General features: G+C 32.9%; 7 protein-coding genes, 1 long non-coding RNA gene, 1 other non-coding gene and 1 pseudogene across 9 annotated transcripts; 1 reads left to right on the top strand and 9 right to left on the bottom strand.

The window, feature by feature from the left end:
- Nucleotides 1-8495: 8495 nt before the first annotated feature.
- LOC125592228 lies at nucleotides 8496-8652 on the top strand (annotated as a pseudogene).
- A 322-nt stretch (nucleotides 8653-8974) lies between these two features.
- BNAC03G48170D lies at nucleotides 8975-10220 on the bottom strand. Its single transcript, XM_013825451.3, has 3 exons — nucleotides 9806-10220; nucleotides 9580-9680; nucleotides 8975-9407 (listed from the first exon to the last, which is right to left on the bottom strand). The coding sequence occupies exons 1-3, from the start codon at nucleotides 10095-10097 to the stop codon at nucleotides 9300-9302; spliced, it is 501 nt and encodes a 166-aa protein (XP_013680905.1). The 5' UTR covers nucleotides 10098-10220; the 3' UTR covers nucleotides 8975-9299.
- Nucleotides 10221-24144: 13924 nt separating this feature from the next.
- On the bottom strand, nucleotides 24145-26881 carry LOC106385465 (4-substituted benzoates-glutamate ligase GH3.12-like). The gene is made up of 4 exons (XM_013825376.3): nucleotides 26426-26881; nucleotides 26242-26340; nucleotides 25350-26128; nucleotides 24145-25259 (listed from the first exon to the last, which is right to left on the bottom strand). The coding sequence occupies exons 1-4, from the start codon at nucleotides 26692-26694 to the stop codon at nucleotides 24691-24693; spliced, it is 1716 nt and encodes a 571-aa protein (XP_013680830.2). The 5' UTR covers nucleotides 26695-26881; the 3' UTR covers nucleotides 24145-24690.
- Nucleotides 26882-33398: 6517 nt separating this feature from the next.
- Nucleotides 33399-35889, bottom strand: LOC125591336 (putative nuclease HARBI1). Its single transcript, XM_048765392.1, has one exon. It carries the CDS (start codon nucleotides 35887-35889, stop codon nucleotides 34540-34542), a length of 1350 nt encoding a protein of 449 aa, XP_048621349.1. The 3' UTR covers nucleotides 33399-34539.
- A 177-nt stretch (nucleotides 35890-36066) lies between these two features.
- Nucleotides 36067-38595, bottom strand: LOC125591337 (4-substituted benzoates-glutamate ligase GH3.12-like). The gene is made up of 2 exons (XM_048765393.1): nucleotides 38102-38595; nucleotides 36067-38015 (listed from the first exon to the last, which is right to left on the bottom strand). Exons 1-2 carry the CDS (start codon nucleotides 38368-38370, stop codon nucleotides 37910-37912), a joined length of 375 nt encoding a protein of 124 aa, XP_048621350.1. The 5' UTR covers nucleotides 38371-38595; the 3' UTR covers nucleotides 36067-37909.
- A 714-nt stretch (nucleotides 38596-39309) lies between these two features.
- On the bottom strand, nucleotides 39310-41714 carry LOC106383380 (4-substituted benzoates-glutamate ligase GH3.12-like). The gene is made up of 4 exons (XM_048765391.1): nucleotides 41404-41714; nucleotides 41167-41268; nucleotides 40292-41070; nucleotides 39310-40130 (listed from the first exon to the last, which is right to left on the bottom strand). The coding sequence occupies exons 1-4, from the start codon at nucleotides 41670-41672 to the stop codon at nucleotides 39562-39564; spliced, it is 1719 nt and encodes a 572-aa protein (XP_048621348.1). The 5' UTR covers nucleotides 41673-41714; the 3' UTR covers nucleotides 39310-39561.
- Nucleotides 41715-49314: 7600 nt separating this feature from the next.
- LOC106373244 (4-substituted benzoates-glutamate ligase GH3.12-like) lies at nucleotides 49315-53662 on the bottom strand. Its single transcript, XM_048765389.1, has 4 exons — nucleotides 51394-53662; nucleotides 51111-51212; nucleotides 50238-51013; nucleotides 49315-50144 (listed from the first exon to the last, which is right to left on the bottom strand). Exons 1-4 carry the CDS (start codon nucleotides 51702-51704, stop codon nucleotides 49576-49578), a joined length of 1758 nt encoding a protein of 585 aa, XP_048621346.1. The 5' UTR covers nucleotides 51705-53662; the 3' UTR covers nucleotides 49315-49575.
- Nucleotides 53663-53882: 220 nt separating this feature from the next.
- On the bottom strand, nucleotides 53883-55854 carry BNACNNG49830D (transcription factor bHLH167). Its single transcript, XM_013826908.3, has 3 exons — nucleotides 54984-55854; nucleotides 54258-54578; nucleotides 53883-54115 (listed from the first exon to the last, which is right to left on the bottom strand). The coding sequence occupies exons 1-3, from the start codon at nucleotides 55083-55085 to the stop codon at nucleotides 54047-54049; spliced, it is 492 nt and encodes a 163-aa protein (XP_013682362.1). The 5' UTR covers nucleotides 55086-55854; the 3' UTR covers nucleotides 53883-54046.
- Nucleotides 55855-58054: 2200 nt separating this feature from the next.
- Nucleotides 58055-62842, bottom strand: LOC106385257. The gene is made up of 2 exons (XR_007327292.1): nucleotides 58568-62842; nucleotides 58055-58473 (listed from the first exon to the last, which is right to left on the bottom strand). It is a non-coding gene; the product is annotated as an uncharacterized LOC106385257 (long non-coding RNA).
- A 7377-nt stretch (nucleotides 62843-70219) lies between these two features.
- On the bottom strand, nucleotides 70220-70326 carry LOC125592144. Its single transcript, XR_007327993.1, has one exon. It is a non-coding gene; the product is annotated as a small nucleolar RNA R71 (small nucleolar RNA).
- Between the last annotated feature and the right edge of the window lie 1342 nt (nucleotides 70327-71668).

The raw sequence follows: 71668 nt of genomic DNA, 5'->3' as shown, positions 1-71668 counted from the left end.
AAAGATAGATCAAGCCATGTAAGGTTAGCTTGCTGGTCTAAATTTGATTATACATTTTCCAACAAGACTTCGCCATCTGTACCACCAATCCTCTTTCAGTTATGGTTATGGATTATAATTTAGTAAATGGTATTTCCACCCATTATAAAATTTACAATTATTGATATTATGGCTCTCTTAAAAGCAAGTCTATTTTTGTAAAAAACAGTACTAAGACCATCTCCAATAGTACACAAAACTTTACTTTATATTTAACTATAAAATAGAGCAACTCTAGAGTTTTGCTCCAATGATTCACTCTATAATAGAGTTACTATATAATAGAGTGAAATATAGAGTAATGTTGCTTTTTCACTCTATATTTAGAGTAAAAAATCAACATTACTCTATATTTCACTCTATTATAGAGTAGTTTTATTATAGAGTGAAATATTGGAGCAAATCCTATAAAGTTACTCTATTATTATTATTATTATTTTTTTTTAATCAGGAGGGTTCGGGCCTTCGGCCTTACTCCCCTCTAGGCCCAGAGCCAGCCTGCGTCTGTACCGGTTAAGGTTCCGGTTAAGTTACTCTATTTTAGAGCGAAAGATAGAATAAAGTTTTGGGTAGGAAATGCTCTAATCGGTTAATCGTTACATTTCACCATAAAGAAAACTAGTATATATTGCAATATTTATATTTGAATTCATTATATTATAATTATTATTCAGGTGTAACTGTTTGAAAGACTCGTTACGTGTTTACTTACGAAGTTATCATATTTTGAAAGGAAGATATTTGTTCGGCTCGTCAGTCGTCAAAGAAGGACAAAAACTATCGGTTACTTTATTGGTTTGAATTATTATTATTATTTTTTTTTTGTAACTTAAAATTTTTATGTCAAATGGAAACCAAAACTTTCATTTTTTTTATAACCGTGGGGATCCGACGACCGAGGTCAACCGACTGGTTTGAATTATTCTCGATCCAATAATTAAAGTACTGACGTTAAGATGTAATTATAAAAATTGATTTAAAATGAATCATTTGATGTAAAATAATGTGGTAGAGCACCCATAGTTCAGATATTTTTTTCCGAAGAAGCTCTCATTGCTGAAGACGTGTACTAAGTGTCAAGTAAAATTAATTATCTTAATTAATACATAGTTGGCCATTTCCGTGCATCATTAGTTGCTAAGTAGTAAATATCCGATTTTCACTTCGTGTGCAGACATCAAATACACCCCAATGTATATTGTTTTCTATGCAAAGAACATTATCACTATAATTAAGTGCTCGATCAATGAAAGACAATTTGATCAGTGAACGATTACAAAATGTTAGTATTAAGTTTTTGGTAGATCCGAAAGAGCTTTCTTGAGCCTTTTTTTTTTTCATTTTAAGAGCTTTTTTGAGCCATAAGTCATATATTCCCCATTCCTGTCTTCCTTTGTTAAGGGGGAATCCGTATACCTAAAATTTTCAAATCTGTTTATCATTAGCAAAATCATATAGAAGTTTAATAAGTTTATACTTATTTTTTATGCAAACCAGCTTCCATTGAAACTTTAAAGTGCAAACCTTCCGTTGAAACTTTCATCTTTTCTTTTCATGATCCGTCAAGAGCTGTATTATACAACCAATAATCTAGAAATGAGGAACCAAACTCGTCACACAATCTCTTGATCTATAAGTTTTTTTTTTATGTTATCGTCTTCCAACACAACGTTAAGTATACACTGATGGTCGGTTAGAAGAAGAGATGTATACATCACTGGCCATTCATAGTATTCAGTACTTGATCCATTGTATCTGCTTTAATTTGAAGCAACAATATAGGCTCGTTTTGCCATTTACTGATAAAACATCTGAATTAGATCTTTCAATCGGTTTGGTTTAAAGGCTCTGTAGCTGAGACATTGGCTTCATGCGACCGGATGTGGTATTCTCAAACTCGCTGTTGCCAAGAGACAAGAAATGAAGACTATCCGGAGCAGGTACTTTTACGATCACATTATCCCCTGTATATTAATTGAGTAACATTTGAAAAGATGTAACTTCAATTTTGTATTAATTAAAAGAGGTCTCAATGCATATGTGACACTCAATTAGGTAGTCAATTACATTCAATTGAAAAATAAGTAGGTTCACATTCGATTTTTATATGTTGTTAGATACATAAGTTGGTCAAATTATATGATATAATGATATAATATGCTATTTTCTTTCCTTAAATAAAACATACGGAATTACCATAAATGACTAATATATATATGACAATTAATAATTTTAATAATAAAGATTTGATAACAATTTATATCTCCTCCATCATTTTTGTTTAATTTTATATTATTAAAATAAATTAAACAATCAAATTAGCTATAAAAGTAAAATTTAGATTTTTTCGTATATGTTATATTTTGAATTTTTAAAAACGACAATAAATGACTAAAACTTTTAAAATTATTATGTTAAAAATTAATGATCAATGGTTTAACATTTTTATTATAAGAAGATACACATGATTTTAAAACCATATGAGTAAAAAATATCATTTAATAATAATAAAAAAAATAAAATATATATATATAGATTAAACACTATATACCATAAGATTACATAAATATTTTAATATTAAAACTTTCAATGAATTTTCAAGAAAATTTATAAATTATAAACTTATTAAAGATTTCAGATTGAAAATTTTGTTATCGATGATTTAAATATTTTGTTATAAAACGATATGAATGATCATAGAACCGTATGATTATAAAATCTTAGTTAATAAATAACTATACAAAATATACTATTCTTAGAAAAATAAGTTGGTCCATCTTAACTTATATTACACTTTTTATTAAACTAACTATCGAATTGATAAATAACGTACCAAAAAATGTTTTGCACTTTCCTTAAATAAAAGCTACGAAATTACCTAATATGATTAACGTATGTGAAAATTAATTATTATGAATAATAAATATTTGATAACAATTTTTGTATCTTAGTTCTTTTTTTAATTTTATATTATTAAAAGATATTAAAAATCACAGTAAATATATAATAAAAACATTTATTATTTTTCTTATATGTTATATTTTGAATTTTTCAAAACGTCTATAAATTATTAGAAATTTGAAGATCCACACTCTGAAAATTTTGTGATCAACAGATTATTTTTTTGTCAAAATAAGTTACAAATGATCATAAAATTGTATTAATATTAACTTTTATTTAATATTATAAGAAGATACACATGATTTTAAAACCATATGAGTAAAAGATATCATTTAATAATAAAATATATATATATATATATATAGATTAAACTATATACCATAAGATTACATAAATATTTTAATATTAAAACTTTCAATGAATTTTCAAAAACATTTATAAATTATAAACTTATTAAAGATTTCACATTGAAAATTTTGTTATCGATGATTTAAATATTCAGTTATAAAACGATATGAATGATCATAGAACTGTATGATTATAAATTCTCATTTAATAAATGACTATATAAAATATACTATTATTAGAAAAATAGGTTGGTTCATCTTAACTTACATTATATTTTTTATTAAACTAACTATCGAATTGATAAATAATCTACCAAATTTGTTTTTGCACTTTACTTCATTAGAAGCTACGAAATTACCTAATATGATTAACGTATATATGAAAATTAATTATTATGAATAATAAATATTTGATAACAATTTTGGTATCTTAGTTCTTTTTTTTTAATTTTATATTATTGAAAGATATTAAAAAATCACATTAAATATATAATAAAAAAATTTCTTATATGTTATATTTTGAATTTTTCGAAACATCTATATATTATTAGAAATTTGAAGATTTCCACTCTGAAAATTTTATGATCAATAGATTATTTTTTTGTTATAATAAGTTACAAATGATCATAAAATATAACGCATATGAATTTTTATTTAATAAATATTCCAACTAAATAATATATATACTAATGATTTAAAGCAACAAGATTAGCTGATCAATTTAGTCGTCCAGTTGAAATCTTTCAAAAGTATGTGAAAGACTAAAGTCAAAGTAAATATGGATTTAGAATAGTAGTTATATTTTACTAACCGAAATACCAAAAAAAAACGAACCGAACCGAAACCAACCCGATATCCGGATTGAACACCCCTAATCCAAATGAAGCCAAACTATTGTTTCATTCTCCAAAATATAATCAAAATAATAACTTAATCCCGCGCAAAGCGCGGATCTTATCCTAGTTTGATATTATAAATCGATCACAATTTAAATATCAACGAAAAATGATTTGTGGCTCTAGGTACAAGTGACCGAAAAATAATTACAATCAACTAGAATAGTGGCTAATTTATGTTATTTAAGATATTATTAAATTTTAATATGCTTGCGTGATTTGGTATGTCACCTAAAAGTAACCTCTGGCCATATGTATACTTCAGAAGAAAGCGTTAGAACATCACTAGTGACTTAGTGAGGAGGTCTCAAAGACTACTCACCATTAAAATAAAGAAAAAGAGAAAATAGATAGAGTGCTTTCACCAATCTCTCTCTCAAAATCCTCCGACCTCTCTCTATAGTTTTTAAAAAGTGAATCGTCCGTTCACCGACTCCGGCGGCTTCCGTAGAGCAGGAGTCGGGTATGATCTTTGTACTTTGTCTATTCGGCGCATGCACAATCTTACCAGTTTAGTTTGAGGTCTGGTTTTGTTTGAATCTAGTTATGTATAATTGATTTTGCATGTTGTGTTTGAGGTATCTTTGGTCTTCTCTGGATCGATCTTTGACCCTTCCCGATTTCTCGAGAGCGGTTGAATCCGGAGTAGTTTAGATTCACTCCTTGTCTTTTACTTTCAGATCCGATCGAGATCTTCTTTCGTCTTTCTCCACTTTGGCGTTTATTGTCGTCTCTCCGCCATTGCCTAATCCGGTCAAAGCTCAAGAACTTGAAGAGTTATGTTGCGCCGGTGATTGGAGCTGTTCTTAATCTACTGGGCTATTCAATATAGGAGGTTTCACTCTTTGATGGTTTTGTCTTTATGGCTCCATCATCTTCTCTCCCAAAGATTATCTGGTTCAAACCGACATGCAAGATTGTTTGAAGGATTCTGAGTTCTTAATTAGATCTCTACTTGTATTATGTTAGTTTGTGTATGTTTTAGACTCTTGTTCAGTGTTTTCAAATCGTCTCCCATGTGTGGACAAATGACTCTGGAGACTAATGTTAGTCTGCCGGCTCTGTTTACCGGGATTTCCTCCATCAATCGCCGGTCTTTGTGTAAAAGTTATGATAATATAAATATCTTTTAGTGTTAAAAAAAAAAGATAGAGTGCTTTCATGGAGAGACTTCTTTTAAATTTTGCGAGATTCATTCTACATGTAGCAATCAATTAGTAGCACTTGTAAAAAAATAAGAAAACAATTATTTAATTGAAATAATAATATTTTGCCTTTATAGAGGGAAATTCAGTGCTCTTATAATCTCTTTGGACTCATTGTCAAAAAGTAAAAAAAAAAAAGACTGTAATTGGGCTTTCCAGAATACCGTTGTCTTATATAGCAAAATTTGATAATCATATGATTAACTCAGAATAGACACTCCAAATGGTAAATAAATAGTTCAACAAAAACCAAATGTTTCAACACCTAGACAAGTAACATGCATATGATCCTGATAACGTTAGATGGATATTTTTTTTTCTAAATATTATTTGAAAAATGATTTAAAAAAAATTAGTTATATGTTACTATATTTTTTTTTACAAGAAAAAATAACATAGTTTTTTGACTATAATGTGTTTGAATGAGCATGCCGAGCACATCCAAATTAAATACAATTCATGAGTAATGCATATTGCACCACAATTTATCCCTATTCAACTACTTAATTGCAGAAAAAACTAAATGTTTAGAATAACAAATATATGTATGCAGAATAAATTTGTTCTTGTATATAATGATTTGCAAGAGAAAAAAATGCATCCAAAAGCATGTGGATGCCCAACAAGATTAATTTGTTTTATCTGTGTATTTGGAACAACCCTTGGAAACTATAGCTTTCATTTTATATAACCAATTAATAGATTTAACAGCCAACACTATAGTTAAACCAGAATCAACATGGTTGATAGAATATTTACACATTAAACTGTGATCAATGTTGAAAATGTACCTATGTAAACACTAAGCCGTGATTAATGCTTGATATACAATAATGACTTTATTGGTCATCTATGCAGATATTTCGAGGGTCAGCTAGCTTCAATATCAGAGGTCGATGATCAACTTGATGTGGAGACGTTACAGAAGTGCTAAGAAGGTTCTTGGTTTTTCTATCTATCCTTATGTTTGGTTTATGCATTCAACTTCTTACTTGATTGTTTTTCCACAGGTTTGAACAAATAAAACCTCGCGCCACTCTTCCACCTCTTCGTGATCGACGAGCTGAGAGACTCCACTACCTCGGGTTCTCTTTTGGTCTTACTTTGGATCTTTTCCGATTCTGGAGGAAACATAAATTTGCTCCATTCTACATCAGTCAGCTACCAGTTGAGAATTATCTCTATTCCTTTCTACTGAATGTCTTAACCGTGGCTTGTATGGTAGCTAGTATTAACACAATTTCTATATTTGGTAGGATCAGAGTGCTGTGACTGATGAGCACACATGTATGCTTCTGAAACCATAAAACAACGATGAGTTTGAAGCTAGTGAGTCAAATGAATTGGGCTTCTTTGCTCCCTTCTATAAAGGTAATAACCAAACTTTTCTGTATCTTCCAAGTATGCCATGTGCTTGGTTTTAATGGTTACGCCACTTCTGCTTTCTAGTTCAGATTTCAGGGTAAGGTTCTCTAAGCTGTTGAGTGATAAATTCAAGAAGATGGATTATAAACTTGCAATGAGGTTAACACTAACCCTTTTCTTGTTCCATGCCAATCTTCTGCTTGCTGAGAACATTGGGCTTGCAAAGATAGATGCTGCTAGGATGGTTTCTGCTGCTGTTGCTGCACGCACACGTTCATGGTTCCTACAAGCTTGGGTAGCTTCGTATTCCTTCTTCTATTTAACTTAGATGGATGATCAGAATCAAACACTAAAGTATACTTTGTGTCCTGTGCAAACTCTATGTTACGGCAGGCTCTGGAAATACAGGACAAACATTCTGAATCGGTGGCAGAACTATCGAAAATATGTCTCATTCATCACAATATTTCGTCCTGAGGAGTACTCTGTATGTGTTATCTCTCGTTCTTTTCAAGTTTTCACCATCCAGTCTCTGCTTCACTTTCCCATTGTTTTCACTAAACTTCCTCTGCTTGTTTTACTTAGCCATCAGGCTTGTCTATGAGGTGCAGTAGCTGTTCCTGAAGACCTCAACAGAGGTTGAATCCACCTTCCCTCGGTTGGAAGAAGTAAGTTCTGTTGGCAAAACTACCACATTACTTCTACGTTCTTCTGAAGGTTAACAAACACATACACAAATATCTGACTAATATAATTGGTTGCAGAGAGTGCTTGAACCTCACAATGTATCAGTAGACGAAGATCTCAGGGAATCAGCAAAGCAAGTCGAGGTATTAGCTTCTGTTCAAACTTATGTTCTTGTTTTTGTCACCATGTACGGTCGAATAAATCATTCACACTCGATGTTTGGGTTTAAAAGGAACACATGAGGTCGCAGATAGAGTTTCATCCTGGGCTGCTTGAACAATTTGCTATTGGTGGCAAAGAAGCTGATGCTTTGGAAAAGTCTAAGATTTCTTCAAGTGGAGGATCATCACTTCATCAGTATAGAGACTACCAAATCTTCTGATTACAAGGTAAAGCAAAGTGGTTTTGATAAATCTTCTAAAAAGAGAGGCAATGATAAGCAATATTCCATATCCCACAAGAAGACAAGAGCCTGATGTAGAGCAAATGTGTAACAGAGACCATAAAATTTTCATCATTTGTTTTTTTTTGTTTTTTTTTTGAATTTGTAACCAGATGTTACAAACAAAAAAGAATTTGTAACCAGAACTTGAATATTTATTGTAATTTTATTTAGCCATAATACAAAATGTTTCATTAACTATGCTTCTTTTCGTGGTCTGGTGGTATGGTGGTAAAGGAACCTCGGCTGAGGTGTCCGCCATCACGACTTCGAGCCCCGACCACAGCGGATTTAACATCCCTTCCCTTGGGGCGCTGGACTCCAGATACCAGAAAAAAAAAAAAAAAAAAAACTATGCTTCTTTTTGGTGGTAGTGGTTAACGTTTCGAAATTGATTGATCTAGTTATTAGCGTAAAAGGCTAAAAGCATTGATTAAAATCGGTTCAATCGTAAACCATATAATTGGTTTTGGTACAAGATGTTTTTTTTGCGTTACCATTTTAATTTAATTACACGTGTCACAGGAGGTAGTAAGTTGGGCACTAATGTCCCACATCGAAGACACGGAGACTATATCGTTACTTTATATATGTCTAGAAAGCATGAGTGGTCACGACCTTACTTGAACAGGATCTGTTCTATAGGAAGTACCTCTGTGTCTTTGATTTTTAAAGAGACATGCCCTATTATCCTGGTTGATGAATAATGGCCGTGCGATCTGAGTGTGATTGACGGTTACGATTGTCTTCGGACGGTTGTCTGATAGGTTCATTTTTTTTTCTTTTTCCCCCGAAGACTTTCAATTTCTTATACTTTCAACCCCAAGATTTTACTTTTACTACATTTAGCCCAGACGTTTTTAAACTGTGCTTAAACCCTCACAGCATTTCGGTAATAGCTCAAAACACTTGCAGAGGAAAATATAGTTATCTTCTTATCATTTTTTTATCGTATCAATGTGTATGGTTTGAATAGATTCTTCCAATACACCAGATAAAGAACCGTTAAGTACTAAAGATCTGTTAACTTTTTTGTTGTTGTTGTGGTTTCAAGATTACTATGTTGTGAAGCCAGTTGATATTTGTCAGAAAGATAGTAAAAGATATGTTATTTATTTGTTCATAGGCTTACAAGCTTTGTTTCTTCTGAAGTCGAGTTTACATCAACAAAACCACACGTTTGGTCTGGTCTAGTCTTACAAACTTCGATTGATCTCTCCATCTGCGAAAATATGTACATCGTAGATAGAGAAAAAAAGAAGAAAGAAGCTTTGTTGAGCCCTTCTTTGTATAGGAAGCTAGCTATCCGCTACTTATTTCTTCATATCTTGATCCGTAGACTTCATCCTCTGTTATAACCAGAAAACAAAAAAAAAGGAAACAGATCCAAAATTTATTCAGAACAGTTTCGGATTATTCAGCTGGTAGCTTCGGAGATGCTCTGCAGAGAGGGCTTCCATGCTTTGGACTTTAAGAAAGAAGCTGAACTCGTTAGCACACGATGCTGCTTCCCTTGTTTCTTCTCCTGACCCAAAAAAAAAAACACAAAATCCATTAACTTTGTTTTGTCTGAAAACAAAATGTAAGATCAAATCTGTTTGTTATTATATTTAAGAAAAAACAATCTTTAAAACATTTTAGCCAAACTCAGTAGTTTTTTTTTTTTTGGAACGTAAACCCATTTGTTATGAATCTACCGGAACATTCTTCTCCAACAACTTCTTCACCGTAGTCATCGCCTCAGCGTGGTGCTTCTTCGTCTTCGCGCACTTCTTCTCCCTTAAGACCTTCATCACTTCTGTTAAATAATATCACAATAATTCATCATAAGCTTCAGTCACACGGTTTGAAAAATAAAAACAGAGGAAAACAGAACAAAAAGTCTACGGGAAAAAACAGAGGAAACAGAGCAAAAGGGCGAACCTTGGGAAGTAATTAGCCGGTAAGCGTGACCAAGCACGAGACTGTCCGTCGGCCTGAGAAGCTGGACACGTGTAAACCTCACACCCTTCTTGTGTTTCTTCTCGTCTCTCTTCACAGTCGCCGGAATATTCTTCTCTTCCTCCTCCGTCAAAGGAATGATGAGACACACGTAGTGGCCAGGGTACATACTCATGATCTCGCTCACGGAGATGGAGCTATAGTATCTGTCGATTTTGCCTCCGGGATGCTGTAGAACCAGCGCCGCCGCGTTTATCGTCTGACAATTCCCCATTTCCAAGAAGAAAGGAAAAAAAAAAAACAGAGTTGAAAGGAAGACTCTGTGAAAAGAAAGGAAAGAGGAACAGAGGAAAAGAAGTGTTCTTTGGGCGAGTGTTGGTCCACACTCTCACTTTAGCTTTACTTATACACATGGGAAATGTTAGTTTTATAATATGATAATATTGTTGGAGATTTAAGAGTACAGTTATTTAATTTTATATTTGAGCTTCTGTCATTTATCAGATTGTACTTTTTTTTTATCATGGTTTATGTAGATTTGATTGTAAATCTATGAGTGTGAGACTGAGTGCCATCCACACCAAAAGTTTTTTATTTTCATTTTTGGGAATAGCATAGGAATAGGATGGTCGGTTAGCATGGACAGGTGCAGGCACCTGAGTTAAGAGACATAACTTAGATATCAACACTTTTGGTTTGTGAAAATTTAACTTTTTTTCTCATACCTTACGTCTCTAGATTTTTTTTTTGATCTTTTTCTACTAAAAATAAGTGTATTTTTTACATCAAACTAATCGAATTTTATGAAATAAATGGTTTCATATAATAAGTAATTCTTTTCAGAAAGTTTTCGATAAAGTTGCATGTATATTCTGAAAAGAAAGAAAAAGTTGGAAACTGAACACTGTATACGGTGTTACAATGTTAAACCTTTGATCAAATGACGTGGTTTGTGAATGTTTATAGGAATAAGAGATAATCATACCACGGCACATGAGATAATCATTATCTAGAGTTGTTACCTGGTCTTTCTATCTGCCAACTTAAATGGGACACCAAAACACTAAATTTAGTATAAATTTATCTCTAACATAATACTAAATATTATACAATTCCACCAAATTTAGTGTAACATTATTCATTACACCAAATATTTAATATACATATTTTATTGTGTTTCATTTAATAATATAATGCGGTTATTATTATTAATTAGTTAAAATTTATAACTAAACATAAATATTGTATTATTTATATTTTAATTATTTTTACATAATCAAATATCTTATTTTATTTTCAAGTAAAAAATTACTTTATATTATTAAATATAAAATATAAAGTTATATTATATATTATTTATGTTATTTTATTTTTAATAATATAAAATTTTAGTTAGCATTTTATAAAATATAAAAATTAATAACATAGGCTGGATAAAATTAAAATGCATATTAAATTTGAAATAAACACTCAAAACATAAAATAAATATATTACTTTTATGTGCATTTCATAATGAATAGTTTGTAATTTTAATATTTATATACAATATATACATAAAATGTATAATTAAATTATATAAATAAATATAAATTAGATATATAAACGTAAAATTACAAAAATCTATAAATATAATATCTAAGTGTGATAAAATAATTATTTATCAATTATAAAAATAAAAATAAAAAATATAAAAACTGTAAAATATAAAATATTATTTTTGGTGTAATATTTGGTGTCATGGTTGCAGATGACAAAAATAATATAACACCAAAATACCAAATTTAGTGTAATTTTAACACCAAATTTAATGTTATGGTTGGAGATGCTCTAAAAATAAATGTACTAAATTCGAGTTTCAATATGTGCAAAGATAAAATCTAACAGCAAGCTTTTGTTTCTGGTCTAAAAAAATTACTGGCGTAAGTTCATAACTCTTTTTTTTTCTGGGAATTTTATTAATGGAACTGAGTCCAAAAGGGCTAAGCCCAACACATTGCAAGACAAAAGGGTAACGCAAGCCCAATTAACAGAAAGACGAAGGTCCAACACACAGGCCCAAAACATAAAAGGTAAACTGTCGAAAAAGTAAGCTACGGCACGTCATCTTCCACGTGCACGATCACCCAGCGATCAATGAACACAGGTCAAGACGAGGAACCACTTCCTTCCACTGGAACCAGAGGAAGCGGCGGAACTCCGCCGATGGCAGAGACGAACCACGGAAGAACCAATCTTTACAAGGGCTCGAACCGAAGAGCCAAAACTGGTGGATCTACGAATCGGAAAAAGAACATCGAAGAACTGAATTGGAGAAAAGAACAGAGCGAGAGGCAGTCGGTCAACGAAGAACTGAATCGTAGATGGATCGGTGCCGGCGAGAATGATTCTAAGAAAGACATCGTCTCCCGGAGACAAAAACCGGCGAAGTCGGCGCTATGAAAGCCGTCGCATCCCGGAGGCAAAGCTGCACGGTCATAGGAGGTACTGATCAACCGTAGGAGACAAGAACCGGTCGGAAGTACCGAAACCGGTAAACAATAAAACGTCAACCTCTCACTCCTAAATTAACTCTAAACCTTCCTAAAGATAAATGTGTGATAAGAAGGTTAGAGGAATGGAGAGAAATTCTCTCACTAGGGGAGGAGAGATGTTATCGGTGTGTTTAAAGTTCATAACTCTTGTAATAAAAGAGAATCACAAAAATAATTGGAATTGGTATCATCTAATAGGAAAATGAAAAACACTATTCTTTACAAACGTGTTAATAATATGGAACAAAAAAGCTAAAAAGTAGTTAAATGTTTTCTCTGCCAGATTTTTCCTGTAAGGTTTAATAATTGTTTTAACTTAGACGTCTTTTGTCTAAACGTAGTACGTATACGTTATAAATTAGATGTTTTGTAATGTATTTTTTTCTTTAACAGGTACTGGCAAGACGAGAGGTTATAAAATAATAAGTAATAAAAATAAACGTAATGAAGACTTTTGTTTTCTCTTTTGCAAGATCCGATGTATTTCCACTGAGGATCAATTGTTTTATATATCATCTCCCTTGATTGATGTATAATCCACTTCATTCGTACCCAAACATAAAAAAATCCTTATTTATTTGCTTATTTTGTCGAATAGTTTTTTTTTTTTTTTTGAAAAAGGGCATAGTTATCTTGTTTTCTTCTCTTTTTCTACACTGACATCAAATATTTTTCTTTCATCGACGGAAATTACCGTGGCAGCACTTTAATCACCGAACCTGCGCCTGGATTTAGATAGTGAAGTTTGTAGGCGTGACAGAACTGAAGTTCAAGGAATTATTATGTAATAGTTATAGCTATAGTAATTATAGTTGGATATCTGACCCCAAATGGAAAATATACTAATGATCATATTTTTGATTTATTTACCAAAGTGCAAACATAGATGTATGTTTGCTTTTAGTCAAATGCTGTCCAGAAAGTCGATATACACAAGTCAAATGAAAACGTTATATACACAATTTTGGTAAAATGCTATTCATGATATAATTTGTTCATGTTGTTATTCTTTGTGGATATTATAACACTGTGTTATTACTGTAGAAACCAAATCACGTTATGCGGCAACCAACACGTAACAATGCAAGATTTAAGATTGTGAATTATACATGTCCTTTCGTTTTCTATTAGGGTCATTACTTTTCTTTTGATAATGGTCAACAACATCGTACATTTAAATACTCCAGCTTTTCGTTAAACACAAACAAAACCAGCTAGTAACTAACCCTTAAGAGTTATTTATAGAATATATTATATATCTAACGAGTCAAATTCCAATTATTAAATTTGTAGTAATAAGTACTATTGACAATGAACTTTGTTCACATGCATGCATGCACATGAATCCAATAAAAAGGCGAGATATATAGTGTATGCTTTGGACGAAGTTAATATTGTTAGTGTTAATGTACACCATTATCAGAATCTAAACAATAGATTGTTATTGTAAATTGTGATAATTCGAGAAATGTGCATGTGTTGGTTGCAATAATTTAATCGTATCGTACTATAAAGTAATTTTATGTAATTAATCAAACATATGATATGTTAAAGAGAATTACAGAGTTAAAAAAATTCTTTAAAACTAGAGATAGTTACTAAAATATATGATCCAACACTTAGAGCAACATTATTGGTAGTCCCAACATCGGTCCTTAGAGCATGAATATCGCGGTCTCTAAGCCGCGTATTTAGGTGTTTTAGGATTTTTTAAAAAAAAGAAAAATGTGTAAATTAATTAGAGACGTCGCTTAATTAAGCGAAAGAAGAAACGGTTTTATGGGACACGCGTCACAAATGCACCATCCTCTCTCTCTCTTGACGGATCATCTTCTTTCTTTCTCTCCCGAATCCTCTACGACATCAAATCTCTCTGGTGATCTCTCCTCGGCGCTGATCTCTCCTCGACGGTATCTCTCGTCGACGGAATAAGCCGGCGTCTCTCTTGGTCGAATCGTCGACTCTGTCGGTCTCCTCGGCGACTCCGCTTCTCTGTCGATCTCGTCGACGTGTCGGCGTCTCTCTTGCGATCCTCGACGGCTCTGCTTCGGTGTCGGTCTCGTCGACGCTTCACACTCCTTTCTCGTGATCCTCGACGACTCCGCCTCCCTATCTTAGTCTCCTCGACGCATCCACGTCTCTCTAGCGATCCTCGAATACTCCGCTTCTCTCTCTTGGTCTCCTCGATGACTCTGCATGTTTTTCGCAGTCGTCGATGCTCTCCGGCCTGTGGCTATCATCGAGGAAATCAAATCGAAAGGTAAAGCTATGTATTTGTCCTTTTATGTCTCAGCTCGTGATTGTACAGATGATGATGTCTCTTGTGTTTGTTTAAGTCCGTGTCTTTGTTTATTATGTTGATTCTGTCTCTTATGTTGGTTGTGTCACTTGAGAAATTTATGTCTGGTGATTTAAAGATCGATCATCACTGATTTTTTTTGATCTGTCTCTTTGTCTTTGTTTCTTTAGATGGACAGATGAAGCTACATGAAGACACCTGAAGGTTCGGCAAAGCAGAGGTCTACAATTAGTGTACAAGTAAAACAATAATCTTTGCTCTCGTAAATTGATTGCTAGTTTGAAAAGAGCTTTGGTTAGGTGTGATTAATGGCTAGATAGAAACTGATTACTGTCTGCAATATATTGAATGTGAACCTCGTTTCTCTGCAATATATTGATTGTGAATTTGGCTGTTTGTCTGAGGTGTGATTAATGGGTAGATAGAAAGATGTTTAAGTCTGAATAATGAATTAGGTGAATGTCAACTCGAATTGGTTGTAAGTTAAACTTTCTCTCTTGTATTAGCCACCCCTTCTTATATGTTCTCTTCAACTACGGCTTCTTCTCCTCTTCTGTTCTTCTCTTCAACCTCGGCTTCTTTTCTTCTTCTCTTCCTTTAGACATATTCAGATATTCAAAAAATTTAAGTTTAATAAAAATAATAATATTTTTTTTTAAAAAAAATCCTTAATTAAGAACCTTGCAATGGACCAATTAAATTTATGGATCTCTTAGCTTTGTCTCTTAATACACTTTTTCTACTAAAATGCATTAAAAAAATTAATAAGAACTCCTAATAGGGTATTTGCAATAATCATGCTCTTAGTGTTTTTGGTGTGGGGCCCACCACCTTTTTGCTAGAAACTTTGCTCAAATGTCTCTAATTAAGTAACGTCCCAAGGGTTGTTCCTAACTGTTTGCGGGCCCCACTAACACGTGGCGGCCCGCAATTGGTTCATATTTATTTTTTTTTTTAAATCAGAAAAAAAAATTTAAGGACGAAAAAATGTCCCAGCCGATAATCATGCTCTTATATATGGGGTTACTTTGCTAATGTCTAATTTATATTGAGTTAAAAGCTACTGATTGTTTTTGTTAGAATATGTATATTCTCTAGAAAAAAATTTAGAACTTATACGTTAATATATAAACAACAGTGGAATAAAGTAAGAAAAAATCTAGAAGAGATTAAAAATAGAATTTGAGCTTTACTAATTATTACTTTGTTTTGAGTTAGAAACCCATTATTTTTTAACCAATTTGTTTTTCATATAACATAGAATCCCTGATTTATGCAAAGATACTCATTTATAAATGCTCAGTGGCGGACCCACTTGAAGACTAATGGTGTCAGTTGACACCACAAAATAATAAGAATTTAATTTGTGGGCTTGTTTCATTAATGATATGTGGCGTAGTTGGTTAGGTAGTGCAGTGCTGAACCCACAAAACACAAGTTCAATTCTCTTAAACTACACTGTTGAACATTTTTGACCCCACATAAAAATTTTCTTGGGTCCGCCACTGTAAATGCTCTAATTAGGGCTTCGCAGATCATTTTCTTGAAAGTCTTTTCTGCAAAGGTTTTTTTTTTTTGTAACTGTTCTGCAAAGGATTGAAGAAATAACTAGGAGTGCATGTCATAATCAGAATATACAAGAAGCCAATAATAACGAACCCGAAAGAAATAACTCAGGTTTTGCAAATCTCCAAGTCTTGAAACAATTCATAAACCAATGTTCTACTCTACAAGGGGTTTTCAGATAATTATTGTTGGTATTTTCTTAAAAAGGCTTGAAAGAAGCCAATGAAAGAATCTATACTATTATTTGAAAAATGAATTTGCTTATTTGTTATATTCTCCACAATTTTAGGACTAGGTCATTAGTTTTTAGAAATAATGTTAATTAAACTATAATTCATTATTTATCTAATTACAAATTAATATTATAAAATTATCTCAAAACAATAAATGGAAAACATTTTTGAAAAATAAAAGATAATTTCATGTATTTATTTTATGTTTATCTACATCTTTCTTTCTTATTCACTAATTTTTATATTTCGTAGTATATATATACGTATAATAATTATATTTATCACTATACTAAAATATTAAAAATAGGTTTATAAAAATATCAAAAATTTATTTATATTTGTTTGTAAGCGTAATATGTCATGGAATATTTTTTCTAAATTATTAAATATATTTTAGTATTAAAATACTAAAAAGAGGTATATAAGTAACAAAAATAATTTTATTTATATTTGTTTGCTTTCGTGATTTTTCTAAATATTTTTTTATTGGGAATGGAATTATATATTAAAATATTTTAAATATATCTGTCTTCAAAAGAAATATTTTCAAAATATTAATTTAAATTAACTCTACTTACTTTTATGTTTTTCAAGAATTTCAGAGAATTATAATTTTGTTTAAATTATAATTTATTTAAAAGACTATTATGTAAAGAAAAATGTGATTCTATTTTTTTTATAAAAAACTATATTTTCCAAATTATTTGTTTTAGTTATAATTATTAAAGTTTGAAAGTTAAAAGACCATTTTGAAAATAAAAATTATGTTTTTATACTAAAAATACTATTTTAATATTTAAATTTAGAAGAAAATACCATGTTTCTATTTTAAATGAAAAATAGAGATTGATTATAGCTTATTTTTTCTCTATTATAGCATTTAGAATTGAATATAAGAATAGATAACGAAGGTTCTTATCTTATACATTATATATTAATATTTTATTTATTAAAATGTTTGAGTGTGTATTCAGTTATTGTGGGAGGTATTTCTATGATATAATTATACAATTCAATCATTTTATTTACTTTGATTAATATAATATGTAAAGTTGGGTTATAGGTTGAACATTTTTTTGCTTTTGATTTATTTTGAGATTTTGTAGGCTTTGCTAATTTCAATAATTTGGTTTAATAACATCACTTTGTATTAGCAGTTATATATATTTTCTTTAATTATACAATTGATTATAAATTAATATAATGAAAATTGTTTAAAGATAATAATCTATTTTAAAATAATAAGATATTGACATTGTTATCGAAAATAAGGTTTTAAAATTAATAAAAGATAAAAATTAAGAAATTAAAAGATTCTTGAAATATTATAAATTTAATATTTGACTTAAAAAATTATCTTGAAATTTAATAGTACATTTATTAATAAATATCTATAAAAACAATTATGCCAGCATGTGCGGGCAAAACACCTAGTTGAAATTAAGTTAAATAGTTAATTGGAGCCCGGAAGATTTTATTTATTAATCACATAAGGATGTCTACGAATTCTAGTAAGTTAAGTGATCCGGGTTTAAAGCAACTCCGTGGTACTAAACATGTGTGACCACGCGGATATAAGACCGTGCTTTATATCTCATTTGAATATTCGGAGCGAGAGTTAATCTGTGAACCGCACCACCTCTTTACGGATTAGCGTGGGTTTCTGCGTGGGCACGTGATACCCCCTAAATTAAACAAAGAAAAAAATTTTATTTATTCTTTTATAAGATAACACACCAAACTGTATAAGAAAAGAGAGAATAATACACCATCATACCTCATACACTTAGTTGCTCAAAAAAAAAAACCTCATACACTTAAATATGTATCATTGTTATGAAAACAACTTGTATTTTATTGTATCGCAGAAATTTAAATAAGGACAAAATTTTATACCCGTAGAATTTATAACACTGATAGAGAGTGTTTATTAGAGGGAGAAGAGAAGGTCGAGGTGTGTTTTACAACGAACGAAAACGTTCATATATATAGAAGAGAAATTCACTGTGCAAATAGTGTAGCGGGCCCCACATCCTTTTATATTTTCAACATATACGGCTGCCTTATTTCTTTGACTTTCGTAACACTCCCCCTTGGGGGCCGGTGTCACTATCCGCTCTCGCTTAACGTCTTTGTTGCCTCGTTAAAAACCTTTCCAGGAAAACCCAATGGGAAAAACCATAGGAGGGTAAAAAGAGTACAACTACGTAAGCTCCCCCTCGAATAAGCAGTCATAGATCCTTCTGATGACGCATTCCAATGTTATGGATGTGTTTTCTGAATACCGAGGTAGGGAGTGATTTTGTGAAGAGGTCGGCTGCATTGTCGCATGATCGAACATATCTTACTTCAATCTCTTTATTCTTCTCGAGCTCTTGAGTGTATGAGAAGAACTTCGGAGGTATATGTTTGGTTCTATAGCTTTTGATATATCCTTCCTTCGTTTGAGCAACACATGCCGCATTATCTTCATATAGAATTGTCGGCTCCGTATTTTCGTCAATCCCACTGCTTGAACAGATGTGTCGGCTTATTGATCTTAGCCATACACATTCTCTACTTGCTTCATGGAGTGCAATGATCTCAGCGTGATTTGAAGAAGTAGCAACAAGTGTTTGCTTCTGAGAACGCCAAGATATGGCGGTGCCTCCAATTGTAAAAACATATCCTGTCTGGGATCGAGCTTTGTGTGGATCTGACAAATAACCTGCATCTGCAAAACCAATCATTTGACCTTTTGAACTTTTAGGATAAAACAAGCCTAAATCAGTTGTTCCTTGAAGGTAACGAAAGACATGTTTAATTCCATTCCAATGTCTTCGTGTAGGAGACGAACTGAATCTCGCTAAAAGATTAATGGCAAAAGATATGTCAGGTCGAGTACAATTCGCAAGATACATAAGAGCTCCAATTGCACTTAAATATGGAGTTTCAGGACCAAGTATTTCTTCATTTTCCTCAGATGGTCGAAACGGATCATTTTCAACATTAAGTGATCTAACGACCATCGGGGTGCTAAGAGGAGTTGCTTTATCCATGTTAAAGCGTTTCAATACTCGTTTGGTATATGTAGACTGGTGTACAAATATACCCTTTCGAGAATGCTCAATTTGTAATCCTAGACAATATTTTGTCTGCCCGAGATCTTTCATCTCAAATTCTCCTTTCAGATAGTTTGATGCCTTTTGGATTTCGTTTTGAGTTCCAATAATATTAAGATCATCAACGTACACCGCGATTATCACAAATCCGGATGTTGTTTTCTTTATGAAAACACAAGGGCATATAGGATCATTCGTGTATCCTTCTTTTGTTAAGTGTTCGCTGAGACGATTATACCACATTCGTCCAGATTGTTTTAACCCATATAATGATCTTTGCAATTTTATTGCACATAACTCTTTAGGTTTGGAACTTAACGTTTCTGGCATTTTAAATCCATCTGGGATTCTCATATAGATATCAGTATCTAATGATCCATATAAATATGCCGTAACGACATCCATGAGACGCATTTCTAAATTTTCATTTGCTGCTAGGCTCATCAGGAATCTAAATGTGATTGCGTCCATAACAGGAGAATAAGTTTCCTCATAATCAATTCCTGGCCTTTGAGAGAAACCTTGGGCTACAAGACGAGCTTTGTATCTTGTAATCTCGTTTTTCTCATTTCTTTTTCGGACAAACACCTATTTGTACCCAACAGGTTTTACATCTTTGGGTGTGGGCACAATAGGTCCGAATACATTTCGTTTGTTAAGCGAATCTAGTTCGACTTGAATTGCATCTTTCCATTTTATCCAGTCATGTCTCTTTTGACATTCATATACAGACTTTGGTTCTGGATCTTCGTTTATTTATTTCCTTTGCTAAAAGGTATGAGAAAACGTCATCAATATCATCCATCTCATTTCGTTTCCATATCTTTCCATTATGGATGTAATTGATAGAAATCTCATGATTTCCTTCAGATTCAAGATGCTTTATATTGTCATTAGATTCACAATTTTCTTCGTCCAAAATATTTTCTGTTATTTTGGGAGTATCATGCTTTTCACATTCCTTACGTTTTCTAGGAAGTTTATCCTTTGAACCAATAGGTCTACCGCGCTTTAAACGTGTTCCTGATTCATGTGTATCAACTGCCGTTCCACCATTTTGTGGTATTTCAATACGATCAGGAGTATTTGCAGCGGGTATATGTGATTTAGTTACCATTTTGGTATCAGCAAATGCATCAGGTAGCTGATTTGCTATATTTTGTAAATGCATGATACGTCGAACTTCTAGTTCTGACTGTTTCGTAGGAGGATCAAGGTGTAATAACGATGGTACACTCCATTTGATCTCTTTTCCTACTTGTTTATTGTCTCCCCCTAGAGTTGGGAATTCTTTCTCATTGAAATGACAATCGGCAAATCGTGCCGTAAACACATCACCAGTTTGTGGTTCTAGGTATCTTATTATTGATGGAGAATCATAGCCAATATATATTCCCAACCGTCTTTGCGGTCCCATCTTTGTACGTTGCGGTGGTGCTATTGGAATATAAACCGCACAACCAAAGATTTTTAGATGAGAGATATTTGGTTCTTTTCCAAATGCTAACTGTAATGGGGAATATCTATGGTATGCACTTGGTCTTATCCGAATTAGTGCTTCTGCATGCAAAATAGCATGTCCCCATACAGATGTTGGGAGTTTTGATCTCATGATCAATGGCCTTGCAATTAGTTGCAGCCGTTTAATTAATGATTCTGCCAAACCATTTTGTGTATGAACATGAGCAACAGAATGCTCTACTTCAATCCCTGATACCATACAATAATCATTAAAAGCTTGGGATGTGAATTCACCAGCGTTATCTAATCTAACTCTTTTAATTGGATAATCTGAGAACTGTGCTCTTAATTTGATTATCTGAGTTAGAAATCTCGCAAATGCCATATTTCGAGATGATAACAAACAAACATGTGACCATCTACTCGATGCATCGATTAATACCATAAAGTAGTAGAATGGTCCACACGGTGGATGTATTGGTCCACAAATATCACCTTGGATTCTTTCCAAAAACTTTGGTGATTCTTTGTCAACTTTGGTTGGTGATGGTCTTATGATTAATTTCCCAAGAGCACACGCATCACATGTCATTTTATTACTTTGGTATATATCTTGGGTTTTTATTGAATGACCATGTGAGCTTTCAATGATTTTTCGCATCATTGTAGTGCCTGGATGACCAAGGCGATCATGCCATAATGTAACATCTTCTGGATTTCTTTTTATCACAAGATGTGATTCTATAGCATCAATATAAGTGTGATGCAATCCAGAAGGAAGTTCTGGAAATTTTTCCAGTACAAGGCCTTTGCCTGATTTTTCAGAAGTTATATACAAATACTTCTTTCCATTCTCAGTTGCAGACTGAGTGTTATACCCTTGACGGTATATATCTTTGAAACTCAACAAATTTCTCTTAGAATTTGGAGAATATAAGGCATTATCTATGGAAAACTTTGTTCCATTAGGCAACATAAAGTTTGCCTTGCCAATTCCTTCGATCAGGTCTGTAGGACCTGATATTGTGTTTATAGTCATTTTTACTGACTTTAAAGTAGAGAAATATCTCTTATCCTTCAGTATAGTGTGCGTTGTGCCACTATCTGGTATGCAAACTTCTCTACCAATTTGTTTAGTTGTTGTTCCATTTGCTTTCTTATCCATTTCTGTAACACACAGTTAATATTAATAAAGAAAATAAACTTTCATAAGTAAACATATTATTCATCAATAACAAGTACACAATAATTATACATTAGATATTTTGAAATACAACATTATTTTGAAAGTGAAATACATAATATTTTATGGCATCACTAGGCATTATTAAGCTTGATCAGTACAAGCACTTCAATTATTTTGATGAGTGGCCTCGTCGAAATCTCCCATAAAGTCAGAGGATTCGAGGTATGTCGATGTTGTACCCACAAGGTGTTCATTGAGATTTACTTCCTTTGCCTTGCCTTTAATAGATTCTTGGTACAATTGGCATAGATGCCGAGGAGTTCGACATACTTGAGACCAGTGTCCCTTCGATCCACATCTGTAACAGACGTTCTCATTTTTATGAGTAGGGTTTTCTTGGGTTTCTTTCCCTTTTACCCGATCAGATCGATTCCATGTGTTGGATCCCCTTCCTCTTGGGTTGTTACTCCTTTCATGGTTGCGGTTAAATCGATAACCACGACCACGACCAAAACCACGATTGTGACCACGGCCACGACCACGCCCACGATAGGAATAATTTCCTTTTTCCGGATTTTTTATATCCGTTGCATTTACCTCAGGAAATGCTTTGGTTCCCGTGGGTCGGGCATTGTGGTTTTTAATGAGGAGTTCATTATTTCTCTCCGCTATTATAAGCGCCACAGCGAGTTCAGAGAACCTCGTATACCCACAATTTCTATATTGTTCTTGTAGAACATAATGATTTTTGTGGAACGTTTGGTAAGTTTTCTCGAGCATTTCTGCTTCCGAGACAGGCTTACCGCAATAATCTAATTGCGCCGCTATTCTCAATATAGCGGAATTGTACGTTTCCACTTTTTCAAAATCTTGAAATCGTAGATTTTTCCACTCATCGAGTGCATGGGGGAGAGTAATTTTCTTTTGGTTATCAAACCTCTCCTTCAGAGCTTTCCAAAGATCTAAGGGATCTTTGGTTCTCGCATAATCATGCGTAAGATTTTCATCTAGATGCCTTCTCAGAAATATCACGGCCTTAGCCTTTTCATGAGAGGTTGATATATTGCCGTCTTTTATTGTTCCGAGTATTTCCTCGGAATCTAGATGAAGCTCCATGTTTGTAACCCATGCCGTGTAGTTTGTCCCAGTTACTTCCAATGCCGGAAACTGAAGTTTCTCGATTTTTACCATTTGTATTTCTAAAGCACATAAATAAAAATTATTAGAATATTATTAATATTAAAAGGAACCGTTTACATTGATCATGCAAGCAATTACAAGGAGAAGCGATGTAAAGAAAATTAAACCGATATTCATCTTAAATTCACTTGGAGTAAATTCTCCAACGAATAAACCATAAATAGAAACACAAATTAAAACGGCACATAAAAACAAAAGTGCGCGAATCATCTTTCTTGAAATGAGAAATCGGAGGAGAGCGATTTGAATTTTTTTTTTTTTGAGAGAAGATGAAATGTTTTGGATGATGAAATGGAGTGAAAATGAGTTGTATTTATAGATGAAAAATACTGTTCATGACCGTTGGAGAAAGAGGAAATTTTTGAAAAAATTTCTTTGTGACCGGTGGTGTTACATAGAGTGCACTAAAAATCAGTCTGAAAATATCGTATTAAACAGTCAATCAAATCTATAAAATTTCATAAAAGTAAAAATTATGGCAATGAAATATTTATGTTATGACAACAAATCATGCGACGGCTCAGCCGATCAATGCAGAGTAATAAATAAATTATACGGCGGCTCGGCCGACCAATAAATAATAAACAGAATATAAGGCGGCTCGGCCGACCAATAAATAATAAACATAATACAAGGCGGCTCGGCCGACCAATAAATAATAAACACAATATAAGGCGACTCGGCCGACCAATAAATAAATTAAATTACTAGTAAATAATATAGACGGTATTCCGACCATTATAACATAATATAAATAATAGTAGAGGCGGTATACCGACCATTATAACATGGTATAAATGATACAAATAAATTTTACCGAATCGCAGAGTGATCCTGCTGATAACGTGTTATGAAAAGAACTTGTATTTTATTGTATCGCAAAAATTTAAATAAGGGCAAAATTTTATACCCGTAGAATTTATAACACTGATAGAGAGTGTTTATTAGAGGGAGAAGAGAAGGTCGATGTGTGTTTTACAACGAACGAAAACGTTCATATATATATAAGAGAAATTTACCGTGCAAATAGTGCAGCGGGCCCCACACCCTTTTATATTTTCAACATATACGGCTGCCTTATTTCTTTGACTTTGGTAACAATCATTTATTTGTTGACAAACAAACTGTTTCACTTATGTATTGCCCACACGATTTGACAATGACTTTTTGTAACAGAACAGGGGGAAAAGCATCAATCACACACACTTAACCACAAATTACTCCAAATAAGTTTGTTACTTCATTATTCTGCAAGGATCATCATCATATCCATACAGATCATATCTGGATCAGATAGGAGGGGATTTGTCGCTGAAGAACCGAGCAAGAACCTTGTCTTCAAGAACCTTTAAAGCCTCAACAGAGTTTATGCATATAGGTGTCTTGTATTGAGTTATAGAAGCACCTCGGGAGACAAAAAACTCCATGAGAGAATCAAACGTTCCTTTTTGCACAATCCTTACCTCTAGAGCTCCAATCAATCCATCTTGTCTCCTAAGGGTTCTATAACTACTACTCAATGATTCCTCCATGACACAACAATACTCCACCAACACCTTGTTATCAAGTAGTAGAACGTTGGTGCCACTGTTGACTTTGGCTTTGAGTTCCAAGTAAAAAACGTAGTGACCCGGTACAGTGGATATATCAGCATAGCATGTGAAACCCGTCATGATTAAATCCGAAGATTCAAGAACGACTGCCGCACGAGCCAACGCCTTCAAAAGATCTTCTTCAGTCGTTGATTCTACGTAGATACTCAGAACCGTATTTTTTCTACGTACGAATCTGAATTGAGGTGCCTTATTGTAAAATCCAGTGACCTGTAAAACATCTCCCACTCTACATCTGTGTAAACCTAACAAACAACACAAAAATATCATAACAACATTAGTTAAAACATAAACAAGTGATAGTTAGTAATAAGTACAATTGAAAGGGACGATACCATAATAGTTTGTGACCAATGGCTCATAGTAGTGACCTAACTTCACATCCACAAGATCAACAATCTCGCCCTCAGTTCCTCCATCCACACCAACATCTATGAACTCGAAATATGCCATGTTGGGTAGAAATGTGTAGGACACATGTTCCGGTTTGCTTAGAGGATTCAGATTTATCCCGAAAAATGTTTCGGAGGATGCATAATTTTTGGAAACTAGAGGCAGTTTGTTAGAGTAAAACTCTAGTACTGGGATGTATTGAGCCAAAGTTCCTGTAACAATGGTTTCAATGCATTTGGTCTTGGGCCAAAGTCGTGTAATGATACCTTGCCAAGATTCTTGTCCGGTGCATTCTTTTTTGATTAAATCTGCCAGTTCAGGATTTGGTTCTCCAAGGATGATAGAGACAGAATCTCTACAACTAAGGTCGGTGATCCACTCGCTGAGATGACCGGACCTGATATTTCTAGCCAACTCTTTCCAGTACTTTTCAAGAAAATTGATTAATTGAACCAAGACAGAGGGGAACGAAGCACCCACACTTACAACCTCGTCTCTCTGGACAAGACCAAATAGAAGTTGACAATACATACTCTGTTTCTTATCCGGACACCGTATGATCTCTTTCGGGATTGTACTACGTTTTTCCATACTCAAAAAATGTTTGCTCTTCATCAAGATTGTAACAACGGAAGCAAGAGGCAAACCACAAGGAGTTGTGGATATCGGATGAGTGAACCTAAAGATCATCACCTTTCCTTGATTATAGCCAGCTACATGCCTTAAAAACCAACCAAAACTATATCAATCCATCTTCTGTCATGAAAGCCTCAGTCATATATATATAAATAAAAAATTTGTAATTTATCAGGTTTCTGTGTAGAAATTAGTTACTTGGACATAATGAGAGAGTTTAGGGCACCGGCGGATTTAATATTCTCAAAATTGTCGGTCGCTGGAAATATCTTTGGATTCCCACTTGAAGTTCCAGAGCTAACAACCATGTTCTTATTCAATAAATATTTCATATGTAAATATGAAAACTCTTGTTATTCATTGATAAGATGGAGGTGTATACCTTAGGGTAAACGCAGTAATGGGTTCACCCGAAAGTATATCCGAGGGTTCTCCGTTTGCGACACGGTCGATATAAGGCTTAACATCTTCGTAGCTGACCACTGGTACGTTCTTCTTGAACAGCTCTTTGTCGGAGCTCCCCTCGAGAAAACGGCTGAGGTACTCTGTGTTTGCGTTAGCTTTGAGTATCTTGTTCAATACATCATCTTGTATTTGCTTCGCATTTGACGTTAGCTCTTCCAGAACAGAGAGATCACAGCCTTGACTCATATTTTTTTTTGTCTAATTCACCAAACCCATATCAGGGGGTTTCTTTATACCGATGCAAATGTTTAAAAAATGTCAAGCGTGGAAGACGATTTATATTGTTTATACAAGCCAGACTGTACTACACGTGGATCGATTGGAAGGTGGACTAGTCGTGCTTGCTAGTTCAATATATCAACGTGATTTGGATCTGCCAGTATGTCAACAAGCCAATAAGTCAACGTATCCAAATTAAGGCATACAAAGGATCTCTGGTTATTAATACGATTCCAAAATGAAATACAATATTATCATCAATACTTAATTAAAATGAAGATGACGAAACTTCTACATGTAAGCAATTTCGAGTTTGATCAGGATGACAAGATGATGCTAAATGATGATTAATGGTTATCTTTGCATAAATGACTCTTTAACATTATTGTCATTTATACAGTTCAAGGAAGGGCATCAAATATCTTCAAACATGTGCAATATCATACATCTACTTCTGTTAACCATGCATGATGAGGATCCCAATCTATATTATTAAAACATAAGTACCAATTTAAAAATATTCTTACTTCATTAATTAAACTCCTTATTTTTTTTGCTTGTCTTTTTCAGTTGCATTTATGAAATATCCTAAAACGAATAAAACTACCTAATTTATTACTTATTTTTTCAGTTAAATTAATGAAATATGCTTAAATGAATTTAAATTTCCTATTTTATTGTTTGTCTTTTTCAGTTAACTTAATGAAATATCCTTAAATAAATTTGGACATAATGTCATTTAATCAACCAAGAAAACTCATGAGTTATCCTTACGTGCATAATTTTAATAATAGAGATTTTAAAAAACGTGCATCATTAAAATGTTACCTAAAACATGCAGCACTAATATATAACATGCATCAATAAAAGTAGAATTTGACTCATACAATTGTACGGATATTATTTTCAGTTGATTAAATTTAAAAATAATTATTTATTCAAAAAATATTTAAAAATGGCTATGCTTTCAAAAATTATATGGTATTATTTGCTCATAACTCATTTGTCATTTGCTAAATTGTTAGAAATAAAATTTTAGCATAATATAACTCAGTTGTCATTTGCTAAATTTATGGTTTTTATTTATATTTTTTATTAATTAATTATAATATTTTCATGGGTTTTCTGCAAAAAAACCCTCAATGTGGTTTTTTTTTTGCAAATTAATCCGCGAACTCAAAAACCCACGGGTCAACCCTCCAAGTGTCAGTCAAACCGCAATATAACCCTCGGCCGTATTTATGTGTATTTGACTGTGTATAATTTTAACATTTTTTCAATACTAGGTCGTTTTGGCGCTAATTTTTTAATGAAAAAAATTGTTGAACTCGTGGTTTGAAATTTGAACCTTAAATACCATGTGCATGCTATATAACCATCTCGGCCAACAAATATATTTGTTTACTTAACAAACACAATTATATAGATTTCTAAAACAAAATGACCTTGTTTTTCTCGGACATGGGAGCTTGCGTAAATGCACAATGAAAGTGGGGTTCAACAAATTTTTTCATTAAAAAATTAGCGGAGCTTGCGTAAATGCACAATGAAAGTGGGGTTCAACAAATTTTTTCATTAAAAAATTAGCGCCAAAACGACCTAGTATTGAAAAAATGTTAAAATTATACACAGTCAAATACACATAAATATGGCCGAGGGTTATATTGTGGTTTGACTGGCACTTGGAGGGTTGACCCGTGGGTTTTTGAGTTCACGGATTAATTTGCAAAAAAAAACCACATCGAGGGTTTTTTTGCAGAAAACCCTATTTTCATTTTATATTTGAAAGATAAATGAATTTTCTTTCAAACAATATTTTTGTAAATGTATTTTCTTAAAAATAATCAATTTAAATTGTTATTATCATGGAATATAATTATTTTTGACATAATTTGAGTTTTCGTTTACATCAAAACTTATCATATTTTAGGATAATTTTAATTTAAAATGTAATTTTCGTATTTTTCAAATAAATTCTAAAAATATTTTTAAAATATTTATTATAATTTTTTAAATAATATTGAGTTGCATTTCAAATAAAAAGGTAAAGATATTAAAAATATTCTAATTAAAATATGTAAAATTTAATATAGTTTTAAGGAAATGGTCAAAATAAAAAAAATTACACATATAAAAATTATGATTTTTGTTAACTTGGCGGATCATTTTATATGATATCACACATGAATTTTTTTTTCTGTTTTTACAATTATCTAATTAACTCTATATACCCATTTTTTAATATTTTTATATGATATCACACTTTCGTAAAAAAATAAATAGTTTAAGATGCAAAAAAAATATTTACTTAAAATAAATAGTTTAAGATGCAAAAAAAAAGCAAGTGACAGTCAATAATAAGTAAATATTTTTTGCATCTTAGCTACATCTACAGACATAAAGATTTTATTAATTTGAAGGTATTTTTTGAAATCATATCAATAATCTTAAAACTGGCCGTTTTTTTGACAAAAAAAAAACTGACTGTCTTGCTGATCTAGACATAACAAAAACTAGCTTTTGATCCACGTGAACGCGCGGATAGTAAATTTTTTCATGTTCACTTTTTATTTGTTTCTCATTTCAAGTGTTATGTATTTTCGATGTTTCAACATAATATAAATTACATATTATTATATTTACAAAACATATTTTAAAATATTAATGGTGATCATATTATTTCGTGTTTATAATTGGCGTTTGTATCATATATTCATCATAATCTGTTAGTTATATTTTAATGTTTATTATATACTAAATAAATATATGCAAAACATTATTGATTTTACAGTGACAACATCTATATTACTCTACTGAATTAAAGGTTTTTACATAATTTAAGAAGTTTTCTATTAACAACATGTAATATAGATTCTTAAATGATTTTCTAAACGCTAGAACAAATTACCAACAAAAAACAATTGAGATTATAATTATAATTTGGGCTGTCGATAAATATTATTTTGATTTGTGCTAAAATAATATATGATTAATAAAAAGTCCATTAGGGTCCTGTTATTTTTTTTTGGGAACAAACATATCAGTTTTATGTTACCATTATTAGCGAATTGATTATCTGCATCTGTGTAAACCTAAAAACGACAAAATATTAAAATATAATAATCATTACAATTATTAGCGAATTGATTTTCGCAGCACGGAGCTCGCACGTTAAAAGTTAGGACAGTCAATATCGTTTATACCCTTAATGAATTGTATCTATACTATTATTTATGAAGTGATTTAGTTTATTTTTCATGATTTCCATGATTTTAGGTAATTTTACTTATTTGTCATGTTTTAATTAGGTTTAAGTTGAGTCATTAATTTATTAATAGTTTTTAGTTGAGTCCATAATTTATTTTTTATTTTTTTATTTTTAGTTGAGTCCATAATTTATTAATTTAAATAATATAACTATTAAATATATAATTAGATATATAATTATTTTGATTTTGTTTATTTGTCATGTTTTCTATGATTTTAGTCAACTTTGCTTATTTGTCATGTTTTTATTAGGTTTTAGCTTAGTCATTGATTTATTAATAATTTTTAGCTGAATCACTAATTTATTAATTAAAAAAATATCTGTAATGATTTTATATATAATTAAAAACGAATTTTGATTTAATAATATTTAAATCTATATGTTATATTAAAAAAATTATTTTCTTATTTGTCATATTTTATTAGGTTTTAAGCTTTTATATAGACCATTGATTTATTATTAGTTTTTAAATGAGTATTTATTAATTTTCACAAAATCCGTAATAAATTTTTGTATATAATAAAACACGAATTTTATTTCCATAATGTTAAATTTATATGTTATATTAAATAATTAATTATAAACTAATATACTGAAATTGTGAAAAGTGATTTAGCTTATTTGTCATGATTTCCATGATTTTAGGTTATTTTGCTTATTTGTCATGTTTTAATTAGATTTAAGATGAGTCATTAATTTATTAATAGTTTTTAGTTGAGTCCATAATTTATTAATTTAAATAATATAACTATAAAATATGTAATTAGATATATAATATTTTTGATTTTGCTTATTTGTCATGTTTTCCATTATTTTAGTCAATTTTGTTTATTTGTCATGTTTTTATTAGGTTTTAGCTTAGTCATTTATTTATTAATAATTTTTAGCCGAATCACTAATTTATTAATTAAAAAATATCTGTAATGAATTTTATATATAATTAAAAACGAATTTTGATTTAATAATATTTAAATCTATATGTTATATTAAAATTCTTATTTTTTTATTTGTCATATTTTATTAGGTTTTAAACTTTTATATAGGTCATTGATTTATTATTAGTTTTTAACTGAGTATTTATTAATTTTCACAAAACCCGTAATGAATTTTTGTATATAATAAAACACGAATTTTATTTCAATAATATTAAATTTATATGTTATATTAAATAATTAATTATAAAGTAATATAATAAAATTGTGAAAAAATATTTAAAAATTAAGAAAATTATTATATATATCTATACTATTATTTATGAAGTGATTTAGCTTATTTGCCATGATTTCCATGATTTTAGGTAATTTTGCTTATTTGTCATGTTTTAATTAGGTTTAAGCTGAGTCATTAATTTATTAATAGTTTTTAGTTGAGTCTATAATTTATTATTTCAAATAATATAACTATAAAATATGTAATTAGATATATAATTATTTTGATTTTGCTTATTGTTTATGTTTTCCATGATTTTAGTCAATTTTGCTTATTTTGCATATTTTTATTTGGTTTTAGCTTAGTCATTGATAATTTGTCATGATCTCCATCTTTTTAGATAATTTTCTTTATTTGTCATGTTTTTAATAAGTTTTAGCTAAATCATTGATTTATTATTTATTTTTAGCTAAGTTACTAATTTATTAGTTTTAAAAATACTCTTAATGAATCTTATATGTATTGTATCAAATTTTATTTTAGTAATATTAAATTTCTATTTTCTATTAAAATTTAGTTAGTTTTTCTTATTTGTCATATTTTATTAGGTTTTAGACTTTTACATAGGTTATTGATTTATTATTAATTTCTAACTGATTCGCCAATGTAATTAATTAAAACAGTACCTTTAAAGAATTTTATCTATAATTAAAAACGAATTTTATTTTAATCATATAAAATATATATGGTATATTAATATTAAATAATTGTTTCTAAAATAATATAATAAAATTATCAAAAAAAATTAAAAATAAGATAATTCTTATATATAATTTGTTGCTATTTGAAAACAATATTTTTATTATAAAAGTTAAAAAAGATACAAAAATTATAATTAAATATTATTCAAGAAAAAATATTTATATAAAGATATTTTCTAAACTATTTCTAAGATATGAGTGTTTTAAAAAAATTTCCACAATAATAAGTATATATTTTGATAAAATATTTGACATATATAAATACTTTGATGTTTGATTTAACTATCTGAAAACATAAATAATAACTTATCATGCTGGTCTTAGATTAATAAGACATAAACTAATAAGTATTGATAAGAAAATTATGACCGCATGTGCCGGCAAAACACCTAATATAATTTATTATATAAAAATTAATATTAACAATATTAGATTTATATGTTATATTAGATAATTATTTATAAATTAGTATAATAAAATTCTTAATTTTTTTTTAAATACGATATTTCTTATATATTGTATTGTTATCTAAAAGAAATATTTTAATATTATAAATTAAAAAAACTAAACTATTAAACGATTTATCATTAAATTTTAATATATTATTTGCGAAGTGATTTTTCGCAACGGAGCTCTCGTGTTAAAAGTTAGGACGGTCAATATCGTTTATACCCTTAATGAATTGTATTTAATTTATTATATAATAAAAACAAAACTGATATTAATAATATTAGATTTATATGTTATATTAGATAATTATTTATAAATTAGTGTAATAGAATTCTTAAATATTTTTTTAAATAAGATAATTCATATATATTGTTTTGTTATATAAAAGAAATATTTTAATATTATAAATCTTAAAAAACTAAAATCTTAAACAATTTATCATTAAATTTTAATCAAGCAAAAATATTTATATACAGATATTAAATAATATATTCATAATATGTGAGTACCTTTAAAATTTCAATACAATAATAAATAGTGCGGGTAAACTTAAAAAAACTTTATCATTTATAAAAAAAATCAATATTTAATTAATTATTAAATATTTCAAAAATGTGAAAATAATTCATTCAAACGGTTTTTAAATTGATAATATATCTATATACTATCTTTTGTAAAATTATTAAGTCCGCAAGTGCGGGCAAAACACCTAGTAATATAACATAATAAGAAAATAATTAAAAAAATACTCTCTGTGTTCGTAAAAGTATGATGTTTTACTGAATTTTGATGTTCCAATATATAAGATGTTTTCATTTTTCTAGGTAACTTTTATTTTATTAAAAACTGTGTACCCAATCATATTTTAATAGTCTGTTTTGTAATTGGTTGAATACCATTAATTTATAGTTTCAATGATACTTTCTGGACAAAAAGTAGTTTTCTTAATATGTGTGTTTCTACCTAAACATCTTATATTTAGGAACTATATATATTATAACAAGATTATAGCTACAACAAAAACAAGTAATCTCGATGTAGGTAAATGATAAGTATAATTAAAAGGGGCATTACCGGAAAAGTTTGTGACCAAGGGCTCATAGTAGGAACCTAACTTCACATTCACAAGATCAACAATCTCACCGGTGGTTCCTCCATCGTCATCAACTTCTATGAACTCAAAATATGACATGTTGGGTAGGAATGTGTAGGACACATGTTGTGGTTTGCTTAAAGGATTCACATTTATCCCGAAAAATGCTTCAGATGATGCATAAACTTTGGAAACTAGAGGTAGTTTATTAGAGTAGTAATCCAATGCTGGGATGTGTTGAGACATAGTTCCCGTAACAATAGTTTCAATATATTTGGTTTTGGGCCAAAGTCTTGTAATTATACCTTGCCAGGATTTTTGTCCGCTGCACTCGTGTTCAATTAGATCTGCCAATTCAGGACTCGTGTTCAATTAGATCTGCCAATTCAGCAATTAGATCTGCCAATTTTCTTGAAAAGTACTGGAAAGAGTTGGCTAGTAATATCAGGTCTGGTACTGTCAGCGACTGGATCACCGACCTTAGTTGTAGAGACTCTCTACAACTAAGGTCGGTGATCCAGTCGCTGACAGTACCAGACCTGATATTACTAGCCAACTCTTTCCAGTACTTTTCAAGAAAATTGATTACTCGAACCAAGACAGAGGGGAACGTAGCACCCACACCTACAACCCCGTCTCTCTGGACAAGACCACATAGAAGTTGACAATACTTACTCTGTTTGGGATCCGGACACAGTGTGATCTCGTACGGGCTTGTACAATTTTTTGCCATGCTCGGATAATATTTGCTCTTTAGACCATGATTATTGCTAGGACTAATTGTCTGGTCCTTAGATTAATTTATTGTTATTTTGAGGTTAAGGACCAAAGTTAAGGACAATCCAAAAAAATTAGATTATTGGTAGGACTTTTTGATGTTTCTTAGTAATGACATATAGAATAAAAATTTAAAATAAGTAATGACATATAGAATAAAAATTTAAAATAAAACATATAACATTAAAATTGAAAACATGAGAAATTTACAAAATTGGGAAAAAAATTACAAACATGAAAAAATAAAAAAAACAAACATTTTATTGAACTCATAGAAACTAAACGTTGGATTTTTTTTTCCCGTCCAAGTTTTTCTAAACATTGTAGTTAGGGAGATGTCCAAATTTAACCCATATATTTTCAATCAAATCTTCTTTTAATTGTTGATGGCCTTGTCTATCCCGAACTTCTGCTCGACGACCCAATATAGTACCAAGACTTTTAGTCCTCTTGACTACAAATGTATGATCCACATCTTCTCCTTGTTGAAATTCTGAAGCGTGTTGAGTGTATGAATCTCGTTCATCTTCGACAATCATATTATGGAGTATTATACATGTCTTAATAATATTTCCTATTTTGTTTTTATCCCATAAATTAGATGGATTTCTAACAACGGCGAATCTAGCTTGCAGGACTCCGAAGGCGCGCTCAACATCTTTTCGGACAGCTTCTTGTTTTTTAGCAAATAAACAATTTTTTGGACCTTGTGGTAGTCGGATAGATTGAATAAAAGTAGCCCATTTCGGATAAATGCCATCGGCGAGATAGTAACCCAAATGGTACTCACTTCCGTTGACATAGAAATTGACTTGTGGAGCGTTTCCGTTAATAATTTCATCAAAAACAGGTGATCGATCAAGAATATTAAGATCGTTCATAGTACCTGGAGCTCCAAAAAACGCGTGCCAGATCCAGAGGTCCGATGAAGCTACCGCCTCCAACACAATTGTTGGTTTTCCGGTTCCTCGTGAATACATTCCTTTCCAAGCGGTGGGGCAATTCTTCCACTCCCAATGCATACAGTCGATGCTTCCAACCATCCCTGGAAATCCACGTTGTTCTCCAATGTGGAGTAGTCTTTGCAGATCCTCCGGGGTGGGACGTCTTAGGTATTCATCGCCAAACAAGTGGATTATTCCGGCGGTAAATTGGTACAAACATTTTCGAGCTGTTGTTTCACCAAGTCGCACATACTCGTCAACTGTATCAGCCCCACCACCATACGCTAATTGACGAATTGCTGCGGTACATTTTTGGAGCGGAGATAGACTAGCCCGTCCGACTGCATCTTCTGATGGCTGAAAATAGTCTACATGTGTAGAGAGACGATGCACAATACGCAAGAACAATGGTTTGTTCATTCGGAACCGTCGGCGGAATATATTGGGTGGATATGTAGGAGTTTCAGAAAAATAATCATTCCAAAGCTTCATGTGGCCATCTTCTCGGTTTCTCTCGATAAAAATGCGTTTTTTTCGCTCTTTTGGTTCGGGAATAATATCAGGGATTTCAAAAAATTCTTCAAATAGGGTTTCAAATTCATCATCATCATCATCGTTGTGGTAATGATAATGGGATGAAGAAGCCATAAAAATTTTGAAAAAGAGAAAATATGTTTTGAGAATAGGTAGAGCAGTGGTGAATTTGAAAGAAAGAAACATACGCTTGTACTTATAGACTATAAGAAATGTAAACAAAATGACCCGTGATGATTATTGTATAACAAAATTTGAAAGAAAGTATCTGACTCTTTGATTTGCTAGAAGAGGTCACGAGATTTGTTTACGAGCAATGTGACGTCGGTACAGAGTCACGGGCTAGAAGAGAGCAAGGGGATGTCGGTACACTTATTTGGTCATTACAAAGTCATCACATCACAAACTAACACATTACACGGTCATGTTCATCACAAAGTCATCACATTACAAAGTCATCACACGGTCATGTTCATTACAAAGTCATTACACATAACTCATTCATTCGAAGCAAATAAAGCACATTACAAAGTCATGTAATAGAAAGGAGACCATGATTAACTAAACCATGAGCCACGTACCTATTAAAACTAACACAATAACGATTACACCTACAAAATATTCAAAGCCAAAGCCATTGGTAGACGTTGATTTCTTATTACCTAACTCAGACACTAGCTTTTCTACCCTTACCATTTTCTGCTCAGTCTCGTATTGGAGATCCTTTATCTTGTTAAGCTCTGTCCGGTAGTCGCTCATACCGGCAAGATAATCAACCTTCTCAGCCAACTGAAGTGTGTGAGTATCCCTGGTCTTATCAAAAGTTATTACAGATACAACAACACTAAACCTATCAACTGTACTTTAACTAGCTCATTAAATTCAAAGTGTATTTGGTTTCAATCGAACTAACTCAAACCTTAACTCTAAATAATCAGATTCAATAGAAACGAGAGTCTCTAAATTATCAGTCTCAATATTTCCAAAGAATCATATGCAATTCTTGATACAAGTTAAACCGAAAACAAAACAAAAAAAATTCAAATAACATGGAGAATCAATATATAACAGGAATTCAAATGATACTAAATGAAATCAAGCATCAAAGCCAGCTAATTTTTTTAATGAAATCAAGCATCAAGCATCAAGGCGTTTGTACAAGCAAATTGCAGTCACAAATGACAGTCACAAACAAGCAAATCGAGCATCAAGCATCAAGGCGTTTCACCAACCACCAAGGCGTTTCACCAAGCAAATTGCAGTCACAAACGACATTCACAAACAATCAAATCAAGCAAATCAAGCGTCAAGGAGTTTGTACAAGCAAATTGCAGTCACAAACAAGCAAATTGCGGTCACAAGGCCAGCTAATTTTCTTAATGAAATCAAGCATCAAGCATCTATGCATGCAAGGAAGACGAAACAAAATTAACAAAACCGTAATTCTATTTCATTTACAATCACAAACGACAGTCCCATGAAGAAGGAGGAACACATACCTCGTTTAGGTTTGAATCGCCGGAGAAGCGTCGATGAGGCAGCAGATCGATTGGGGATGTCGATTCGTCCTTGAAATCTCCGGAGGAGCTTTCGCCATGACGGATCCCAGAAACGGAGGATACAAATCATCAATGACAACAAAATCATCTAAATCCGATGAAGAAGGAGGAACACATACCTCGTTTGGGTTTGAATCGGCGGAGAAGCGTCGATGAGGCAGCAAATCGATTGGGGATGTCGATTCGTCTTTGAAATCTCTGGAGAGGCTATCGCCAAAACTATCGCCGCGGAGAAGAGAGAATCAGGAGAAGGGTGAAAAAAAAGACACGGTGCGACTTTCCCAACCCTATTTCGACTCCCAATTGAATGCTGCCACGTCCCTCGTAAGGACGAAGCCCAACGTCCTAAATTAAGGTCCGTTTACAATGTTATTCAGTCTTTTTGATTTATTTCTCGACCCAATATTAATAAGGACGGGCTTTGGGACGAACGATAATCGTGCCCTTATGAAGTTCGTTAGCGCGGGAGCAACAGGCAAACCACAAGGAGTTGTGGATATCCGGTGAGTGAAACTAAATACCATCACCTTTCCTTGCTTATAACCATCTACATGCCTTTAATATCAACCAAAAAGATATCAATCAATCTTAGCCGTCAAAATAATTACATGGCAGCACATGAAAAAAAGGAAGCATGTAAATATTAATTAGTTGGACATGACGATAGAGCTCAGTCCAAATCCGAATAGCGTATTCTCAATGAAGATGTTGTTCGCAGGATATATCTTTTGATTCCCACTTGAAGTTCCAGAGCTAAACAACCATTAATTACAACAATTTTATAACTCATTGATTCAACAAATCATTCATATGTAAATAAGATGATGTAAAGTGTATACCTTCGGTTAAACGTAGTAATGGGTTCGCCAGAAATGATGTCCGAGGGTTCTCCGTTTGCCACACGATCGATGTAAGGCTTAACATCTTCATAGCTCACCACTGGTACGTTCTTCTTGAACAGCTCTTTGTCGGAGCTCCCCTCGAGAAAACGGCTGAGATACTCTGTGTTTGCGTTAGCTTTGAGTATCTTGTTCAATACATCATCTTGTATTTGCTTTGCATTTGAAGTTAGCTCTTCCAGAACAGAGAGATCACAGCCTAGACGCATATTTGTTCTTTTAGATGTATGTAACACCAACCATATCAGGGGTCCCTTTATATCGATGCAAAAGTTTTTAAAAACGTCCAGCGTGGAAAACCATTTATATTGTTTATACAAGCCAGACTGGACAACGCGTTTATCGATGAAAACGTACTAGTCGTGCGTGCAAGTTTAATATATATACCAGATTTGGGTATCTGCCAGTAGGTCAATGAGTCCGATTGAAAACCTACAAAGCATCTCAGGTAACAAACCTAAAATGAGTATCAGGTAATCTACTCGGAAGCTTAGAATGATTTCAAACATTAATATTCAAAAAAGTATTCATATTAAGCCTTTTTTCAAAAAAAAAAAAGTATTCATATTATTATATATTTTATAGTTATTACTTAAATTAATTATTATATGAGTATATATAGCTATTAGATTAACTGTTTGCAAAATAATCTTAAGTTTATCATTTTTATATTTAAATATGTTTTTTTATAATTTAAAACTACTGTATATGTATGGCCACCATACATATAAATTATATTTACGGTCATTGGCCATGCTCTTTATCTGTCAGTATTTTCAGCTTACACCTCGAGAGACTATTGCTATTCAGCATTATTACCACTTGTGTCTTACATGGAAATTCTACTTAACCGAGGGACAACCGGCACCTCTAAAGGAGAAAACATCGTTTGTGCTGCAAAGGAGAGCCTCAAATCATCATCCGAGACGGTTTCTTATAACCGCTTTCGCACTCTTTCAGTTGGATACGTTAACAGTTTTAAGGTTTAGAATGAAGTTTTTCTATAAGTTTCTTCTCCCCTTTAACATTTCTATCATTCTCGTTGTAGTGTTATTAGTTATTTGTCTTTCCGTCTAGTTTCTTTCTGGTTGTAATAGTCTATTTTTTTTAGATATGTAGTTTAATCGGTTGGTGTTCAAAAATAATAATAACAATGATGCTTCACATGTCATTGACGGAAATAAAAGTAGTGTTTCAAATGCGACGCAAATACAAGAGGATGTAGACCAAGATACTCAAATTAAGCTAACACAAGAAAAGCACACAACACATAAACCACAAATTTCTCCACAAAGAAACCATTCTCACCAAATAACTACGTTACTTCATTATTCTTCAATTAGGCAATCTAATTGTTTTTGGTGGCAATCATCACCATAGACAAATAGATCATATCTGGATCAGATAGGAGGGGATTTGTCGCTAAAGAACCGAGCAAGAACCTTGTCTTCAAGAACCTTTAAAGCCTCAGCAGAGTTTATGCACATAGGTGTCTTGTATTGAGATATAGAAGAACCTCGGGCGACAAAAAACTCCATGAGAGAATCAAACGTTCCTTGTTGCACAACCCTTAGCTCTAGAGGTCCGATCGGTCCATCTTTTACCCTAAGTCTCCTATAAAGACTACTCATTGATTCCTCCACGACACAACAATAATCCACCAACACCTTGTTATCAAGTTGTAGAACGGTGGTGCCACTGTTGACTGTGGCTTTGAGTTCCACGTAAAAGACGTAGTGACCCGGTACAGTGGAGATGTCACCAAAGCATGTGAAGCCTGTCAAAATCAAATCCGAAGATTCAAGAACGACTGTTGCACGAGCCAACGCCTTTGAAATATCTTCTTCAGTTGTTGGCTCTACATCGACGCATAAAACCGTATTTTTCCTACGTACGAATCTGAATTGTGGTGTGTTATTGTAAAACCCAGTGACCTGTAAAACATCTCCCACTCTACATCTGTGTAAACCTAAAAAACAAAAAATATTAAAATATAATAATAATATAATATAATAAAAGATAATATTTTAAAAAACAAAAAAAAAACAAAAAATTATAACAAGATTAGCTAAAACAAAAACAAGTAATCTCGATGTAGGTAATTGATAAGTATAATCAAAAGGGCATTACCGGAAAAGTTTGTGACCAAGAGCTCATAGTAGGAACCTAACTTCACATTCACAAGATCAACAATCTCACCGGTGGTTCCTCCATCGTCATCAACTTCTACGAACTCAAAATATGACATGTTGGGTAGGAATGTGTAGGACACATGTTGTGGTTTGCTTAGAGGATTCACATTCATCCCGAAAAATGCTTCAGATGATGCATAAACTTTGGAAACTAGAGGTAGTTTATTAGAGTAGTAATCCAATGCTGGGATGTGTTGAGACATAGTTCCTGTAACAATAGTTTCAATATATTTGGTTTTGGGCCAAAGTCTTGTAATTATACCTTGCCAAGATTTTTGTCCGCCGCACTCGTGTTCAATTAGATCTGCCAATTCAGCATTTGGTTCTCCAAGGATGGTAGAGACGGAGTCTCTACAACTAAGGTCGGTGATCCAGTCGCTGACAGTACCAGACCTGATATTACTAGCCAACTCTTTCCAGTATTTTTCAAGAAAATTGATTACTCGAACCAAGACAGAGGGGAACGTAGCACCCACACGTACAACCTCGTTTCTCTGGACAAGACCACATAGAAGTTGACAATACTTACTCTGTTTGGGATCCGGACACAGTACGATCTCGTACGGGCTTGTACATTTTTTTGCCATGCTCGAATACTGTTTGCTCTTTATGAAGCTCGTTAGCGCGGGAGCAACAGGCAAACCACAAAGAGTTGTGGATATCCGGTGAGTGAAACTAAATACCATCGCCTTTCCTTGCTTATAACCATCTACATGCCTTTAATATCAACCAAAAAGATAGCAATCAATCTTCGCCGTCAAAATAATTACATGGCAGCACATAAAAAAAAGGAAGCATGTAAATATTAATTACTTGGACATAACGGCAGAGCTTAGTGCATAGCCGAATAGCTGATTTTCAAAGTAAATGTTGTTCGCAGGATATATCTTTTGATTCCCGCTTGATGTTCCAGAGCTAAACAACCATTAATTACAATAATTTTATAACTCTTTGATTCAACAAATCATTCATATGTAAATAAGAAACTCTAGTTTTTTTGGAACAAGGAAACTCTAGGTATTCAATGATAAGATGATGTAAAGTGTATACCTTCGGTTAAACGTAGTAATGGGTTCGCCAGAAATGATGTCCGAGGGTTCTCCGTTTGCCACACGATCGATGTAAGGCTTAACATCTTCATAGCTCACCACTGGTACGTTCTTCTTGAACAGCTCTTTGTCGGAGCTCCCCTCGAGAAAACGGCTGAGATACTCTGTGTTTGCGTTAGCTTTGAGTATCTTGTTCAATACATCATCTTGTATTTGCTTTGCATTTGAAGTTAACTCTTCCAGAACAGAGAGATCACAGCCTTGACTCATATTTGTTTAGATGCCTGTAACACCAACCATATCAGGGGTTCCTTTATATCGATGCAAAAGTTTAAAAATGTCAAGCGTGGAAAACCATTTATATTGTTTATACGAGCCAGACTGGACTACGCGTCTATCGATTCGAAAATGGACTAGTAGTGACTAGTGCGTGCTAGTTTAATATATAAACCAGATTTGGGTATCTGCCAGTAAGTCAACGAGTCCGATTAAGGGTCCGACTGGTTTAAACGCAGCGGTTGCGGTTGCGGGAGTTTGTGGATGCGGATAGTTGTGGTTTCAAGCATTTTGTATGACTGGTACAACGTTTGAAAATTATTGCGTTTGTGGGATATTCGTGACTGATTGATTATAAGATATTGCAGCAGTTTAATAATAAATTACCTATATTAACATATTATAACATTATAAAAATATAAAAGCCTACAAAGCATTTCAGGTAACAAACCTAATAGGATTCCAGAATGAAAGATAATGATTGGTAAGTGCTGTGAGTGCTTTCTACTGCTCATTTGTTTTCTACATCCACTTTAATTTACCAATCATGCTTTAAGAAAAAATTTAAAGCTACATCCATAAAAACTAAAATAGGAAACAAAATAGCTTTGAAAATCAATTTTTCTATAGCTTTATATTTAGTGCTCTGTAAATAATTAATCTACAGCTGCAGCAATAAAATCTACAACTATTATTGTAAAGCCAAAAAATAAAAGCCACAGCACTTACCAATCATCCCAAATATCAGTGTTCGCTATACGGTATAATCCTTGCTTAGAATGATTTTAAACATTAATATTAAAAAAGCTAAAGTTTTAATATTATTATATATTTTTTTATTGTTAATATTTATATTAACAATTAATTATTTTATTTATTTATTTATATGAGTCTAGCTATTAGATTAATTGTTTACAAAATAATTTTAACATAAAAAATCTACTAAACCTAGGCACAACCGGCACCTTTAACGGAGAAAACACTAAAAAATCTACTAAACCTAAGGACAACCTAGGGACACGTTCATCGATTCCTTTGCAGCACAACTCGATGACCGTGTTTTCTCCGTTAAAGGTGCCGGTTGTCCCTAGGTTTATATTACAGGCTGGGAAACTGGTCGATGAGATGGATGGGCGATGGGTCGATCTTATCGGTAAGGATGAAAACCGGATGGAAAGATGGTGAAGATGGCCGACTTGCTGTTCTTTTTAACCCAATCTAACCTGGAAACAATGAAGAACAATGAGTTTATGAATATTTAAAATAAGAACAAGAACTAAACAGATAAAGAGATGGAATGGTTTATGGATAGATGATTGAAGATGGAAGATGGATAGATGATGTTGGATAGATGATGATTGACTCTCTCAATCCGTGGGTTTGATTGACTCTTTCAATCTGGAATAACACTGGCTGTTGAATCACACAAACAACCTATGCTAGACGAATCAATAGAACACAAGAATCACTCAAGTATCCTAAGGACATATTTCTATTCAAAGACTCTCTTTGATAAAAATAAACAAACTGAATATTATTTCTTAAGGATTGAAAGGTGATTTACAATGAAGACTAGACAGAGCTTATATAGGCTCGTGCCTTGACTTAGCTAGAAAACTAAAACAAAGAAAGAAGCAAACAAATAAGGAAAACCGATAAAACTAGTCGTTGGAAGATATATTGGATCCAAAAGCTTTCTTCAAGGGATTTGATTCTGGTTTTTTATCTGGACGGTTTGAGGGTGTAGGTAATCTTCTTGGGAACATCTTGAATGCTGAAGACTTGGCCGAAATCTTTGTAGTCTTGGCTTGAAAAGAGCTGTTGGAAATTGATGGGCAATAATTCCAAAAATAGCTCCAAAGATGGCAAGTCTGATCTTGCTTGAATCCGTGTGCTCTGGTGAGGGATGGTGCATCTTAAGACTCTTATACATGTAAGGAATGCTACGCTGCAGCTTTGATGGCTTGGTCGTTGGTCACTTATTCTCCAAAGTGGGGATGCATCCAATTTAGGAAAGTTCCTAAACAATAAGATCCTCCTGATCATGTGGGCTCTGGTGCATGGTAAGAACTCTTCTACTCCTTCTGGATCGTTGGATATACTTATCAGATGCTTAGAAACCTCTCCTGGTCGCCATTGTTTGGTTTGACTAAGATTGAACCGGTGAGACTCCAAATTAGGCAATTGCAGAACTGGATTGACCGGTTTAGGGAACTGGGCCATAACTCCATATTTCCGTGGAATTTTCTCCTCATTCTTGGCTTGTTGGAAATATAATAGATCCATCTTGAATTACATGCTTTGTTTTGGGTCGGAACGCTTCTTGGTTGGGCTTGAAACGACTTCTAAACTCGGATGCTCGCAGATGGACGGGCTGGAGAATCTCCGGTTTGTAAAATTCATATCTTCTTGGTTAGAGTAGCTTTGAAGATTATTCAAACTTTTCTTGACTCCTTGTTGAGTGTAGAATGCATGAAAATTGGTTTGATGGTAAAATTCTTCATGGTTGGTAAGATACGCCTGTTTTACTGAACACATATCCTGGTTAGTCTTTTGGTTATCTGATTGGTGCAACTGGTTGGCCTCTGGTTCAGGTACTGATTTGATGGCCGCATCATACCCTCTCCCTTGAAAAATTTTTGACCTCGAAACTGGATAATCTGCACCAAGATAGAGCAAGTCAGGTTTCATCCTCCTTTGAGATTCTAGGACCTTACCTTGGAATTTGATCGATTTGATCTTTGATGGCATATCTGGTGGTTCTCCTTTGGGTAGGAACGACATCACTACTCCTCTGCTTTGGTTTGGCACTCTGATGGGTGGTGTTTGATCTCCTGGGTCGTATGGAATCAAGGTGTGGCTGTGGACAATTTCTTGTTTTCTCTTGGCATATAAACACCTTGTACTCTCCTTGTGGGGATCATACATATGATCTTTAGTCTCTGTTCCTGAAACAATTTCAACACTTTTGGCAGGAAACAAGTGAATTATATCTGGATTTGAAAATTTATAAATAGGAAAAGTAAAGTTTAGATTTACCCAAATTGTTTCAGCAAGTTGAAGTATGATTTGCTCTTTTACAGCTTGTGTACTCTTGTTGTTTCTTGTAACTTCTTCAACGTTTTTTGGACAAGTCAGGTGCTGTCCCTGGTTCTCCTTAAACTTCTCACCATTGTCTGGTCGTCCATCAACTTGTCTCATTCCTGTGTCAAAATCTTTTGGCAAAGACAAGTGCATAATTACAGAATTTGAAAGCTCTAAGGGAACAAGAATATCATTTCCTTTGGTTGGTTCTTCTTTAATGGACTCATCATGCCCCTTAGTACCTGTATAAAAATCTTTTGACATAGACAAGTGCATTATACAAGCATTGGAAACAAACAAATTAGACTGAATTAAACTATCACTTATTTTTGATATTTCAGTTTGCTCTCCTAGTGATGTTTCTTTCAAGGTTTTCTTAAATGGACAAACAGCAGCAAAGTGCCCACGTTTATGGCATCTATAGCAAGTTGGGTTCTTGGGTTTCATAAGGTCAGAAGACTTACCTTGGTTTGATGTGTTCTCCTCCTTGGGTTCTAGAGTCTCCTTGAGCTTTTGACACATCTCTTGTAACTTTTGCAGTTCAGGTAAGGGTGTAGTGATTGGCTGTGGCTGAACCTTGTTTAAGTGAGCCGGCCTCTTAAACCCTTCTTGGTGTGTAAGTAAACTAGAGGATAACTTCTTGGGTTCATGGTCGTGAGCCTTCTTTGGTTTAGGAACAGTATGCGGTTTTGGTGTAGACATTACTTTCCTCCTTCTTGCTTGACAATGGAACTTTGATGTGGCATCTACTTGGTCTTGATACTTCTCTGCAAACTCTTTATACATTCTAAATTTTAGGTCTCTCCAATCTACCACGGGCTGGTTGTAGGTGCTTGGACTGCTCTCCTTTAGCCACCATTTGTAAGCATTCCCCGTGAAGGCTTGGACAGCTTGTGATAGCTTCTTTTCTTTGTGAATGTTGTTGGACCGCAGCCACTTCTCCATGTTAATTTTCCAAGTCAAATACACCTCAGGGTTCTTGCTGGAACCTGAAAACACTAGAGTGTTGGATGTATAAGCAGAATCTTTGCTTACTCCCTTCTTTTGGCCGGTTGGTGTTTGTTGAGCTCTCTTTGTGCTGATGGGTTTAGGTTTGGCTGATACACTATATGGGGCACATCCATAGCCTACTGCCTTCTCTGCTCTATTTGTAAGGTTGTAATCCTCATACAACTCGCCCTCCTTTTCCCCACCATAATCTGTCCATGGACTGCTTGGTCTTGACCAAGAGTATTTGATTGGTGTGTCTTCTTCATTCCATCTACTAATGGACCTGGAGAAACTTTGCTCAAGAGACTCTGGTTCATCTCCAACCTCCTCATGATGGCGTCCATAACTGATTTCAGAATCAGTTTCATAACAAGACTGGTGTTCTTGGTCTTCTCCATCATCACTTAAGTCATCCGGTTCTTCTCCCCAATCTATTTCTGAGGTATTGACCTCACTTAGATCATCTTCTTCATACTCCATAGCCTTAGAATTGATGTACCTTGCAAGATAAATATATCAAACTAGTGGCTTAGATAGCTGACAGAGCAAATGAACAAAATAAGTAATGAAACTTATGCAAAACTGATAGATATGCAAATAATGGACCAAGTAAACTAAACTAAGTTGAATATTTTTTTTGTTTGAATGCAGGCTCGTGATAAATCAAATATGGAGTAATAATAAAACAAAAGTCATGAAAAATATGGAAGCAAGAAATAGCACTGATTTTTTTTTTTTTTTTTGGTATGAAATGCAAACAACTCTATGAATGAATGCAAACAAACCTAAATGGATTTTTTTAATGCACAATGATATGCACGAAATACACTATAATGAGATGAAATTATTCAAGCAAATATGAACAATAATGATAAGAAGAAAATGCAATGACAATATATTTTTTTTTTACTTTTCTTAGAATGGAAGGTGCAGAAACAAAATATGCAAATATGAAATATGGTATGTAAAATTAGAAAATAACTGAAATATGATTCTTATAATTTTTTTTTGAATGCAAGAATGATATGCACGAACTAAGGCAGACTGATATGAAAGATGCAATTTTTTTTTTTTGAATTTTCTTGATTTGGGATGCAAAAACCGAAAAGGGAAACAATTCTATAAAACTAATGCAAATAAGACTAAATGATTTTTTTTTACCAAAGAAAGCACGAAATATATAAAGGAAAACAAGAGAAATAAATTTTTATTTTTGGTTTTTTTTTTAATTTATAGAAACAAAGAAAATGATTTTTTTAAATGCAAATGAACCGAAAAAGGAAACTACGAAATGAACTAATGTAAAAAAGACTAAATGGTTTTTTTATATATATATATATTTAAATTCACAATATAACTACTATATGGTATGCACGAAATGGGTATGAAACAAATATGAGATTTGTTTTTTTTTTAATTTCAAGGATGCAACATAAATGAGAGAAAAAAAATCCAAAATGAGAGATCTTATGGTATGCAAAATTAAATATGGAAAGGGGAGCTGGGGGGAAATGAATGCAAACAACTAGACTAATATGTCAAAGGAATTTCGTGGATCAAACTAACAAAACTCTTTCTCTTTTTAATTTTCTTTTCTCAAGAACACAAAATGCAGAAATTCAAACTTGAAGCAAATAACATTTTTTTATGATTTTTTTGGTTTTTATAAATGAAAACTAGCAAGGAATGAAAAGAACAAAGATAGATGTGGATTGATATCACCTGATATAGGAGCTTTAAGCTCTGATACCAAATGTTACAGGCTGGGAAGCTGGTCGATGAGATGGATGGGCGATGGGTCGATCTTATCGGTAAGGATGAAGACCGGACGGAAAGATGGTGAAGATGGCCGACTTGCTATTCCTTTTAACCCAATCTAACCTGGAAACAATGAAGAACAATTAGTTTATGAATATTTAAAATAAGAACAAGAACTAAACAGATAAAGGGATGAAATAGTTTATGGATAGATGATTGAAGATGGAAGATGGATAGATGATGTTGGATTGATGATGATTGACTCTCTCAATCCGTGAGTTTGATTGACTCTCTCAATCTGGAATAACACTGGCTGTTGAATCACACAAACAACCTATGCTGTACGAATCAATAGAACACAAGAATCACTCAAGTATCCTAAGGACATATTTCTATTCAAAGACTCTCTTTGATAAAAATAAACAAACTGAATATTATTTCTTAAGGATTGAAAGGTGATTTACAATGAAGACTAGACAGAGCTTATATAGGCTCGTGCCTTGACTTAGCTAGAAAACTAAAACAAAGAAAGAAGCAAACAAATAAGGAAAACCGATAAAACTAGCCGTTGGAAGATATCTTGGATCCAAAAGCTTTCTTCAAGGGATTTGATTCTGGTTTTGTATCTGGAAGGTTTGAAGGTGTATGTAAGATTCTTGGGAACATCTTGAATGCTGAAGACTTGGCCGAAATCTTTGTAGTCTTGGTTTGAAAAGAGCTGTTGGAAATTGATGGGCAATAATTCCAAAAATAGCTCCAAAGATGGCAAGTCTGATCTTGCTTGAATCCGTGTGCTCTGGTGAGTGCTAGTGCATCTTAATACTCTTATACAAGTAAGTAATGCTTCCAAAACGCTGCAGCTTTGATGGCTTGGTCGTTGGTCACTTATTCTCCAAAGTGGGGATGCATCCAATTTAGGAAAGTTCCTAAACAATAAGATCCTCCTGATCATGTGGGCTCTGGTGCATGGTAAGAACTCTTCTACTCCTTCTGGATCATTGGATATACTTCTCAGATGCTTAGAAACCTCTCCTGGTCGCCATTGTTTGGTTTGACTAAGATTGAACCGGCTCCAAATTAGGCAATTGCAGAACTGGATTGACCGGTTTAGGGAACTGGGCCATAACTCCATATTTCCGTGGACTTTTCTTCTCATTCTTGGCTTGTTGTAAATATAATAGATCCATCTTGAATTAAATGACTTGGTTTGGGTCGGAGCGCTTCTTGATTGGGTTTGAAACAACTTCTAAACTCGGATGCTCACAGATGGAAGGGCTGGAGAACCTCCGGTTTGTAAAATTCATATCTTCTTGGTACAAGTAGATTTGAAGATGATTACAAATGTTCTTGACTCCTTGTTGAGTGTAGAATGCATGAAAATTGGTTTCATGGAAAAATGCTTCATGGTTGGTAAGATACGCTTGTTTTAATGAACACATATCCTGGTTAGTCATTTGGTTAGCTGATTGGTGCAACTAGTTGGCCTCTGGTTCAGGTACTGATTTGATGGCCGCATCAGTTTAGTAGATACTTTCTTACAACCCTCTCATATTCTTTCAGTCGGGTACTTCAAAGTCGTTTTTCGAGGTGCATTCGAACAAAAATTTCTAGCTAGGATTAAAATTAAGTTTTTTCTTTGAGTTTTTCTCTCGTTTAACACTTTTGTCATTCATCTAGTTTTAGTTATTTGTCTTTCCGTTGAGTTTCCCTCTGATTGTAATCTTCGAATCCTTTTAGATTTTTAGTGTAATTTAATGTTAAAAAAAAATCGAAAAGAAAGAATAATGCTTCATATATCATTGTATTAGAGTCTTAGTTTTTTTTTCGAAGGTTCCCAATGACGGAAGTAAAACTAGTGTTTCAAATGCGAAGCAAATACAAGAGGAGGTAGACCAAGATACTCAAATTAAGTTAACACAAGAAAATCACACAACACATAACCATTCATTTCTCCACAAAGAAACCATTCTCACCAAATAACTGCGTTACTTCATTATTCCTCAAGTAGGCAATCTAATTTTTTTTGGTGGCAATCATCACCATATACAAATAGATCATATCTGGATCAGAGAGTAGGGGATCTGTCGCTGAAGAACCGAGCAAGAACCTTGTCTTCAAGAACCTGTAAAGCCTCAGTAGACTTTATGCATATAGGTGTCTTGTATTGAGATATAGAAGAACCTCGCGAGACAAAGAACTCCATGAGAGAATCAAACGTTCCTTTTTGCACAACCCTTATCTCTAGAGCTCCAATCGATCCCTCATCTCCCCTAAGTCTCCTATAAATACCACTCAATGATTCCTCCATGACACAACAATACTCCACCAACACCTTGTTATCAAGTTGTAGAACGGTGGTGCCATTGTTGACTTTGGCTTTGAGTTCCACGTAAAAGACGTAGTGACCCGGTACAGTGGAGATGTCACCATAGCATGTGAAGCCTGTCAAAATCAAATCCGAAGATTCAAGAACGACTGTTGCACGAGCCAACGCCTTTGAAATATCTTCTTCAGTTGTTGGCTCTACATCGACGCATAAAACCGTATTTTTTCTACGTACGAATCTGAATTGTGGTGTGTTATTGTAAAACCCAGTGACCTGTAAAATATCTCCCACTTTACATCTGTGTAAACCTAAAAAACAAAATCATAACAACGTTAGTTAAAACAAGAAGTTATTTAGACTTAGTTAGTACTTAGTAATAAATAAATTAAATGGGAGACTACCGGAATAGTTTGTGACCAAGGGCTCATAGTAGTCACCTAACTTCACATCCACAAGATCAACAATCTCGCATGTGGCTTCTCCATCGGCATCAACATGTATGAACTCGAAATATGACATGTTGGGTAGGAATGTGTAGGACACATGTTGTGGTTTGCTTAGAGGATTCAAATTTAACCCGTAAAATGCTTCAGAGGATGCATAAACTTTGGAAACTAGAGGCAGTTTATTAGAGTAGTAATCCAGTGCTGGGATGTGTTGAGACATAGTTCCTGTAACAATAGTTTCAATGCATTTGGTTTTGGGCCAAAGTCTTGTAATGATACCTTGCCAAGATTCTTGTCCGCATTCTTTTTCGATTAAATCTGCCAATTCAGCATTTGGTTCTCCAAGGATGATAGAGACAGAATCTCTACAACTAAGGTCGGTGATCCAGTCGCTGACATGACCAGATCGGATATTACTAGACAACTCTTTCCAGTAATTTTCAAGAAAATGGACTATTTGAACCAAGACAGAGGGGAACGTAGTACCGACACTTACAACCTCGTCTCTCTGGACAAGACCACATAGAAGTTGACAGTACATACTCTGTTTGGGATCCGGACACAGTGCGACCTCATATGGGCTTGTACTATTTTTTGCCATGCTCGAATAATATTTGCTCTTTGTGAAGCTCGTTAGCGCGGGAGCAATAGGCAAACCACAAGGAGTTGGGGATATCTTGTGAGTGAACCTAAATATCATCATTTTTCCTTGCTTATAACCATCTACATGCCTTAAATATCAACCAGAAAGATATCAATCCATCTTCGCCGTCAAAATAATTACATGGCAGCACATAAAAAAAGGGAAAGCATGTAAATATTAATTACTTGGACATAACGACAGAGCTTAGTGCATAGCCGGATCGCATATTCTCAAAGTAGATGTTGTTCGCAGGATATATCTTTTGATTCCCACTTGAAGTTCCAGAGCTAAACAACCATTAATTACAACAATTTTATAACTCTTTGATTCAACAAATCTTTCATATGCCAAAATGTTAGCACAATAAATAAAAAAAATCATTCATATGTAAATAAGAAACTCTAGTTTTTATTTTCTGGAACAAGGAAACTCTAGTTCTTCAATGATAAGCTGGTGTACAGTGTATACCTTCGGTTAAACGTAGTAATGGGTTCTCCCGAAATGATGTCCGAGGGTTCTCCGTTCGCCACACGATCGATATAAGGCTTAACATCTTCATAGCTCACCACTGGTACGTTCTTCTTGAACAGCTCTTTGTCAGAGCTTCCCTCGAGAAAAAGGCTGAGGTACTCTGTGTTTGCGTTAGCTTTAAGTATCTTGGTCAATACATCATCTTGTATTTTCTTGGCATTTGAAGTAAGCTCTTCCAGAACAGAGAGATCACAGCCTAGACTCATATTTGCTATTTTAGATGTCTGTAACACACTAACACCAACCATATCAGGGTTCCCTTATATCGATGCAAAAGTTTTTTAAAAAATGTCAAGCGTTGAAAACCATTTAAATTGTTCATACAAGCCAGACTGGACTATGCGTTTATCGATTTGAAAATGGACTAGTACATGCTAGTTTAATATATAAACCAGATTTGGGTATCTGCCAGTGAGGCACACTGTATACCGATGCAAAAGTTTTTAAAATGTCATGCGTGGGAAGACGATTTGAGTTTAAAACTACATTTGAATATACAAGCCAGAGTGGAATACGCATGGATCGGTACGAAGATGTACTAGTCGTGCTAGTTTATTTAATAAATATACAAGATTTGGATATCTCCCAATAAGTTAACTAGCCAATAATAAAGAATCCAAATAAAAGCTTACATTGCTGCAACGGATGATGCGAATCTTCAAGTCTAAAAAGCTACTTTCTCTGTTTTACAAAGACAAAATATGTTGTATGTTGACACTTATTAAAAAAATACATTAAATAATTATAATAAATATATAGTTTTCTATAATTATTAATTTTTTACCAATGGTACTTAAATAAAGTTAATCATAATTCAGTTTTCTGTAATTATCAATTTTTAATAATTTTCACGTCTCTAAGAGCATTCGCATTAATGAACCGGAGGGTTCACAACTTTAATAGTTTATTAAATTTTTTTTTTTTCATTTGATTTAAAAAAAAATGCGGACCAATAGCGGGTCGCCACGTGGCGTGGGGCCCGCGAAACAGTGATGAAACGGGTTCATCCGGAAGCATCCTGCAAGACGAGTTCATCAGATTCTATTATTATAATAATTTTTTTTGGATGTGTGAGAGTTTCTCCGTGAACCTTTGATGCTCATGCTCTAAGAGCACCCGCATTAATGAACCCCGGTTGGGTTCATAATTTGAATTTTTTATATATTTTTTTTATTTTTTAAAAAAAAAAAAATAAATAAATAAATTGACCAATAGCGGGCCGTCACGTGACGTGAAGCCAGCTGAACAGTGACGACTCGGGTTCATACGGAAGGAGCGTGACGATACAAGATTATTATTGTAGCATATTATAATTTTTTTTTTTTTCGAGGAAGCTTGTGAACTCCACCCCACGAACCTCCAATGCTGGTGCTCTAACATCTAACTTGGGCATCAGGGCGCTGAGCTCAGCATTAGAAGCCACGTGTCAGTCGCCGGATTCTCAGCCACCGCCTCACGCTCCTCCCTTTTTCTCAATCGTCCTCCACTTCTGCTCTCTCGCTCTGGGGGATATATATATAAACAGAAACGCCGTCGTTTTACTTCCACGTCGCCAACGTAATTCAACCCGGAAGTAATAATCCACCGCGTAACCGTAAATCTGTGAAAAAAGAGTTGTACTGCTCAAGGCACCAATCGAAGCGTCTTCCACACACCCCTAGCTTGTAGGGATGCGCGGGGGTATTAGGTAGGGTTGAAAACGACGACGTGTTGGGTCGGATTGATCGGGTTTGATTTTGATTGGTTCGCGTTAGCTAGCTACTGTGAGAGCTTAGTGCCGTATCGTCTACCTCCGGCGCCGATGATTGCGGTTTCAATATACCAGGCGGTGAAGAATCCGGCGAAGAGGAAACGGCTTCTCCGTCGTAGGATTGGATCAGATCCATCTCGCGCGCGATTGCTAGATTCCAATTTTGTGTGAAAGTTAAAAAAAAAATAAACCCGGCGTTTTTTATCGTTTCACATTTACCCCGGTAGTGTGTTTGTTAAACATTTACACCCCTGTTGACTTTTCCGATAGTCAAACCGAAAGGAATCGAAAGCAAAATTTAAGGTTTCTTCCGCTGACGGTAATAAGCGATATGCAACACATGGCGATATTCAAGAACTGTTAATCTAGAAAAATCTGAAAAGATTTCTACAGAAATGTATACGTAATTTTATTTGGTCTGGTTAGGTATTCATCATCATTACATCCAAATATTTTCCATATTTGTCAACACATTCAAATAAACCACACGTTTGTTAGACTACAAATACTTAATAAAATTACGAGAAAAAATACACTAAAGATGAAGAATTTATAAGCTATTTTCATATACTGTTTAAAGTGTGTGTAAATACACGCTGATGTATGCTTCTAGCTGGTCGTTGTTTGATAGTTTTGCATTACTCTAATGAAATTATGCATTGGTTCTGAGGACAAATCACAATCAAGAAATGTATTTTTAATCGTTGACGCATGCATGCTTACATAATGGAACTCAAAAACAACATTATAAAGAATTTAAAGAACGTATACATAACATTGCATTAACACTAGTGTAATGTAGACTAATGATTCGGACTTTGATACTGCTTCTGTGCTTCATCAAAAGATGAGATCCCTTACTCTCTCTTCTATCCTTGATGGATCAATTCCGATCCGACATATGATAGCCTGCAAATATTCATTTAGGCAATCACGTACATGCATAATCAAAGTGAATCCAAAACTATATTAAACATTTTGTTTTGCCAAATAAACTTATATTAAACATACGTGACACGGAAAAAAACATGTGGATGTTTTTCATACAAACCTGGCCTACGATTGTATAAATGATCATCCTATCATTCAAGTTCTGAAGATTAGCATTTATAACTTGAGCTCCTTCTTCTTCAAACACACTTACAAGTTCGTGTAGCATTACTCTTTTCATGTTCAGATCCATAATCAGATTCATTTCTATGGTCGAGTCCCTCGAATAGATACTGAGTTTCGGTAGAAGAGACGATGACCGTTCAGAGTAATTCCCCATTTCTCCTAACAAACTCATTTTCTTCTCCCTCAGATAATTTACCTTCTCTTTTAACTGGATCATGTATGATGTCGCTTGATCTATAAGTTGAGGCACTGGCAACTGTTACAGCCAATAAAAATCCTAAGTTAATTACTTTCATGTTTTTCTTAATTTGCATGAATCTTGTGGTGATCAATATATAAGTAAAACGTAAAAAGCCTATCAGTGAAGCCTATGAGCCACTTGTTTTTTTGTCTGCATTATATATAATAGTTTTTGATACATATGTTTTATTTTGCATAAAACGATTAGAAAGACAAAAATTAAAAATCATTGATTATAAATGGAGATGTGTAGATGGTTTTGGTTGCATAGGGGGGAGCGCTTAGACGGTCATATTTTGTAACAATGCATACATCTAACAATAATTGTTTAGTTATGTTTTGCTGATACATAAAATATAAGTACATGAGAGAAATAGAAACATACCCTTTTTTTTTGAACAAAAAAAAAATAGAAACATACCCTATGAGTGGGAGAAACATGAGAAGAGAGTATAATGAAGAGATGTTTCATGCGCGTTCGTCGCTCTTTCTCTCTGAGGTTTCGTTGTTCCCTCGGCGACATTGAGTTTCCTTCTCCTATCTCTCTATCACCCTCCTCCAATATTATTTTGTTTTTAAAAAGATTTTATGTTACTGTGTTTTCTCTCTTTTCAAATCCATCCCATCACTCTATTTATAGAGAGATAGCAACAGATCAGAGTCACAAATCTCAAATTTGATAGAAAGAGCATGCGTATTTGGATAGCATCACTTTCCAAAGAAAGTCATAGCTTTTCTGTTTGCGTCCGGGAGCTTACACACTACTTAATAATGTGCTTGTTTTTTTTTCCTACCAAGTAAATTTTATATTTACTTTAGTTTTCATTCTAAAGAGTTAGAGATACTAAAGTTTCAAAAAAATAATAGATTATATATTACAAAAAGGATTAGTTGGTATGGTTGAACCCAGTTCTATAGTGTTCAGAGATTCTAATTCCATAGTATAATATATATTATTATAATTTTTTTATCAGATAAGTCCAGTTATCAGCTGCTGGAGATTTAGTAGGGTTTGTAGAAAATTCTTATCAAAGACAATTTCAATGGCATAATAGTCAGATATGATAGACAAAAATAAACAAAATTCCTTACAAAAGTACTATGTTTTTTCAATTCGCCGAGTGAACTGTATATTGCCCATATAAAGGGTCCACGACGTAGCAATTCCATTTTCGATTTAATAAGGTGCACATGTTTATTATCCAATCACGGGTCACAAAAAAAGCCATGATAATTCAACAAGCTATCATCAGTCAAAATACAAGGAAAGGACACAATTATACAACCCATTCCCTACAAACATACATAAAAGGACTAGAACACGTTGCACAAATTCCAAAGAACTTGAACAGTTTTTGGCCGTTTTGGCGACTTTTTTCACCGATGTGCCGTTTATTTAAAAAGACTTGAACGTTCACGGGAGATGAATACGTAAGAAGGCTATCTTGGGCATGCTCATGCATGTAAATATCCAACGATCAACGTTTGCGTTTCTGGCAGCGAAAAAAAGAAATAAGGTTATAGACTTATAGTTCATAAAATACTTATTCTCTTGAAATTTAGCAGTGATAGAAAGCGGAAAAATTTGTAACGTTCCAACCGCCAATATAAGTAGAAATTCGTTCTTTCTTCCGAATTGGAATTGTGTATTGTTTATTAATTTTACAATTATTATGTGATATTTTTCCGTCTTTTGTTTTCATTTATAAATATCATGCATAAATCATTTTATGATAGGCCATCAATTTCACTATTTCAGTTTAATCATGTTTAGTTTTGAAATTATTTCTGGACAATAAATCAAAAAGATATATATATATATATAATCAAATAAATTATTTTAAATTTTAATACTTACGTTACCATAAATCACGAACTAGAATGCTATAAAATTATAGATGGAAAACATGATTTTTCAAAAAAAAACATATACAAAACATGTTAGCCGCAACGAAATAAAAGAACCTCATTCGTACGTCGCCTTTCCCCATCTGTATATAATTCCGTCTAGTCGTCTTTACCTATTTTTTTTTCGCCAAGTGTTAATTTTAGGCTTGGTGGTTTTCCGCATGTTTTTTATTTATTTCTTCATACATTGATTTCCATACTAGAAAAACAAAAACTTAGAGCACAAATTAATTTTAAAATTTTAGTGTTGTACTATTAAAATTATAGAACCACCAATTATTGATAGCGATATCGAAAAAAGTATCGGCCTACTTAACACGAATTTATCAATTTGTCCACATAAGTCATTTACTATACACTTTTCAATGTATTGTCGGACGTATCATTCATTTTTGCTAATTTGGCCACGAAATTATATACCAAAAATCCCTAATAAATGCTACATACTGTTCACGGACAACTTCAATAGTGGATTTATCAAATATCCAGATATTTTCCTTAATCATCTACATTTAAGGAAACTAGTCTTATTGAAATGGTTGATTCGATGTTCTGATACAAAATAGGATAAGATATGCGCAAGAGATAAATTTATATGAAAATTATTTAAAAAATATCGTATGAAAAAATAAAATTTATATTCTTGATCGAATTAATATTTTTGACCCTTCAACAATTTTTTAAAATTTGTTTTGTTAATTACATAATTTGTTTACTGGTGAGCTAATTTCATTTTTTAAAAATATTTGAGGTCAAAAAATCATTTATCGCATAAGAACCTAACATTTAGGCTGAAGAATCTCATGCCTACTATTTGGTTACAATGAAACTATGTTAGCTTGGTTTTATATCATGATTTAGCAATTTAAAAGTTAATTATAGTTATAGAAGTTTACGTTCACGTGCCAATCATATCTATCTTCAACAGTTCTCTCATTTTTGTGTCGTTTTTTTCATTTTGGTTATTGCTCGATATAAATATTGATTTTTGAGTTTATTCTCATTTCACTATTTTGTTTTGGTCTGAAATTTAGAAAATGTTTATGATTTAAAATTATTAATGAGATACATACTTAGGTTAAGATCCGCGTCTTGTGCAGAATAAATATTTTATATTTATTTTATGTTTTTCTGCACATTATGAAATAAGAAAATAATCACTACAAGAAATATCGGTATTAATAGCACCCGATAAACGCTATCATATCGTTTTCATAGCGTTTCGAAGAACGCCGTGACAGCCGCAGCTATAATAGACCCCCCCCCTAGCGTAGCGTTTTTCGCGTGATGTAACAATATACAGATATTATAGCGTTGGTCCTGTGTTATATTATACCTATTTATAGCGATTTCTTTTCGCTATTTAAATATTTTATGTGGCACTTTTCATGTGCCATAAAATATTTTGTTATGACATTTGTTTTTTGTCATAGAATACCTTTTTGTAACTCAGTTTTTTTTGGATTTTTGAACGTTTAATAGCAATTTTTTTGTGCCATTGAATATTATAATACAGCGTTTTACTTGTGCTATGACATTTATATTCTAGGTAATACTGAATAGCTAATATTTTAAACCGGTTTATAAATAATTTTGGTTTATATTAAAATTTTGGTTTACAATCGGTTTATAAATTAAACCAGATTACAAAAAAATTCGGTTTACAAACTAAACCAGTTTACATACAAACCAGGTTTAAAAACAAAATCTAAAAAAACCCTAACTCCTTCCCTCCGCCTCCTCCGCGGAACCCAGATTTCAAAACACAAACATAAAAAAGATTCAAACTATTAATAAATAAAATCGGTTTAGCATACTAAACCAAATTAAAAATATACCTAACCCTAATCTAAACCTAATGTATATTCTCCGCCGCCTGCCGCCTCCTCACCGAGCTTCTTCGTCTTCAACATTCAAGCCGGGTCTGCTCACGACCCACCACTGCTACCTCCTCCATCAATCTATTGTGCCTCATTCATCAATCTTGTGCCTCCTCCACTTTCCTTTACCAAGAACAAAAAAAATCAGATTCAAAACAGAGAGAGAGAGAGAGAGAGAGAGAGGGAGAGAGAGAGAGAGAGAGAGAGAGAGAGAGACGTGACTGGTGGTGGTGTTGACGAGCGTGCGGTGGCGGTGGTGGTGAAGAGCGAAACCGAATAGAAAGGAGCATGGTGGTGAGAAGCATGACGGTGGTAATCCTCTTCGTTCAGATCCATTTGCTTGAAAGAAGAAAAGTAAATGAAAGATGAGCAGAGGAGAAAGAGAGATGGGAAGAGGATAAGAGAGATGAGATTAGATGAGGAGATCAAAGAGGTACAGAAGAAGAAAATAAGAAGTATAGAATCGTGTGGAGGAAGAAGAAAGGAAGAAAGAGATAAAACAAACATAAAATATTAATAGTGAATTAATCTGAGCCGTAAGATTAATATTACCAACGGCAGAGATTCGAAAAATGGTGATCCACGCCTCACTTTTTGGTCCAATCAGAATTAAGCTGTTAATTCTTTTTCTTTGGTCATCAAATAAGCTTCTAATTCACTTAAATATGAAAGGGTTTATATGGGGTTTAAACAAATGAATTTAAATTTAAATAATAGATTTATAATATAGGATTTGATTAATGACTATGATTAAAGTTAAAAGTTTAGTCTAATTTAAAAGTTTTAACTATAAGGTTAATGTTCATGATTAAAGTTTATTTGGAGTCTTAGGTTTGGGGTTTAGAGTAAAATTTGAGAATACAATTTGAAATTTTTTGATTAGTATCTATGTTTAGGTTTTGGTGTTTAAATTTGAAAAGGTTAAATTTGATGTTTGGATTTTATGATTTGGTGTATAAGATTTAGAGTTATTGTATATGGTTTGGAATATATATTCAAAGTCTAAATTCCAAAACCTATATTTAAATTTTTGAAATTTGTAAATTAGGATTTATGATGTAGGTTAATATGAAGTATGTGGTTTAGGGTTTAGGGTTAAGATTTATAATTAAGTATATGGTTTGAGTTTTAGAATATATTTGGAGTCTAAGTTTAAAATTTATATTATAAATTAAAAAAATAGATTTATGACTTTGTATGTAAGATTTAAGTTTGGGGTTTAGGGTATTATAAATAGGGTATAGATTTAAGATTTAATGTTTGAGGGTTATAATTTAAATTTGAGATTCTATTTTTAAAACTATTAAACTTTAAATTTAAATTTAAGATCGAAATTATATTATGAAAATATTGAAATTTTAATGTTTATGTTTAGGGTAAGGGTTTAAACCCCAAATTAATCATATACCCAAATCTAACTAAAAATCTTAAAACTCTACTGTTCATTATTTAAGTTCAAATATTAAATTTAATCTAAATGTTTAATTATCATTTATACATTGCAATTTAATCATATACCCCTGATTAGATTTTTTTTTCTTTTTTTTTTGTCACCAATTGAGATACATTGCAATTGAGTTTTTATAAATCAAAATTTGTTTACAAAATTGTAACCGTTTTATCAAACTAATATATATATAGCAACAATTTAATGTAAAGTACCAGAGACAAGATACCACCACCAAGATCAAAGACAATAATTATTTAATTGCTTCTCCTTTCAAAAGCATAAACCAAAGAAGTAGCAGTAGGCTTATTGATAATACGAAGAACATCAATCAGATTGTTTTGTTGTTGTTTTTTTATTCTTTTTTCTTGGAACACCATTTTTTCTTTTCTATTTTGTGTGTTTAATATATAGAATATTTATGATAAAATTTTGAGAAAAAATAAGATTTAGATTTCACAATTTAAATGTTAAAAATTAATCTTTAGAATTAAATTTATAGTTTTAAATTTTAAATTTTAAACTTTGTTATTGATATTGAGGTATATGAAATAGAGTTTAGGGTTTAAGTTGAAAATCAGAAATTAAAGTTTGGAAATAGATTTAAAGTTTACATTTAAGATTTTGAGTTAAAATGAAAATAAATATATTTGGAGATTAGATTTATCATTCAGGGTTTAGAGTTTGGGGGATGATTGTTTAAAGTATATATTTAGAATATGAAATTAATCTTTTAAAAAATAGGATTTTAACTATTAATTTTTTTTATATATTGGATATAAGTTCTATTAGGTACATGGTTAAGATTTAGGATCAAGTATATGGTTTGAGTTTTTGAATATAATTGGAGTTTGGTTTTTAAATTTATATCATAGGTTTGAGGTTTGGGGTATTAGATATAGGGGGTAGATTAAAGATTTAGTGTTTGAGATTTAGAATTTAAATTTAAGATTATATTTTATAAATTATAAATTGCAAATTGCAAATTGATTTATAACTAAAACATATATTGCATTAAATTCATAATAGATACATCTTACATAGAATCTTTCCAAGTATTACACTGACATCAAACATTAGGGTTTAGGTTTAGGTTTTGTTTTTTTTTTTTAAATTACATGTTGAAAATTTATATATTTTTAAAGTAATATGCTTTTGTTTTAGTTATAAATTTCTACAAATGTTCATTTTGAAGTTTATTGTAAGTGCTGGATGTTGGAATTATGGTATGTTTAGGGTTTAGAATTTGAAGCAAAAAAAAATTTCTAGTTTATTATTAGTGTTAGATTTTAATTATATCATATTATTTGTTGGTATCTTTGGATTTTATGATGAAATATTAAAAATTAAGGGTTTAGAGTATGATTAATAGTATTTTAGATATACATTTATATATCTTGTATGTTCTTGGATAATTAATAAACTAAACCATCTCAAGTGCTGTAGAGTGCACCAAAATATACATAAACCTCCCCAACGTGTAATACATTACTCCCATCCGTGAATCAGTTGTGAATGTTTAAGATTCCTAATGCTTATAAAAGATATTACATATAAGAACCAACTGCATGACATATTCAGCTAGAGTCTTTAGCCTTCTGGCTCTTCTCACTGTTGCAAACCCAAATCTGATACGACAAAAAGTGATGATGTCAATAGCAATCTTGCAAAGATAGACTTTAGACACAATATAAAATCAGTTTAAGAACTACCTTGAAGTCCCCATCAAACGATGTACTGACTGCCATAGAACGGGTAAGGTGGGAAGCAATGGCTGAGACACCAGCATCCCTGAACACAAGGGCCAATTCAATTAAACAGAACAAAGAGTAATGGAGTCAAAACTCCAAAGTAACCTCAGCATTGCTATCAGCATTCTTTAGAATATCAAGTACACACTGAATAGATTTAACAAGCCAATAAATTTGTTTGTTTGGACCCTGCAGGTAAACTACAAACATTCCCACAGCAAAGATATGATTGAATATATCAAAGACAAATCATCTCGTTATCAATGTATATACCTTCACCGAGTCTGGGGCATCAAGAAAGAACTCCTTATATCCATCACCGAGTCTCCATGGTTCAATAATCTACGAATCCTCGAGAGTAATAGAATCAAAACAACAAACCCTTCATCTAAAATCTCAATCGGAGATTATACAAACCGGAGAAAGGTTTACGCTTGAGTCAAGGGTCAAGCTGACTACAATCTCAATCTGAGACAGAGATTACACATGGTTACGGTTAAGCCCGAGCTTCTTAGCATCCTTTGCCTTCTTGGTGCTCCTTAACCTTTATAAGGAACTTGTGGTTATGCTTCAAGGTCACCTTTTCATACTTGCTCTCCGCAAAATAACAAATCAATAAAGACCTTCGATTAAGGGCTTATCGAGAGAAAAGGGACGAGAGAGAGAGAGAGAGATTACGACTGTTACAGTCGGATACTTTGGGAACTTCGAGATGGCTCACGAATCCGGTGCGAGCGCGGTTAGATCCGTCGAATTCGTCGAATTTTCTGCAACATACCAGTGCTCGAACAAGATGAAGACGAGACTAGGAGAGTGAAACAGAGAGAGATGTCTGTGTTGAGAAATCGTGTGGGTGTGAGTGAGGTTAGGAGAGTAAGATAGAGAGACAGATGATTAAGAACAGAGGGGAGATGAGATCTGAAAATAGAAAGAACAGAAGATCGATGAGAGATTGATGAGAATAATTTTTTTTTTTGGTGGGTGATGAATGAAAAAATGACTTTAGCAAAAAAAAAAGTGTAGATCCGCCAAAATCAGAAATTTCGCTAAGTGTTTTGGCTCCAACATAAATATCCCGCTATAAAAGTCATTTTTGGGTCTCAGCTTAATGAAAATTTTTGCTAGCACGAATTTAGTGCTACCATAGAATTATGATCCAATTTTGACTGTATTAGTAGCACTTCGTGAATTCGTGCTACAGTGAACTGCTACCAATACTCATATTTCTTGTAGTGAATAATTATATATTAAATAACTAAAAAATCAGTTACTATTATGCAATAAATTGGCGTGTGCATATAAATCAAACGACCGCTATTATTTATTAACAATCATTTTAGGGTAAATAAATCAAAACAATCAATTTTATGTATCATATATGATATATAATTAAATTTAAATGATATTAACAAATATATCTAATATACTTTTAATATGAAAATTTATTAAATGAGATTTCTACTCATATGATTTTATGATTATTTGCATATTTATGTAACAAAATTTTACACCAACGATTTTTTTTAATGTGAAATGTTTAGTGGTTTCAATAGTTTATAATCATTTTAAAAAAAATAATGAAGATTTCAAAATTAAAATACTAACTTTTCAATGTATGTTCAACGCAGATATCAAAATATTAGTATGTATTTTCATATGATGTATAGTTTAATTTAAACGATATGAAATATATATTTATATATATAAACATAAACACCTATTAAAATAAAATTATTTATTCATATGATTTTATAATCATTGTATCTTATTATAGAAAAATTTTAAACCTTGATCACAAAAGTTTACGTGAGACTTTTAACAATTTTAGTAATTTTTATTATATGATTAATTTAATTGTATAATTTATTTTAATAATAAATAATTAAACAAAAAATGATAAAAAATATATAGATTTTTAGCAAATCTTTATTATTAAAATCATTAATTGTCATGTATATTTTAATCACATTAGGTAATTACGTAGGTTTTATTTAAGGAAAGAATATATAATAATTTCAATTTGATAAATGAATGGTCTATAATGGACATACTATATAATATAACATTCCTTAACAATTTAATTTTGGATTAACAAAATTCTCAATTGATTCTCAAGCCGTCACGTAAGCAGAATTAGCATTCCAACTATATGACAATTCTGCATGACACTTTTTAATTAGTACAAATTACGAGTTATAACTTTTTAAATGTTCTCTAATATAGGGGATACGATACGCAGAGAGAATTCTCGCAATTTTAGTAACCAATGTCAAACACACTCTTATGACAGCCAATTTTTTGGTATTATTCCCACAGAGGAATAATCAAACATGAAACATACTCTAATTTTAGATACGAATAATTATTAAATTACAAAGTGAGTAATTGGTTTCATTTTACGATGCATTGGATCTTGTTAGTCAATAAAACCTTAAATCTTTAATTGGCTTTTCTTTGTACTCTTCCGTAAATAATATACGTGTGATTAATTTGTGTAAACATATTTCTTCTTTCATATCATAAAATAATAATCATAATCGCTTCATTTTTCGATTTCTACAAACATCTTATTTGAAAATGAAGGTTGATGAACAATAAATCATCATTATAATAGCCATCGATGATAATAAGTTCACCATGAATTTCTATGTAGATCTCATGGACATTCTTCTTTTACACAACGGAGTTTCATCCATCCGTCGAAAGTAGAGAAAGCCTCGAAACATCATACATGGTATAGGAAGAACAAATTTCGATCTTGTACTTATCAATATAATCGTATATCAATATTGCAATAAAACATCATTGATTATACGACCTTTTGTAGATATTCTTAAATACTAGAATAAGAATTTTTTAATTAAGATTGCATACTCAAAGCATCAAATGCCAAACACAAAAGTAAGATATTTTTTTTTGTCATCGACTCGAACAAAATCAATTAAGCCTCTCCTAGTAAAGGAAATTATGTCACCTTTATCAATTACTAGATCATGCGCGGATATATATTTAAATTTGTTACATTTATTATTTTTAACTTAACTAATTTAAAATTTTGTTTTTTTAATTTTTTTTTAGTTTGAAGTAAGTATTTCTATTATATGTAACACAATTAACTAATTAAATATGAAGAATCAAGTCCGAGATTTTATAGTTTTGTATAAAAATATAATTAGGTTTAGAATATAATTTCTCTTACTTAAAAAGATCGGAATCTCATCTCGAATAAAATCACGAAAATAAAAAGTACTCAAATAACCTACTTAAAATATAAAACCCTCTTTTCATAAAAATAATCATGCTTTCTTGCTCACTCACACCTAGACATCACCTATGTCTTTTAATTTATTCTCTATATATTTAAATTGCTTAGGAAAGATTGAAAGACAGGAGTTAAGTTTTAGATTTTATATAGAAGTAGAGATATAAATAAAAACAATGATAAAGTAGTTTAAAATGTAAATAAATCTAGGTATCAAGTTCTGTGAGAAAGAGAATAATAATCCGAATGATGCATGAATTAGAATCACTCTTTGCTGCATGCTTTTGCATGATCTCCTATTCGCCTTTTGAAATACTTTATGTAATCAATTGATTTGTTGAAGTAGAAATTTGTTGCTGGTGATGAACGGAGTAGTAGTTTGCCTGGAAAATATTGGATATTATTGTTTTGTTGATAAAAAAATTTAGATCTATATTATTTTTTGATGTGTTTAATAAAATTATTTACCTTGGAAAAGTTTAGGAATTATGCTTGTGATGATGACAACTTTAAATTTCCTATTCTTCTTGCTTTGTAGGATGCTAAAATTTGCTGCTTGCTTGTCGCACAGTATGAGTTTAACAATTGTCGACCTGAGATAAAGATGTATGTATGAAGAGAATTATTATTTCGTTTTTAACTATTGTGTTAGACTTACCTGTTCAGGCGTAGACCAATCGTGGCATCAATATTGAGTTATGGGTGGTACGGTTTTATTTTCTGTATTATGAGTATCTGCCTGACGACATCTGCACATTGATTTTAGAATAAACATCCATGTTTGTTTAATTAATACTGGAATGACTTACGTACCTGGTAAGTAGGTGGGTGTAGTGGCTAAGCGCAATAGATTTCTGTAATTCTGAAGATATAAATTGTGAACTGGAAATATAGGACCGATGTCTGTAACGTTCAATGTTATTGTCTTTTGGTCGATCTGAATGTAATACGACAGTTGGGTGAGTTTCCGATGTCGTGAATTATGTATGACAGAAAATCCTGAAAACTCATATATATCTCCTTCGGTTAAGTTTTTTGGGTCATTCGGCTGAATGTTTCCGTTGAGCCGACCTTCTAGTAGTTGTCCCTGAATGTGAACAAATTTTGTTGTGCCGAACTAATTAAGTAAATAATGAGTAGTTTAAATCAAATATGGTGGATTGGAAAATACATATATGTATGTATATGTTAAAGTTCAAAAAAGGCTTATGTGGTGGTCATAGCACAGGAAGCCGATGGAAGTTTGAGTATTATCTGTTTGGTGTTTTCTGATGTCCCAAACATTTCTTATACATACCGTGATAGGACGCACTGAAATCCCTTCCTGAAGTTGGTGGATTCTTTGAGGAATGTGTTGCATGGAAGATGTACATTAAGGGCATATGTTATTTAGAACTTTACAAACAAAACTATAAATTGTAATAAGATACATGGATTTCCAACTATAATTATTACACACAGGGATGTATTTTCAAAATTAAATTTTTGGGTCATACGGAGGAGATAAATTATGATCTCGAGATCAGAAAGAAATTAATTCTTCTTTTTAATAAAAAATTTAAATTAGTATATTGAGTTTTTTTGTTTCAAAAAAATATTAAGTGTATATGATTTCAAATGTAATAACTTTTATACGAAATGGAATGATAATATATTGTCATATCTTTATATTACTTTATTTAAGGGACAAATATCATACGTAGACAATAACAAATATTCTTGATATCTTTGAAATCTTCTTTTTGAAAACAGATTTTCCAGAATAAGTCATTTTAGGTAACATAAATATACTTTGTAATTCGATTTTAATTTTACTTTTATTTTAACGTAAGTATAAAATATATTACAATTAATGATACTATAATCCTACGCTATTCTAAATTGTGGCTCACCAAATTGTATTAAAAAAAACCATTTATTATTTTTATGTTTGAATAATATCTCAAAATAAAATTACAATAAACGAATGAAAGCATGTCAAATCGAGTAGATAATTTACTAAAGATTTTTAACAATTATATTAGATTCCAAAATATCATAAGCTTCCGGTCGATAACTTTTCGAACTTGAATATAATTGTTGGAATATCAGAAAATATTATGGTTTTACGACATATACCAACCTTCCAAAAAATAATATATATAAATTATTGAAGAAAATGCTAAGATTTCAATATTCAAAGAAATCCTAGGTGAGTAAATTAACAAATTCCATATATATATTATTTTCTGATCAGAGTGAAATTTTGAGAGTGCTTTTCTTAGTTGGATAACCAACTGTAAAACTTAAAACATTGAGACAACTTCTAAAGCATAAAACCTTGTTAGTGCTAAATTAATATTTGAGTTATCGAACTTCTAAAGGATAACTCAAAACTACAACTAATAGATAATAAAATTGTATAAGAGGAACTACTCTGTATATATCTAACGGCAAATATAACATAGACATCATGTGATGGAGATTATTAAATATTTCTATAGGATAATACATAAGTAAGGATTTGTTTACCTCCAGTTTGCGAAGGGGGTGCAGGAGGTGGGTTCTCCATCGCTTCTATATTTCGATCCTTAGAATCAAAACGATTACCAGTTAGAGAGATGGACTACGATTTGTATTTTCTTGGCTGTTAAATTTTTTTTACACTTACGTTGATTAAAGCTTGGTAGACACTTCCAATGATGATTTCAATGGGAAATAGATAGTTGGGTTCCCTTTTTGTAGAATTTTTAAGAATGATTATATATTTAAGGAAGTCTAATGTATTTATGAATTTAAGATATGCAAATAATGTCTTACGTAATTGGAAGGAAATATCATTAATTTGATTGATTTTCCCCTGATATATCATTTACTTGGAGTAATTATGTTGCTTAACGAACACGTTTTTTGTTTTAGAAATGGTGATGAGCAAATTCCCTCGCACTCATGCATTAAGGATCACATCCAAATATGAAAATGATAATATGTTGCAATACATAAATGATTGACCTGTTTGTTATAAGTATAGATATCAAAACACTTAAAGAGACAGAGTAATAATCCTTAAGAAGTAGAACAATAGTGCAACACATGATTATCAAAACATAATCATTTAGAGTATTTAAAAAATTTTAGAAAGACTGAAAGAAACCATGAGTTAATAATAAACTGGAAAGAAACACTATGCAATCCCTTGCAAGATATCAGACGACACACGAAAGCTCTACTTCCCACACTTGAGGCGTTTAGCTTTCCCCATCTCATCAATGTCATTAGTTCTTTTACTCCCCTCTGCAGAATTGTTGTTTCCTTCCGAAGCTTCTGTGACTGGTGGAGTGTCCAGAGGGAGAATTGATATTCCGTGTTTTTAACGCTTTTAAACTCGTTTTGGAGCAATTAAATGGTCGGTTTTAATTAATGTTTTGGTCTATTTGATGCGTTTTGGTGTTCTTAAGTGTAATATGCAGGTTACTAGATAGCTTGAAAGAAAAGAACGCATTCGGGATTTATTCAGAAGCAAGATGGACCGAACAATGGACCGAATGAAGTATTGATCGCACAGAGCCACAGATCGACCGATCCGGTCCATGTGGATCGACCGATCCACGGTTTCAGCCACAGATCGACCGATCCGGTCCATGTGGATCGACCGATCTCAGGCGCTACGGGCTCCACACGCACAAACGAGCTTTTCACTCCTTTTTACCCACTCCCCTCAAAAATTCACAGAAGAACTCGACCTTAGAGACTCAGAAAAGACCAGGGGCGACCAAGGAGGAGATTTAGAAGTTCTAGAGAGAAGATTTGAGTGTTTTGTACTTGTTTTGGTGTGTCTTGTGAAGATTTGTAAAGGAGTTCATCTCAAAACCATTTGGAGAAGATCTTCTGAACCTTTACTCTGTTTTAATACAATCTTATCATGTTTTCTTCATCAAAATCGTTTTGTTCTTGCTTAGTTATGTGTGAGTAGTCATCTAGTTGGGTTTAGGGGTTCTCATATGGGATTTCTTGATGTTTTGATCCATAAAACGTGTGTAGACTAAGGGATTACGTTTTGGTTCTTCATCTAATGGATTTCTTACTGCTTGAACTGAATTGATCACTTAGTTCATGATTTCAGATTGTTTGATGCACCGAAAGTGATTGTTTGAACTTCCGAAAATACTTTAGATGAGCAAAGTGTCCTTAACCCTCGGAAGTTGATGTTATTGCGCTTTGTGAACATATTGAACCTGTTCTTAATGCTTGTTTAGAAATTGAAACTCAGCGGAAGTTAGTGTGGAGATTTCTATAACATAGAGAATTAGCGCTACGGAAGTAGGTTAATTCTAATATCGTGTTTGAGTTCTAGACGGTTCTTAATATATCCCTGTGTCTTCCATTAATTGTATCTTGATTAAAAAGAAATCCCTGAGAATTCCCAATGCCCAACGTTTGTTTTAAAATAGTTTTCAAATCGTTTAAATCATCTTTTTACAGCTTGTTTATGTTTTGTGACACTAAGAAAATTAAATAAAAACCATCAAAAATATATCTTGATTCGCTGTAGCTATTAACTTGTCTGCAACTCTACGTGTGATCATCGGTCCCTGTGGATTCGATCCCGCATTACTACTGCGTACTTTACTGTGCACTTGCAGTTAGATAATCGGGTTAAAACTCGAGACATCAAGTTTTTGGCGCCGTTGCCGGGGACCATTTGGTCACCCTAGAGTTAATGATCAGTTTAAGACTATAGCATTTTTTTATTTTGTCTAATGTTTCTGTCTTTCTCTTTCTGTTTGTGTTTTCAGGTGAATGAGCGGATTTCATACTAGAAGCAAAGGATCATCGAATTTAATACCTTTGGAGTTAGAGCTCGGCCGCCTAGAGAGACAAGTGAAAAAGAAAAGACTTGAGTCCGCTGAAGAGGTTGAAATGGCTGAACACCAAGAAGACCAATTTCAGGACAACCCGCAAAATCCAATTCCTGTAAATGAACGAGAAGGCAACAATGCTGGTGATAATCAGCAGGCTGGTGTAGCTGCAAGACAACAGGCTGGAGACTATGGCATGCCTAGGATGACGCTTGCACATTATGATACACCAGATGCATTCTATGCCGATCGTTCTGGGATTCGCCCACCTCCCATTGAGAGAAGAGACTTTGAGATCAAGACTGGTCTCATTAATTTGGTGGAGAAAAATCCGTTTCATGGAAACCCGTCTGAGGACCCGATGTATCACTTGGAGCATTTTGAGCGAGTCTGTGACACCAGCAGACATAATGGAGTTCCTCAAGGCGCTTTGAAATGCAGGTTGTTCCCGTTTTCCTTAGCTGATAAAGCTATCAGATGGTTAAAGTCCATCCCTCCAGGATCTCTTACTACATGGGAAGAGACAAGAGCTGCTTTTCTACAGCATTTCTTCACCAAGTCAAGGTCCACATATCTGAGAAGCAGAATTGGAAGCTTTCAGCAACTTGATTCAGAAAGCTTTCATGAGGCTTGGGAGCGTTTCAAGGAGTACACACAGGACTGCCCTCACCATGGCTACACTGATGTGAGTTTGCTGAACATTTTCTATAATGGAGTTCATGAAGAGAGTCAAGATGCCATGGACACAGCAAGTAATGGTGATTTCATGACCAAGACTGTTGAAGAAGCTTACACCTTGTTGAACAACCTGTCATCCAGCAAAGCAAACCGCAAGTCAAGGTTTGATACCAGCCAGAAGGGTGTTGGTTATGAATCCAAGAAGATAGATGAGTTGAATGCCAAGATTGAGATGCTTCTCAAGAGAGATCAGAAATCTGTGAAATTTGTGGAGGAGCAAGGCTATCGTTCCTCACAAGAAGCTGTTGGTGATGATTCAAGTGATATGCAGGCTGATGTGAACTACATTGGTGGTCAAGGAAACTACAACAGAGGCTACAATCAGAACCTTGGGTGGAATCAAAATCAGCAAAATAATCTGTCTTACCGGAGCAACAATGTGGAGAATCCACAACATCAGTCCTACCCTCAGGCAGGAAACAGGCAGAACCAGAATCAGAACCAGAGTGTGTTCAACCAAGGATTTCAGAACAGAAATCAATATCAGGGGAACAACTCGGGCAACTCAGGATTTCAGCAAAGGCAGCAGTACAACAACTATCAGAATCAAGGAAATGCCTCTTCGTCACAGCCTTCTCAGGATAACGAAATTAAGAAGATGCTGCAAATGGTGCTAGAAGGTCAGAAGAATAGCACTGCAGAGATAAACACCAAGGTGGATAACATGTATGGAGAGCTTAATGGGAAGTTCGAAGCTTTGAACACCCATTTGAAAGTTTTGGAAAAGCAAGTTGCTCAAACCGCCTCCAGCAGCAGAACAGCACCTGGATTTCTACCAGGGAAGTCAGAGACGAATCCCAAGGAGTTTGTGAATGCTATAACACTTAGGAGTGGAAAAACGATTGAGGAATCGAAAGAGAAAGAGATCGACCGATCTCAAGAACAGATCGACCGATCCAAGGGGAAGGAGATCGACCGATCCGGTCCATCTGGATCGACCGATCCCGTGTCGACGAAACCAAATTCCTCCGAACCTGAAGAGGTGTATGTGGCGCCTCCTGCTTATGTTCCTAAGGCTCCATACCCATCCAGACCAAGGCAGAAGATCAAAGAACGTGAGTACGAGAAGCTAAAGAACCTTGTTGGGGAGTTACATGTGAGATTGCCATTCGTTGAAGCGGTGAAGATGGTACCTTCTCTTAAAAGGTACATGAAGGAGATTCTTACCGATAAGATGAGCCTAGAGCGGGGTGTGTTGATGCTCAATGAGGAGTGTAGCGCAGTTCTACAAAATGTCATGCCTAAAAAGCGTGAAGATCCCGGAGCATTTGTTCTACCATGC

The sequence above is a fragment of the Brassica napus genome, chromosome C8 (assembly GCF_020379485.1).
Source record: "Brassica napus cultivar Da-Ae chromosome C8, Da-Ae, whole genome shotgun sequence".
In the NCBI taxonomy this organism is placed as follows: Eukaryota; Viridiplantae; Streptophyta; class Magnoliopsida; order Brassicales; family Brassicaceae; genus Brassica; species Brassica napus.
This window is presented reverse-complemented; position numbering and strand designations above follow the sequence as displayed.

Coding starts and splice junctions, on each gene's coding strand:
- BNAC03G48170D (XM_013825451.3), bottom strand. CDS start 10,097: ATGGGGAATTGTCAGACGATAAACGCGGCGGCGCTGGTTCTACAGCAT. Junction 9,681..9,805: donor CCGGCTAATTACTTCCCAAG/GTTCGCCCTTTT, acceptor ATTATTTAACAG/AAGTGATGAAGGTCTTAAGG. Junction 9,408..9,579: donor TGTTGGAGAAGAATGTTCCG/GTAGATTCATAA, acceptor TTTTTGGGTCAG/GAGAAGAAACAAGGGAAGCA.
- LOC106385465 (XM_013825376.3), bottom strand. CDS start 26,694: ATGAGTCAAGGCTGTGATCTCTCTGTTCTGGAAGAGCTAACGTCAAAT. Junction 26,129..26,241: donor AACTCTCTCATTATGTCCAA/GTAACTAATTTC, acceptor TTGGTTTTTAAG/GCATGTAGCTGGCTATAATC. Junction 25,260..25,349: donor ATTGGTCACAAACTATTATG/GTATCGTCCCTT, acceptor GTTGTTTGTTAG/GTTTACACAGATGTAGAGTG.
- LOC125591336 (XM_048765392.1), bottom strand. CDS start 35,889: ATGTTTCTTTCTTTCAAATTCACCACTGCTCTACCTATTCTCAAAACA.
- LOC125591337 (XM_048765393.1), bottom strand. CDS start 38,370: ATGCGTCTAGGCTGTGATCTCTCTGTTCTGGAAGAGCTAACTTCAAAT. Junction 38,016..38,101: donor ATTACTACGTTTAACCGAAG/GTATACACTTTA, acceptor ATGGTTGTTTAG/CTCTGGAACTTCAAGTGGGA.
- LOC106383380 (XM_048765391.1), bottom strand. CDS start 41,672: ATGAGTCAAGGCTGTGATCTCTCTGTTCTGGAAGAGTTAACTTCAAAT. Junction 41,269..41,403: donor ATTACTACGTTTAACCGAAG/GTATACACTTTA, acceptor ATGGTTGTTTAG/CTCTGGAACATCAAGCGGGA. Junction 40,131..40,291: donor CTTGGTCACAAACTTTTCCG/GTAATGCCCTTT, acceptor TTTGTTTTTTAG/GTTTACACAGATGTAGAGTG.
- LOC106373244 (XM_048765389.1), bottom strand. CDS start 51,704: ATGGTTGGTGTTAGTGTGTTACAGACATCTAAAATAGCAAATATGAGT. Junction 51,213..51,393: donor ATTACTACGTTTAACCGAAG/GTATACACTGTA, acceptor ATGGTTGTTTAG/CTCTGGAACTTCAAGTGGGA. Junction 50,145..50,237: donor CTTGGTCACAAACTATTCCG/GTAGTCTCCCAT, acceptor TTTGTTTTTTAG/GTTTACACAGATGTAAAGTG.
- BNACNNG49830D (XM_013826908.3), bottom strand. CDS start 55,085: ATGTCGCCGAGGGAACAACGAAACCTCAGAGAGAAAGAGCGACGAACG. Junction 54,579..54,983: donor ATGTTTCTCCCACTCATAGG/GTATGTTTCTAT, acceptor TGGCTGTAACAG/TTGCCAGTGCCTCAACTTAT. Junction 54,116..54,257: donor TTTATACAATCGTAGGCCAG/GTTTGTATGAAA, acceptor GAATATTTGCAG/GCTATCATATGTCGGATCGG.